The sequence below is a fragment of the Camellia sinensis genome, chromosome 4 (assembly GCF_055761805.1).
Source record: "Camellia sinensis isolate YWXY chromosome 4, ASM5576180v1, whole genome shotgun sequence".
In the NCBI taxonomy this organism is placed as follows: Eukaryota; Viridiplantae; Streptophyta; class Magnoliopsida; order Ericales; family Theaceae; genus Camellia; species Camellia sinensis.
This window is the reverse complement of record NC_138964.1, coordinates 136,813,398-136,885,486: the sequence shown is the minus strand read 5'-3', so window position 1 is coordinate 136,885,486 and position 72,089 is coordinate 136,813,398. Positions and strand designations below refer to the sequence as shown.

Below are 72,089 nucleotides of genomic sequence, written 5' to 3'. Positions count from 1 at the left end.
TTTTGTCACGATCCAAACCCGGTACTTAAAGGTTCGGCGTTGCAACAAGACAATAACGGAAGTCATAACAAATTAATAGTGAAGTGGAATAAAATAAAAGGATACCCAAATCTTTATTTAAGTATAATAAAAATGTATACATTGGAGCTTGTATTCAATCATGACCCAACCTCGATACCCAAGGGTTAGGCGTCGCGACAATAAAAATAAAATAATTTTAAAATTTTTATATTAGTAGCGCAAACGGATAAATTAAAATAAAATACATGGGTACCAAAAAAGTTTATTCAAAAGGAAAATAGTCATTTGAGCTATATTTTATTACAAAAGTCTGATCAAAATTACAGATAGTAAATAAAAATATAAAAAAAAACACTGCGATTTATTCTCAATCTTAATCTCGCTAAATCTCATCATCTGAAAGGAGATAACAGCTATAAGCACATGGCACAGTGAGAAATATTATAAAGTGAGCATGAGGGTATAAAAATTACCATGGATAATTATTTGGCTAAACAAAGATTAGTGTGGTAACTGAAATACATAACTAATTTTAAATAACATAAGTAGAATGTGGAAATCATATAAGCAAATAATCATAACTACGGTACAGAACAGAACAGAGGTCACTGGAGTGAGAATCACAACAGAGGTTAATGGATCCATGATAAACAGAGGGTCACAAAGTGACCATTTAGAGGCCAATGGTTATTTAAGTCCCCAAAGACTTGGGATTTCCGTGGTGGTACTTACAAAAAAAAATATTTATAAAATTATTGTCAAATAATTTCTAAAATTTAAACAATCATATCCATGTGTTTCAATTTAAGTAAATAGAGTTCAGAAAATAATCAATGTGATTGAAATATTAATATCTTATAAAACATGAATGGCATAAAATAAATTATGATAACTTGAAATATACGTAAAATATGTTATAGTAACTCAAGATATAATAGAACTCACCTAATAGTAATTCTTAACTTTACTTTTTTCCTTTTGAAACTTCTTGATTCGATTTTTTTTCTTTTGGATGTTTCAACCTTAACAAAAATTCTTTGTTGCTTCTGTTCTAACAAAGGCTCTCCTATTTATATGGGTGTTGTCTCAGCAATGCTTGGGCACCAAGACAATGCATGGGCAGCAAGTAACATGGTATTGACACATGGCAATTTAATTGCCCTATGTCATTATCTTTATCCTTAGTTATTGGATAATGCTTATCCAACTAATAGTCTAATTATACCATGACCCATATAATTATAAAATTACATTTTTATTTTTATTTTTTATGTGTGTGTGTGTGTGTGTGTGTGTGTGTGTGTGTTAAAATTAACTACTATTTGGAGTGTCACACAAACAATTGTCCCTTTCGAGTAAGTTAGGTAAGTGGTATAACTATCTTTGAGAAGTTTTTCACAAATCTTCTATAATACCCAATCAATCTCATGAAGCTTTGGACTTCTATCACATTTCTCAGTGTAGACCAATTCACAATTGTCTCAACCTTTTGCTAGTCTAGTGAAATTGCATCACTGTTAATCACATGTCCTAGAAACAAAACTTCATCCAACCAAAATTCACATTTCTTTAATTTTGCATATAATTTCTTCTCCCTAAGTGTTTATGAAAATAGTCCTCAAATGTTGTTAATGTTTTTCTCTACTTTTCGAATAAATTAAAATATCATCAATGAACACCACAACAAGGTCATCAAGATAGGGTTTGAAAATTCGGTTCATAAGGTTCATAAAAGTTGCGGGTGCATTTGTCACTTCAGACGGCATAACTAAAAATTCATAGTGCCCGTCCTTATTCGGAATGCGATTTTCTCAACATCTTCAGTTTTCACTTTCAATTGTTGGTACCCGAATCTCAAATCAATTTTCGAAAACACGTATGAATCCTGTAACTGATCAAGTAAATCATCAATATGGGGTAAAATGTATTTATTCTTAATTGTTACCTTATTCAGTTCTTAATAACCTACGCATAAATGAAGTGTTCCATTGTTTTTTTTTTTTTTTCACAAATAAAATCAGCACACTTCATGGTAAAGTATTCAGTCGGATAAATCCCTTATCAAGCAAATCCTGCAATTGATCTTTTAATTCCTTCACTTCGGTAGTTGACATTTTGTACGGAGTCTTCGAAATAGATTGAGTACCTGACATTACTTCGATAGTGAATTCAATTTCTCGGTCAACCAATTCCCCTGGCAATTCCTCTAGAAACATATCTGAGAATTCTCTAACTACTGGAATAGCATCTAACATAGTGTTCATTAATTGATTAGTCAAAATACTACATAGATAGCCTCGACATCCTTTCTTAAGTAATTTACATGCTTTCATTGCCAAAATTAAGTAAGGTGGAGGTACTACACCATTACCCTCAAATACAAATTCATCATGGCCCCAAGGTCTAAACAAAACCCGTTTTGTCACACAATCAATAGTAGCACAACATTAAATAACCAGTCCATCCTGAAAATCATATCAAAATGTCTAATGTCAAGAGGCAACAAATTTGTTACACCTAGTGGTGTGTGTGTGTGTGTGAATTAGATGTATAATTAAAATAAAAAACAAAATAAAATAATTCAAAAAATAATTATATAAAGTAAATTCTGAATTAAATGCTTACAGAAATTAAAGCCGAAGCTTATGTTGGACACAATCTCCCTAAAGTATATTTCGCCCTCGCTCCGGTGCTTCGAGATTTATTGGTGTCTACTTCCCAGGATGCAACGATTAACACTTGATTTTATAGCACTATAAAATCAAGTCTGGCGAACCAAAACTTTGTTGTAACTCTCTCTTTTTCTTCCTAAAATAAATACAGAACTCATGCAGAAACAAGAGGATGGAAAGCGAAAAAAAATGACGAAAATCTGAAGGGAAAATTGAATAAAATGAATTGTTGGAAGCAGGCTTTATATATGAGGAATTATGGCTTTTCGAACAAGTGCCAACAGATAGGCAATTGTTCAGATAGATTCAAACCAGAAAAAACCTGTTTGAATTGTTTAGATAGATACAAATCTGTCCGGTTTGAATACAACATGTATGAACCTGTTCGAATGGGTTAGGACCTATTTGGGTGAAGGAAAAAATTTGGACCGATTTATTTTGAATTTTGAAACCAAAATAAATAAATAAATAAAAATGTTTTTGGCCCAAAATGATAAGTATTGGGCCGGACAAGCCCAACCCAACTTCACACCACCCACCCACCCGCGCCCAAGCCCAGGCCTAGGCCCAGCCTGCCCGACTGGACGGACAGACGACGCGCGCGTGTGGTTTTTGTTTTGGGTCCAATGGGTCTAGCCCACTTTACCCATAACCTCACCATTTCACAAACATGGGTACCCCTTGGGGCCCATCCCAAGTATCCCAAGCTAAGGTATATAAACCCACACAAAACCATAAGCCTTTCCAATGTGGGACAAACAAATTTCACAAATGTGTAGGAAACCCACCTAAAGCCATTCCACGAACCTGAAAACGCACGTTGAATTCTCATTCATTCGGAAATGGTTTTGATCAACGAAATATATGGTTTTATTCACTACGCGACATTAAACATGAACCCAATTAGAAACATTAAAAATAACGCTTGGGTCCCACCTTAATTAATACTCAAAGTTAGCAAAAGAATAAGGATTTTGTAAAGCCATTTTCCAACAATCCCCCAAATGAATGAAATTCACGATAACGGATATGCAACAAGATACAAACAAAGAAAGAGTACATTAAGAAGATACACCACATCGAGATAGGGAGCTTTTGGCTTTAAACCTCCTCTAGTGAAAGCCTATCGGACTTACTGACTAACCAGTGGACACGATGCCTTGAACTGTTCAGCTGTGTGTGTAAGCCAAGACAATAGACTACACATAGTGTATCCGCAGACACGGTTTGGTTCTTACGGTTGTGTTCATTTTGGCCCTAAACAACGCCTGGTAATTCATGAGTGATCTAGAGAATTTAGCCTTCTTAATTCTCACAGAACCAGCCTAGTTCATACTCATATAGGTGATTTCTTATTAAGAGTATCCGGATATACCCCACTTGGATATCCAAGCTATAAAAATCATTAAAAGCAAAGCTTATTTTACTAACGCTGCAGGTATTACTCTTCTTATCATAGAAATGGGTAGGAGAAAACCTCCTTAGTGATACGTAAAGTCATCCATAATTCAATTGTCCCTTTGAACCTAGATCTTGGGATCTCCAGTCAACTAGGTTGGGTTGCCATTATGGTGACTTTTAAGTAATAGGCTTTAATCGTATTCCCCCCTATAAATGGTACACTTGCTCTCTGGCTAGCCATTTAGTCAATAGATCCGCAATATTTTCCTTTGACTTTACATATTCCATGAAAATTATTCCATGTGAGAGCAAATGCCTAACGGTATTATGTCTTTGACGAATGTGTCGAGACTTACCGTTATACATATGATTTTGTGCCTGTCCTATTGTTGCTTCACTATCACAGTGAATGCATATAGCTGGCACAAGTTTAGGCCACATTGGAATGTCTTCTAAGAAATTACGAAAACATTCTGCTTTTTCTCTTGTTTTATCTAATGTGATAAACTCAAATTCCATTGTCGACCTTGCTATGCATGTCTGTTTGGAAGATTTCTAAGTGACTGCAGCACCTCCTAGGGTAAAGACATATCCACTAGTAGATTTTGAGTCTTTAGTACCTGATACCCAATTTGCATCGTTGTTCCCCTCGAGTACTGCTGGATATTTGGTATAATGTAAGCCATAACGCTGGGTATGTCTTAGATGCCTAAGTACCCTAATTATCGTTTTCCAATGATTGGACCCTGGATTACTTGTGTACCTACTCAATTTGCTTACAGCATAGGCTATATCTGGCTTAGTCCAATTCATTAAGTACATCAAGCTTCCGATTATCCGAGAGTGCTCTAATTGTAATATGCATGCACTTGTATTTTTGGACAAATGAAGACTAATGTCAACATGTGTTTTAACAGGACGGCCGTCATGCTTTCCAAATTTCTCTAGAATTTTCTCAACATAGTGAGACTAAGATAAAACATATATTTCAGATGTTCTAGTAATTTTTATTCCTAGAATTACATCTGCTACTCCCAGGTCTTTCATGTCAAACTTTTTGTTCAACATTTTCTTTGTGGATTTAATCATGTCATTATTGCTTTTAATAATAAGCATGTCATCCACATAAAGACAAACGATGATATAGCATTTGTCTGTGTTTTTTACATAGACACATTTGTCACATTCGTTTATCTTAAAACCATCCAAAAGCATAGCGTGATCAAATTTTTCATGCCATTGTTTCAGAGTTTGTTTTAATCCATAAAGGGATTTGACAAGTTTACAAACATTTTTCTCTTGGCCGAGAACTTGAAACCCTTCTGGTTATTCCATATAGATTTCCTCATCTAACTCGTAATTCAAAAAAACTGTTTTAACATTCATTTGATGTATTTCCAGATTATACAAAGCTGCAATCGCAATCAACATGCAAATAGATGTTATTCTTGTCACTAGTGAATAGGTGTCAAAATAATCAAGACCTTCATTCTGTCTGTATCCCTTAATAACAAGTCTAGCCTTGTATTTATCTATTGAACCACCTGCTTTCATTTTTCTCTCGAATATCCACTTATATCCAAGAGGTTTACACCCTGGTGGAAGATCCACTACTTCCCAAGTATGATTTTGCAGTATTGATTCAATTTCACAACTCACAGCCTCTCTCCACAATGGAGCTTCAGGACTTGACATTGCTTCCTTGAAGTTTTGATGCTCATTTTCTAACAGGTATGTCAGAAAATCTGGACCAAATGATTTAGAGATCGTAGCCCTCTTGCTACGTCTAGGTTCATCTGTTTCATTATCATTGTGGTCTTCACTACTACTCATAGCAGTATCAAAAGTTCTTTTATTTGAACTTTTCTCTTCAATTTCCTTGCAAGGAAAAATGTGTTCAAAAAATGACGCAATCCTTGACTCAATAATAGTGTTTGCATGCATATAAGGATTTTTAGATCTATGAACTAAAAATCTGTATGCACTACTATTATTTGCATAACTAATGAACACACAATCAATGGTTTTTGGTCTTATCTTAGTCGTTTTGGGAGTAGGGATTGCCACCTTGGCCAAACACCCCCACGCTTTGAGATAATTGTAAGTAGGTCGTCGACCTTTCCATAATTCATAAGGTGTTTGATTAAGTTTCTTGTGGGGTACCCTGTTAAGGATAAAATTAGCAGACAAAATCGCATCCCCTTACAAGTTCTAAGGTAAACCTGAACTAATCAACATGGCATTCATCATCTCTTTAAGAGTTCGATTCTTTCTCTCAGCAACTCCATTTGACTGAGGAGAATAGGGTTCAGTGGTTTGGTGAATAATACCATGTTCAGAACAAAATTCCTCAAATGGTGCATCATATTCACCCCTCTGTCACTCCTCACTATCTTAATAGTTTTGCCAAGTTAATTTTCAACCGCAAGTTTATATTGCTTAAAAGCTTCTAAGGCTTTGTCTTTACTTCTCAATAAGTAAACATAGTAATATCGAGTGCAATCATCAATAAAAGTAATAAAGTATTTCTTACCTTCTCTAGTTTGAGCAAATTTTAAATCACAGATATCTGTGTGAATTAAACTTAGAGGTTCAATACTTCTTTTTACTTTACTAAATGATGCCTTAGTGAGTTTTGCCTCAATACAAACCTCATATTTATGATTAGGATCAAACTCTAAGTTTGGTAAACATTCTAAAGAAACAAGTGTACGCAAAGAATTAAAATTAACACGTCTTAATCTACCATGCCATAAAAAAGAAGACTCGGCAATATAAACAGAAGTTGTGTTCTTATTATTAATAGCCAAATTTGGTACAACAGTATTTACGTTGAGCTGGAAAAGCCCATCACTCATATAACCTCGCCCCACATACATGTCACTCTTGGAGAGTACAACCTTGTCAAATTCAAAGACTAATTTAAACCCATTCTTGATTAACAATGACCCAGAAATCAAATTCTTGCGAATCTCTAGCACATGGAGTACATTGTTAAGAGTGAGTTCTTTCCCTAATGACATTTTTAGCACGATCTTTCCTTGTCCTTCCATAGTTGAAATGGAGGAGTTTTCCCATAAAAAGTTGTTCTCCACTTTCCAGTACTTTGTAGGTTGTGAACATCTTCTTATCTGCATAGATATGGCAGGATGCTCCAGTATCCACCCACCACTCTTTGGGATTGCCTACCAAATTTGCTTCAGAGACCACTGCAGCAAGATTGATATCTGCCACTCCATCGGAAAGATAAAAATCCTCGACTATGTTGGCTTGTGCTGGATTTTTGCTTAAACTCCCTCTGTCCTTGCGAACGTGATAATCTTTAGCACGATGTACATCTTTGCCGCACACAAAACACTTGCCTTTAAACCTCTTGTTGAACCCATTGTAGATCCCTTTATTGATCTTACTTTTGGATCCTTGTTTGGGACCATTGCCATCATGCTTCCGCTTTTTATTGTTGAACTTTGACCTATGGTCATGTTCCACAACTTTTGCTTTAGCCTGTACGACATGGTTTCCTGACTTCTTGTCAGAACCACAGTTGTCCTCCTCAATTCTGAGCCGCACTATCAGTTCCTCCAATTTCATCTCCTTGTGTTTATGCTTCAGATAATTCTTGAATTCTTTCCAAGATGGTAGCAATTTTTCAATAATTGCCACTAATTGGAAAGATTCATTGAGAATCATCTCTTCCGCATATATGTCATGGAGAATTAATTGGAGATCTTGAACTTGGCTAATAACCGTTTTGGAATCCATCATTTTAAAATCCAAAAAACAGCCGATAACAAATTTCTTTGTACAGGCATCCTTTGTCTTATATTTATGATCTAGAGATTTCCACAGTTCTTTAGCAGTGCTTTTGACACTATACACATTGTATAGTGTATTGTCCAACCCACTGAGGATATAATTCCGACAAAGAAAATCACCATGTTTCCATCTATCGACTACGGCAACCACTTGCCGGACAGTTTCTCCCTCGTTCAGCGCCGGTACTTTTTCATGAATGAAGCGAGCCAAATTCAATATAGTAAGATAAAACATCATCTTTTGTTGCCATCTTTTAAAATCATTTCCATTGAATTTTTTTGGCTTCTCCTCATGATTTACCGGTACTGCCGAAGTCATCACTGGCACAACAGGTGTAGGGGTCAGAGTAATAACAGTCTCAATACTGTTTATTTCAGTTGTCATATTTCTAGCGAAATATTAAGACACCCATCACAAATTTATACAAAAAAGAATTTACACACAAAATATACGGAATAATATTTTGTAACAAAATTTCAATGATAAACAGTATATTACTACTATATTATCAAAGAAATCATTAAACAGTATATTACTACTATTTAAGAAATTAAATAGTATATGACTACTATTTAATTTCCCGAAACAAAATATTCATCTGTCTAACACAGAAATGAATAAAAACTGGAAATTTATTTTAAGATTGTTACACCTAGCGGTGTGTGTGTGTGTGTGTAAATTAAATGTATAATTAAATTAAACAACAAAATAAAATAATTCAGAAAATAATTATATAAATTAAATTTTGAATTAAATGCTTACAGAAATTAAAGTCGAGGCTTGTGCTGGACACAATCTCCTTAAAGTAGATTTCGCCCTCACTCTGGTGCTTCGAGATTTATCGACGTCTACTTCCTAAGATACAACGACTAACACTTGATTTTACAGCACTATAAAATCAAGTTTGGCGAACCAAAACTCTGTTGTAACTCTCTCTTTTTCTTCCTAAAATAAATGCAGAACTTATGCAGAAATAAGAAGATGGAAAGGGGGAAAGAATGATGAAAATTTGAGGGGAAAATTGAATAAAATGAATTGCTGGAAGCAGGCTTTATATAGGAGGAATGATGGCTTTTAGAACATGTGCCAACAGATAGGCAACTGTTTGGACAGATTCAAACCCAAAATTTGAACTATTTGGACAAATACAGATTTGTTTGGTTTGAATACAATAGGTATGAACCTTTGGGTGAAAGAAAAAATTTGAACCAGTTTATTTTGAATTTTGAAACCAAAATAAATAAATAAATAAATAAATTACAAATATTTTTGGCTCAAAAAGATAAGTATTGGGCCGGACAAGCCCAACCCAACTTCATGCGCATGCGCTCAAGCTCAAGTCCAAGCCCAGCATAGCCCAGCCCGCCTGCCCGACCGACCGAACGGCGGCGTACGCTTGTGGTTTTTGTTTTGGATCCAATGGGTCTAGCTTACTTTACCTATAACCTCACCCTTCCACAAACTTGTGTACTTCTTGGGGCCCATCCCAAGTATCCTACGCTAAGGTATATAAAACCACACAAAACTATAAGCCTTTCCAATGTGGGACGAGCACATTTCACAAATGTGTAGGAAACCCACCTAAAGTCATTCCATGAACCCGAAAACGCGCGTTGAATTCTCATTCATCCGGAAATGGTTTTGACTAACCAAATATACAGTTTTATTTACTACGCGGCATTAAACATGAACCCAACTAGAAACGTTAAAAATAATGCTTGGGTCCCACCTTAATTAATACTCAAAGTTAGCAAATACCCCCACACTTTTTTTTTGTACTGGCATCCTCTGTCTTATACTTGTGATCTAGAGATTCTCATAGTTCTTTAGCAGTGCTTTTGACACTATACACATTGTACAATATATTGTCCAATCCATTGAGGATATAATTCTGACACAAAAAATCACCACATTTCCATGCATCGACTGTGGCAACCACTTGCCGATCAGTTTCTCCCTCGCTCAGTGCTGGAGCTTTTTCATAGGTGAAGCGAGCCAAATTCAATGTGGTAAGATAAAACATCATTTTTTGTTGCCATCTTTTAAAATCATTTCCATTGAATTTTTCTAGTTTCATCCTATGATTTATCGATATTGCCAAAGTCATCATTGACACAACAGGTGTGGGGGTTTGAGTAATAACAGTCTCAGTACTATTTATTTCAGTTGTCATAATTCTGGCGAAATAATAATACACCAATCACAAAATTATACAAGAAAGAATTTACACACAAAATATACAGAATAATATTTTGTAACAAAATTTCAATAATAAACACTCTATTACTACTATGTTATCAAAGAAATTATTAAATAATATATTACTACTATTTAAGAAATTAAACAGTATATGACTACTATTTAATTTTCCGAAACAAAATATTTGTATGTCTAACACAGAAATAAATAAAACAAAATCTACTTTAATTCTTTGCGTAGACTTGTTGGTTTAGAATGTTTGCCAAACTTAGAGTTTGATCCTAATCATAAATGTGAGATTTGTGTTGAGGCAAAACTTACTAAGGCATCATTTAATAAAGTAGAAAGAAGTACGGAACCTCTAAGTTTAATTCACACAGATATCTATGATTTAAAATTTGTTCAAACTAGAGGATATAAGAAGTACTTTATTACTTTTATTGATGATTGCACTCAATATTGCTATGTTTACTTATTGACAAGTAAAGATGAAGCCTTAGAAGCTTTTAAACAATATAAACTTGAGGTTGAAAATTAACTTGGCAAAACTATTAAGATAGTGAGAAGTGACAGAAGAGGGTGAGTATGATGCACCATTTGAGGAATTTTCTTTTGAACATGGTATTATTCACCAAACCACTGCACCTTATTCTCCTCAGTCAAATGGAGTTACTGAGAGAAAGAATCGAACTCTTAAAGAGATGATAAATGCCATGCTGATTAGTTCATGGTTACCTGGGGGGAGGCGATTTTGTCTGCTAACTTTATCCTTAATAGAGTACCCTACAAGAAACTTAATCAAGCACCTTATGAATTATGGAAAGGTTGACGACATATCTACAATTATCTCAAAGTGTGGGGGTGTTTGGCCAAGGTGGCAATCCCTACTCCCAAAACGACTAAGATAGGACCAAAAACCATTGATTGTGTGTTTATTAGTTATGCAAATAATAGTAGTGCATACAGATTTTTAGTTCATAGATCTAAAAATCCTTATATGCATGCAAACACTATTATTGAGTCAAGGATTGCGTCATTTTTTGAACACATTTTTCCTTGCAAGGAAATTGAAGAGAAAAGTTCAAATAAAAGAACTTTTGATACTGCTATGAGTAGTAGTGAAGACCACAATGATAATGAAACAAATGAACCTAGACGTAGCAAGAGAGCTAGGATCTCTAAATCATTTGGTCTAGATTTTTTGATATACCTGTTAGAAAATGAGCATCAAAACTTTAAGGAAGCAATGTCAAGTCCTGAAGCTCCATTGTGGAGAAAGATTGTGAATAGTGAAATTGAATCAATACTGCAAAATCATACTTGGGAACTGGTGGATCTTCCACCAGGGTGTAAACCTCTTGGATATAAGTGGATATTCAAGAGAAAAATGAAAGTAGATGGTTCAATAGATAAATACAAGGCTAGGCTTGTTGTTAAGGGATACAGACAGAAGGAAAGCCTTGATTATTTTGACACCTATTCACCAGTGACAAGAATAACATCAATTCGCATGTCGATTGCGATTACAGCTTTGTATAATCTGGAAATACATCAAATGGGTGTTAAAACATCTTTTTTGAATGGCGAGTTAGATGAGAAAATCTATATGGAACAACCGGAAGGGTTTCAAGTTCTCGGCCAAGAGAAAAATGTTTGTAAACTTGTCAAATCCCTTTATGGATTAAAACAAGCTCCAAAACAATGGCATAAAAGATTTGATCACACTATGCTTTCGGATGGTTTTAAGATAAACGAATGTAACAAATGCGTCTATGCTAAAAACATAGACAAAGGCTATATCATAGTTTGTCTTTATGTGGATGACATGCTCATTATTGGAAGCAATAATGACATGATTAAATCCACAAAGAAAATGTTGAACAAAAAGTTTGACATGAAAGACCTGGGAGTAGTAGATGTAATCCTAGGAATAAAAATTACTAGAATATCTGAAGGATATGCTTTATCTCAGTCTCACTATATTGAGAAAATTCTGGAGAAATTTGGAAAGCATGACGAACGTCTGACTAAAACACCTGTTGACATTAGTCCTCATTTGTCAAAAAATACACGTGCAGGCATATCACAATTAGAGTACTCTCGAATAATCGGAAGCTTGATGTACTTAATGAATTGCACTAGGCCAGATATAGCCTATGCTATAAGCAAATTGGGTAGGTACACAAGTAATCCAGGGTCCGATCATTGAAAAACATAATTAGGGTATTTAGGTATCTAAGACATACCTAGAGTTATGGCTTACATTATACCAAATATCCAGCAGTACTAGAGGGGTACAACGATGTGAATTGGATATTGGATACTAAAGACTCAAAATCTACTAATGGATACGTCTTTACCTTGCGAGGTGCTATAGTCACTTAGAAATCTTCCAAGCAAACATGCATAGCAAGGTCAACAATGGAATTTGAGTTTATCGCATTAGTTAAAACAGGAGAAGAAGCAAAATGGCTTCGTAATTTCTTAGAAGACATTCCAATGTGGCCTAAACCTATGCCAACTATATGCATACACTATGATAGTGAAGCAGCAATAGGACGAGCACAGAGTCATATGTATAATGGTAAGTCTCAACATATTCGTTGAAGACATAATACCGTTAGGCATTTGCTCTCACATGGAATAATTTCCATAGAATATATAAAGTCAAAGGAGAATATTGCAGATCCATTAACTAAAAGGCTAGCTAGAGAGCAAGTGTACCATTTATCGAGGGGAATGAGATTAAAGCCTATTACTTAAAAGTCGCCATAATGGCAACCCAACCTAGTTGACTGGAGATCCCAAAATCTAGGTTCAAAGGGACAACCGAATTATGGATGACTTCACGTATCACTAAAGAGGTTTACTCCTACCCATTTCTATGATAAGAAGAGTGATACCTGCAGCGTTAGTAGGATAAGCTTTACTTTTAATGATTCTTATAGCTTGGACATCCAAAGGGGGAAAAACATAATACTCTTAATAAGAAATCACCTATATAAATGTGAACTGGGCCGGTTCTGTGAGAATTGAGAAGGCTAAATTCTCTAGAGCACTCATGAATTACCAGGCATTGTTCAGGGCCAAAATGAACACAACTATAAGGATCAAACTGTATCTGAGGATACACTATGTGTAGTCTATTGTCTTGGCTTACACAAACAGCTGAACAGTTCAAGGCATCGCGTCCACTGATTAGCCAATAAGTCCAATAGGCTTTCACTAGAGAAGGTTCAAAGCCAAAAGATACCTATCTCGATGTGGTGTAACTTCTTAATGTACTCTTTCTTTGTCTACATCTTGTTGCATATCCATTATCGTGAATTCCATTCATGTGAAGGATTGTTGGAAAATGGCTTTGAAAATCTTTATTTTTTGCTAACTTTAAGCATTAATTAAAGTGGGACCCATGCGTTATTTTTAACGTTTTTCATTGGGTCCATGTTTAATGTCGTGTAGTGAATAAAACCGTGTATTTGGTTGCTCAAAACCATTTCCGGATAAATGAGAATTCAACATGCATTTTCGGGTTCGTGGAAATGGATTTAGGTGGGTTTCCTACACATTTGTGAAATGTGCTTATCCCACATTGGAAAGGCTTAAGGTTTTGAATGTGTTTATATACCTTGGCTTAGGATACTTGAGATAGGCCCCAAGGGGTACCCAAGTTTGTGGAAGGGTGAGGTTATAGGTAAAGTGGGCTAGATCTATTGGACCCAAAACAAAAACCACATGTGCGCGCCACCACCACTGTCCGTCCAGTAGGTCGGGTAGGCTGGGCTGGGCCTGGGCTATGGCGTGGGTGCGTGGTGTGAGGTTGGGTTGGGCTTGTCCAACCTAATACTTATCTTTTTGGGCCAAAAACATTTGTAATTTATTTATTTATTTTTAATTTTGGTTTCAAAATTCAAAATAAATTGGTCCAATTTTTTTTCTTTCACCCAAACCCATTCGAACAGGTTCATAAGGTCCACATCTAAACAGGTTAGAAAGTCTACCCGAACAGGTGTAATTTCCACCCGAACAGATCTGTTTCTATTCTGAACAGATCTGTTACTATTCCAAACAGGTTTTTCCTATTGGTACCTGTTCTAAATAGCCACTAGATTTCCTATAAATAGCCTGCAATCTAACATTTCATTCCATCAAATTTTTGGAGAGCTTTTCTTCTTCCTTCTTCATCTTTTCGTCCCATTGTCTCTACATCTGTTCTGCATTTGCAAATAATGTAGCATTCTCAATACATATTTCACAAGCACGATATACAGATGAACACAAAACAAATTCCCCGAATGGAATAGATACACAAAACAAATAAGGCAATGATTCCTTGGGTTTATTCAGTCTAGATGCAAATATAGTAGATACAAAAGAATGTGTCTAACCCAAATCAATTAGCACATAAGTATCTTAGTTGCAAATAGAAAGGGTACCTGAGACAACAACCTCGGTATTTTGCGTATCACCTCAGACGAGTGCAAAGACTCTCCCTTGCCTAAGTGTGTCCTTCGTAGCAACAGGTCTTGTAGTGTTTCCTAGCATTGGGACCAATCCGGTCAAACTAGCAGCTAGCCTTCCACTTTTTTACTCAATTTGTGGACAATCTCTGACCATATGCCTTGTCTTACCGCACCTAAAGCATGTCCTAGAAGTACGGTGACAAACTTCCCAATGTTTCTTGCCACATTCATTACATATCGATGTGGAGTCTATTGTGGAATTGGAGGCACTAGATGTCCCCAAATTTTGCTTCTTTAATGATGATGATCCCTTATTCGAATAAGAACCATGTCTCTTCCCCCTCCATTCAAACGGTCGGTTATGTAAAGTCAAATTTGATTCAGACATTAAGGCTCTGTCTAGCACATCCACATACTTTGGCAATTTCAAAACATTCATTTTCTCTAGGATTGCATTTCGAAGTCCACCCTCAAATTTTCTTGCCTTCTTGTAATTAGTGTCAACCATGTGTGGTGCGAATCTATCCAACTCAGTGAACCGTGCCTCATATCCAGTTACGGTTTGGTTGCCTTGCTTCAACCCTTCAAATTCGGTTACCTTCCAATCTCGAATGCATTGAGGGAAATACTTCTCATGAAAGATTTCCATACATCATGCCCAACTGATTCCCACATTTTTATCCCTGACGAACATCTACCATCTACGGGCATCGTCCTCTAAAGTAAAAGCTGCTAACTAAGCTTTCTATACATGAGTGCACGAAAATACTTCAAATAACTTTTCAATACCAAGAACCCAAGCCTTAGTCTTTAGAGGATTAACTCTTGCCTAGAATAACGGTGGTTTCATTTTCTTGAACTCCTTAGTCAAAGCAATTGTACGATCATCCGTCGGGTGCTTTTGTACTGGAGGTGGTACATGCATTGCTAGAAGTGGGGCAATTGTTGCTGTTGTTGTCTTAGTGATTTAGCTATTTCCTGAATCATTCTCTCCATTCTGTCTAGACGGAGAGTGGAGGACTCCTCTATCTCATCAACCTTTATTCTCACCATTATCTATATAAACTTGTATTATAATAAACACAAAACACATACACAGAGATATAATAGTTCATATTTCACATATTCACACAACTGCATAATCTTAATGCATATAAGCATATACTTATCAGATGAATGCATCTTAAGTCTTTTCTAGACACCTTATTATTCAATTGGATAGTGTGTGAGTTATTAACTCGTGCTTTGATACCACTCTGTCATGACCCGAACTCGCCCCTAGAGGTTTGGATTATAACTGGCCAGTAATCATGAGATTAACTACGGTCTCAGACAGAATTCAAATCATATTTAACTATATAGGGCTAAAAGCGGAAGCAAAATTATAAAATTTGTCCAATGAGCTTGTGCACACATGGCATGAACAAAAACATTCTATACATTAATAACTCACATTTGATCATGTATACATATATCAAAATATTACTTATATCCATACATCATTCCATACAAGGGCAAAACATTATCTTACAACACTTTAAAGGTTAAAATACAAAACATGATCGGACATGACCAACAAAAACAAAAGGAACAAAAACTTCAGCCGTGAGGCGCTTCAGGGTTGACTTCACAAAACTCGGTTACTCCGGACTCCTCTAAGGCTGGGCACCCTGCTGCTCACCTACATACATATATATAACGGAGTGAGTTAAAGCCTAGTAAATAACATCACAGTAAAAAGGTTATATAAATGAGTTCTAAAACTTAGATAAAACCATACTCATATCAATTTCGTATATAGCGGAATGACCTCGGGTCTAATACATAACAGAACGACCTCTGGTCTAGTATAATAAAAAATACAGAACAGAACAGATCATACTTGGCTAAACGACCTTGGGTTCAATTCATTACAGTTGCATAGTGACCATTGGCTCAACACATAATAGATATTCAGACTTTCAGATATTCAGAATGACCTTGGGTCCATTTCAATTATATAGAACGAGCTTAGGTCCATCATATACATTTGTACTTGTCAATCAGATTTACAAAGATCATATTTATCGGACAGATAGAAAGCTCATTCATACTTGCAAAATCACAAGTTCAGAAAACTTACCACATTGGAACATTTAGAAAATAAGATACATGAAAATATCTTTACTAAGATATTACTCACAATGATTTGATTGCTGACACGTCTTTGTGGATGAACCTACATATTATATAAACATAAACACACATTGAAGCTTGTTACTTAATCAATCATTTCTTGACTTATTTAATTCTCTTAGGTCTCATTCTAACTCATTAATTCATTTGGGAGGCCCAATACATGCTTAAGAATACTTAGAAATGAATGAGAATGGAAACGTAATCATAATATGACTTTTCAAAATATGCTGAAACAGGACACTTCGCTCGATTAAAACATTGGTCGCTCGAGCGGACCACATGGTCTACCAAAGTACTGGATGGTCCGAATCTAAGCTCGATGGTCGCTCGAGCCACGATGCAAAATGAACTAAGGTTGCTCGAGCAGTAACTTGGTAGCTTGAGCTATGTACAAGGATTTGCAAAAATATTGAATGCATGAGATGTGCACTCGAGCGACAACTCGTTCACTCGAGCAGTGCGGTCGAATTCTGAATTTCCAGAACAGAGTTTGAACTTCAAAACATGTGTTTTCAAATCATAAACTTGCATGGCTTGTACACAACCTCACAAACACTTAGGGACTCTTTTAAAAACATAAACATACACTCAATTGAGGTCAACAACTTAAAACTTCATGAATTCTTCAACATTGAAACTCAAATCTTCATGCATGTATGATGTATTTCCAAATTTTTCTTCCACAACTCCCAATTTATGAAATTGAGCTTCAAATCAATATGGCTCATCAGTGCATGTATAATTCAACCTCTAAACTTAACATGGATAACAAAACTCATGATCAAAATGATGATTATACACTCATATATGCATGCATGTCTGAATTGACTTCAAATTCACCACTCTTAGCTCAATTCTCTCATTTAATTACATAATCTCTTGAATTCTCATATTTATTGACTTCAATTCATAAATTAAGAGTTAAATACTCACCTAAAGTCTTCAATTAAGTTTGAATTAGCAAGAATCTTGAACTCTTCTACCCAATTCACCAATCTTCTAGCCAAAATCTTTAAGTTCTTCTTCTTCTTCTTCTTCTTCTTCTTCTTCTTCTTCTTCTTCTCTCTCTCTCTCTCTCTCTCTCTCTCTCTCTCTATCTCTCTCTCTCTACACTTAACATATATATATGCTTGATTAACTTAATACATTAATTAGGGATTAAGCTAATTAAGTAGAGCTTATGACTAATTAATCAAAACTTGACTTAATTTATCTAATTAATTTAATTTGAATCAAATTTCTATCAAACTTCTCAATAGACTCTAAAAATTATGTCATTCTCATTAAACTAATCAATTTTGATTTCTAAAGTCATTAAAACCGTCAATTTCAGATTCGAAACAAAAGTCATGGCAGATATTTCAACAACGAACATATATGCATACAAAATCACACTAAACACATAATTAGCATTCAAAATTAAATGGTTAAAAGCATAATACGTGACGAGGTTGTCACAATTGTGATCTCAACAATCTAGTTATAAATTAATATTTATATTTATAAAATTTCTCATTTATCATTTAAATTCTTTAGCCAAGTATGTATTCATTTCTTACTTAGTTGTATTTTGGATACTGATTAATTTACCGATACAAATTTTCATACTTTATAGGTATATCACATACCAATTTATGAGACACACATAATTACAATACTAATAGTTGATGAAAAATTACGTGCCATATGTAATGCACATGCCCAACCACTAAAAGTTTTTAAAAAATTGAGTTTTGATTAGGTGGCAAATATACAAGTTTCAATCTACGAAACTCATCCGATTGCATGATTAAGGATTTTTTAAAAATATTAATATATATATATATATACATTTTATTTGTTTATTCAACAAATAAAATATTAAAATTTGAATAAGATATTTTTTCACTTTTCAGAAAAGCAGAACCCTCACTCCCTATTGCTCACTTAAAAAAAATGGCCTGGCTTTGGTCCAGTCTATCATCGAATTAGACTGTGCTGTTGGGCTCATGGCGGCCTACTACAGGTCTTGTTTTGAAAATTTGAACTGTTTAATGTGTAGAACTCATCGAGTACTATATACTTGTAAAAAATAACGTTGATCGGATATCAATAGTTATGTGATCAAAACAGTTTTTTATAAACCGTTAATTTATTCACCGTCTATTTTTTTTTACAAAACTGATTTGATCACATAACTATCGATATCCGATCAACATGATTTTTTACAAGCATATAGTATTCGACGAGTTCTACACATTGAACGGTTCAGATTTTCAAAACGGGACCCGTGATAGGTCCCCATGGGCCCAACAGCACGGTCCAGTCCGATATCGGACTGGACCAAACCCAGACCCTAAAAAAAATTATCTATTGCTCACTTAAAAAAATTATGATTGCGTTTGGTAGAGTTTTATAAATATGATTTGAGAGTATGAGTTGTATTTTGAGTTTGTGAGTTATGAAATTATGATTTGAGTGTAGAAAATTTGTTTGGTTATGGTTTTTAAATAGAGTGTTGAATTGAGTTTTGAATTGAGTGTGTAATTGAGTTTTGAAAGTTTGATTTGACATGTGAAGTAAGAAAATTTGTTTGGTTTTGAGTTTTGGAAATAGTTTTCAAAACTTAATTTAAATTAGGACTTTTCTTAAGTGTGCCTTGCATATGGTATGCAAGGCATTTACACCTTTCTATTTTACATTTATACATTTATATGTATTGGGTTATATCAAAATATTTGAAAACTTACATATTGGTGACCTGCTTTCCAGGTAAATTAATAAAATAATATATTATATAACTAAAGGTGTAGATGGTCACAAAAAATGTATAAGTTTTCATAAAAGGCATATATTTTCACGAAAGGCATAAGCAGTTTCAGAAAAAAGTGTAACTGATTTCTGAAAACTTACACTTTTTGTAAAAACTTACGCCTTTTGTAAAAACTTATACCTTTTCTGAAAACTTACACCTTTTTCTGAAAACTTACGCCTTCTGTGAAATTATTTACACATTTTATGAACACTTACTCCTTTTGTGAGTTGACTTACCAAAGGTGTAAACAAACGAAAACTTACACCTTTTTGTGAAAATATTTACACCATTTTTGAAAAGTTACTCCTTTTGTGTAAGAATTTTTGGCATAACATTTATACTTTTTTTTCGAACTTACACCTTTTGTGGAAGCCCAACTTAAAGCTTTTTCGGAAGTCACTTATACCTTTTGTGAAAAAATAAATTCATCAAATTTACACCTTTTGGTTAAGCTTATACCTTTTCGTGGAAGTGCTTATATTTTTTTTGAAAAGTTACTCCTTTTGTGTAAGAATTTTTGGCATAACATTTATACTTTTTCTTCGAACTTACACCTTTTGTGGAAGCCCAACTTAAAAATTTTTCGGAAGTCACTTATACTTTTTGTGAAAAAATAAATTCATTAAATTTACACCTTTTGCTTAAGCTTATACCTTTTCGTGGAAGTGCTTATATTTTTTTTGAAAAGTTACTCCTTTTGTGTAAGAATTTTTAGCATAACATTTATACTTTTTCTTCGAACTTACACCTTTTGTGAAAGCCCAACTTAAAGTTTTTTCGGAAGTTGGGCTTCCACAAAAGGTGTAAGTTCGAAGAAAAAGTATAAATGTTATGCCAAAAATTCTTACACAAAAGGAGTAACTTTTCAAAAAAAATATAAGCACTTTCACGAAAAGGTATAAGCTTAAGCAAAAAGTGTAAATTTGATAAATTTATTTTTTCACAAAAGGTATAAGTGACTTCCGAAAAAGTTTTAAGTTGGGCTTCCACAAAATGTGTAAGTTCGAAAAAAAAGTATAAATGTTATGCCAAAAATTCTTACACAAAAGGAGTAACTTTTTAAAAAAAATATAAGCACTTCCACGAAAAGGTATAAACTTAAGCAAAAGGTGTAAATTTGATGAATTTATTTTTTCACAAAAGGTATAAGTGACTTCCGAAAAAGTTTTAAGTTGGGCTTCCACAAAAGGTGTAAGTTCGAAGAAAAAGTATAAATGTTATGCCAAAAATTCTTACACAAAAGGAGTAACTTTTCAAAAAAAATATAAGTACTTCCACAAAAATGTATAAGCTTAAGCAAAAAGTACAAATTTGATGAATTTATTTTTTCACAAAAGGTATAAGTGACTTCCGAAAAAGTTTTAAGTTGGGCTTCCACAAAAGGTGTAAGTTCGAAGAAAAAGTATAAATGTTATGCCAAAAATTCTTACACAAAAGGAATAACTTTTCAAAAATGGTATAAGTTATTTCAAAAAAGATGTAAATAACTTCACAAAATGTGTAAGTTTTGTTTTCACAAAACATGTAAGTTTCACTAACCATAAAAGGAGTAAGTCTTCATTTCAAGATTCATAATCACAAAAGGAGTAAACATTTTGGGACACCCACTGAACAGTTACCACCAACATAACCATAAAAGGAGTAAGTCTTCATTTCAAAGTTCATAAACACAAAAGGAGTAAACATTTTGGAACAACCACTGAACAGTTACTACCAACATAATCATAAAAGGAATAAGTCTTCATTTCAAAGTTCATAAACACAAAAGGAGTAAACATTTTGGGACAACCACAGAACAATTGCCACCAACATAACCATAAAAAGGAGTAAGTCTTCGTTTCAAGGTTCATAAACACAGAAAGGAGTAAACGGTTTCTCTGTTCTGTCTCTCACCCACACACACAGAACAGTTACCACCAAACCTCACTCCCGCTCACCACCGAACCATCACTGGGCACCGTCGCACGCCACCGTCGCACATCGCCACCGCCGCAAATCACCACTGCCGCTGTTGCAGGTTTTTTTCTCTCTCTCTCTCGATCTTGGTCTCTCTCTGTCGATCTGTGTCTCTTCTCTGTCGATCTCCGTCGATCTCGGTCTATCTCTGTCGATCTGTCTCTTCTCTGTCGATCTCCGTCGATCTCGGTCTCTCTCTGTCGATCTCCGTCGACCTCGGTCTCTCTCTGTCGATCTCCGTCGATTTCGGTCTCTCTCTCTCTGCCAATCTCTCTGTCGATCCCTCTATCTCGGTCTCTCCGTCTCTGTCGATCTCGGTCTCTCTCTCTCTCCTTTCCTCTATATTAAAAACAAGTCCTCTTTTACCTTGAGATACTTGGTTGGATTTGGACTTGGATTGGTTAATCCAAGGCTGTCTTACTGCCATTACAAACCCCTAAAATCTTATAGCAATTTACCACTAACATTTTGCCAATCCAAATGCTAAAATTCCTGGAAGATCATTTTCTTTTCTCATAATTAATCAGAAAAGAACCACTTTCACAAACCGACGATCGAAACCCTCACTCACTCTTAACAGTTTCTATCTTCTTCTTCTGATTCAGAAAGAGTGAGATCGTGGAGTGGTGGAGATGGGATATGGAGCTGGAAGCTTCCTCAAGGTCGTTGCTAACAACTTCGATGTTCTCGCTGGGTATCTCTCTCTATCTCTCTATCTACTTTACCCAAATTCTATTGATACAGAGACAGTCGGACAGAAATCAATTTCAATGCCCTTCTCTCTTGTTCTTTGCTTCGCAGCTATGCTCTTGTTCTCTTTTTGTTTTCTCAAATATGAATTTTCTACACTTTACTCAAACCAACCCTGAATATGTTATTTTATTTTAAATTTTTTCCAATTTTGAGTAAAAATAGTTTGCTTTCTAGGTCTACATCCTAAAAATTTAAAAAGAAAAACTGGAACAAGTTTGAAAAGAAAAAAAAAAATTGTAAGTACAATTTACCACTAAAAATTTTTCTTTTTTACTTTCCTTGTTTCCTTCTCTATAATTTGTTGACGTTTCTAAGAGACAAGAGCATAACTGGTAGCCATTTGCAGTATTTTTCTTTGCATATGATTGGAAACATGCCTTTTTTCCACCTCGTTGTTGCTTGCTCTATCATTTGAATTAGCAAGTCAATGGAGAAATTATGCTTGCCATTATACTTTGCTGCCATTAAGTTAAGGCATTACATGTTCCCCTCAGAAGTATTTGTGGTCGCACAAACTAATGTGATCAAGTACATGTTGTCTAAACCCATAATGAGGGGAAGACAAGACAAATGGTTGTTGGCTCTAATAGAGTATTGTGTCAAGTATGTCCCTCAAAAAGTCGTAAAAGGCCAAACTTTGGTTGATTTCTTAGCTAAACACCCTTGTTCATCTATTAATGAGGACTTATTTGAAATTAATTGTATAGAAAACACCCCTTGTAGACTAATGTTTGATGCTCTAGAACTAAGGAAGGGGTTGGAGCTGGTGTTGTGTTTGTTTCCCCTAATGAGCAAGTACATCAATTTTCTTACTAGTTAGATGAACGACATGTCTTATCAAATAATCAAGCTAGGTATGAGGCCTTGATTATAGGTTTAGAATTGGCTATAGAATTCATAATCACTAGTTTGCAAGTTTTTGGTGATTCACATTTGGTTATCAAGCAAGTTAAAGGTGAATACAAGTGCACTAACAAGGCCTTAGAAGAGTATTTAGTTGAGGTTAAATGGTTGGTGAGTTTCTTCAGCCATGTGACATTTTAGCACATGTTTCGATTGGAGAATAATGAGGCTAATGAAATGGCTCAAGTGGCTTCTTGTTTAAAGATTCCTAAAGGATTCCAATAGGATCCAAAAGAGAAATTTCGTGACAGTAATGAATTTGGAAGTGGCAAAAGAGGATTGGAGACATCCTTTGATCAAATATTTTATAAATGCCAATGAGAAGGTTAGTAGGCAGATTAAGTATCAAACCTTGAATTATGTCATCATGGGATATGACTTATTCAATAGAGCCCATGATGGTATGACCTTATTATACATTAGCCAAAATGAACAGATGAAAGTAATGGATGAAGTGTATGAAAGCATATGTGGTGCCTATCAAGCTAGAGAAAAAATGAGGTGAATGATCAACAGGTACGGTTTATTTTGGCCTACAGTAAGGAAGGGTTGTATGGCCTATGCTAAGAGATGTCAGGCATGCCAAAAGCATGATAGCCTTCAAAGAGTCCTTGCAATTGGTTTGCATTCAGTGATAAAGCCATAGCCTTTCAGAGGATGGGCAATGGACTTGATTGGGCAAATTTTTTCTCCTTCTTCAAAACAGCATTCTTACCTTTTGGTGGTAGCTAATTACTTCACCAAGTAGGTGGAAGCAATGCCATTGATGGTAGCAACCCAAGGGCATGTAATTGACTTGGTGAAAAAGCATATAATCCATACATTTGGTCTACTCCAATCGATTACTGTTGATCAGGGAACTATGTTTAATGGGGAAGAGATTAGTGAATCTGCCAAGGAATATGACATTTCAATCCTCAATTCATCACCTTATTATGCTCAGCCTAATGGGCAAGCTGAGTAATAGAATAATAAAGAATAATTTGGAAAGGGTGATTGAGGAGAACCCTAGATTTTGGCACAATTTATTGTCTAATGTATTGTGGGCCTATTGAAATTCCAAGAGAAACAGTACTGGTACTACACCTTATGAATTGGTATATGGCCATGATGCAATGTTGCCTTGAGAGGTGATTGACCAATATAGTTGAGTGGCCTTACACTATGATATTCCAATTGATGAATATACTGAGGCCATGATGGTTGAGTTACAAGATTTAGAGGAAAAAGAGTTATGGCTTATAGCTATCTTGTTGCCCAAAAAAGAAGAGTGGAGAGAGTCTACAATATGAGGATAAAAGTTAAGATACTTTCAGATGGGGATTTGGTGTGGAAGACTATCTTACCTATAGGCAGTAAGGATCCAAAATTTGGAAAGTGGTCCCCAAATTGGGAAAGACCATTTAAGGTTTTTAAGGTCCTTAGAGGAGGAGCCTATCACCTTGCATCCTTGGAAGGGGTCCCACATAGGAAAGTTATAAATAGTAAATATTTAAATAAATATTATCCAACCATGTAGGAAAATGTTAGACAAGCATAAAGTAAGAAGACATGCATAAAAAATTTTTCTTTTCGTTATAAAATTTAAACACAAAAAAAGTTCTAATGTCTATTCTAAAAAAGAGAAAAAATAAATACAAAAATCTCAGTCCCTTTGAAGAACAATTACAAAGCTAGCCCAAGCTGAGAGGATTGCCCTTCTTTTGGCCTTCACTTGGACATCTCTAAGGCCAGTGGGGCCATCTTTTGCCAACAACTGGTCCATTTGTTGATTAATATTACTCTGCTCCTCCATTAAGAGAGTTTGCTAGGTATCAGCTACAGTAAGTTCTGCTTGCAACTGTTGTATTTGTGCAACATTGGAAGCCTTCTTCTCATTGATGAAGGCACTTTCTTTGCAAAGCAGCAGCACTGGCCAATGTGTGAGAAACTTGCCTTACAAAGGCCATTTGTGCATTAGCAGCCTCAATCTGAACTTTAAATTATGTCATGAAAGAAAGGTATTGGAGAAGTTGACCCATGAAGTCTTGGAGGATTTGAAGCTGGTCAAGATCTAAAATTCTTAGAAAACTTTGAAAGCTGCCAGAAAGTTCTTCAATCCTGGTGAGGGCAAGATCTTCAAAAAAATGACTAAGCAGTAGGAATAATTGGTCGATTTCTTGTTGTTTAGAAGAGGTTAGTTGGTCGAACCCTTCTTCATAGGTAGTACTGGCTATTGACAACTAAAAGGCACTGGTCTTTTTTAGCAAATATGGAGTTAAGTCCATTGGAGAACTCCCGGCTTGGTCACATTAATGTAGAGATTAATGCATAATAATGGAAGTCTAGAATTAAAAATAAAAAAAATAAAATAAAAAAAGGTTACCTCAGTGGTAGTAGCATGAAAAGAAGAGGTGCTCTTGATAAGACTTGCTTGAGAAGTCTGAATGTCAACCTCAGTGGTAGGAGTTACAATGACGGTGGTGCTAACCATGTCTATTGGAGGAGTTGATGGTTCATCCATTGTTAGGGGAATATAAATCAGTTGTAGCGCTTGAGAAATATTAGAAGGCCCAAAAGATGATAACCTTAGTTCAGAAATAGAAGAAGGGGAGTCTGAAGAAGCTAGTAGGGGAAGTACAGAAGAAGGGATATCACCTAAAAAGTTTCTAGGGTCATATGGAACTGAAAAAGGATAAGCAAAAAAAAAAGAAAAAAAAAGTAAATGGTACCTTCTGTGATAGGGTCACTCTCAAGGGCATGATTATGATCAGAATGTTTTGGGAGTATGTGGCCAAGATGAGGCCCAAGAAAAGTTCTATCGACTAGTTCAGAAATGGCCTTACAAATGGTTACTGCATACATGATTAGGAAAACAGAAGAATAAAAGGAGATACAGCAAGAAAATAAAACAAGGAGACTTACCCTGAGGTGGCAAGGTGTGTTCTAAAGGGAGTTGGCTATCAGACACTTGATGTAACCCAGTAGGTTTTGGGTCGATCAAGGGGTTTGTTTCCTCAGCTCCAAGACTTTGCCTCTCGCTTCATGGTTCCACCCATACCATTACCAAATTGATTCAAAATCACAGAGAATTTATCTTGTTCTGCTTTGACTTAGATCTAAGAGAGACGATATCTGGAAAATGCAATTTTAAGACTGTACAGATCTTGTTGTCTTCAAAGTTTTTAGTTTCTTCTCCTCAGGTGCATTAGAAAAGAAAAGAAGTATTGCTTCTGAAGCTTGTGAAAAGGGACGATTACAGACCTTCAACTACTATCCTTGCGAAATTATCTGCTGATCTCTGCAACACCCAACTTAATCCAAGAATAGAGGCATTTAATACAAGAGAAGTCACCAAACAGCTAATGAGATATTGTACATACAACGTGTCTATAATTATCCATGTACTAGTAATCGATGGATGGTCACTGGCAAGCAAATCCACCCGGAGGTGTCAGAATGCTCATTATCCTCGATTTGAAATATGTTTGGCAGTTACTGAATTTAGTACAATATTTGACCCAACTATAGGGTATATAAGGTTATATATATGCTCTCTTTCCTTTTCTTTTTTCTTCTCCCTCAAGGAATTCAACTTGTTTGCATCAATGCTTTCATTTTTCTTTTATGTTAACCATGTTGATTATTTCTTCTTTCTTTTTTTTTTCTTTTTTTCCCAGGGACTTGCTGTTGTGCCAATCTGGGATAGCAATCGCAGACAAATTTCGGGGATGCTGACTGCTTCTGATTTCATTTTGATATTGATGGAGGTATTAATGCATGTTCTTATCTGCTAGCCAGAATTAGGTGCTTATTCTAGCATAAACCTGTAAGTTGCAGACAGCTTTTACACTGCACATTGTTTCTGTGGGCTCCCATCTTTCTTGATGGTGCATGCATTTGGTTAGCTGGTCAATAGTTCAATTTTGACAATTTGACTTCTACAATCAGTTACTAGCAACTCATTGCTTATCTTTTGGAGATATGACTTGATTATTATGTTGTTGTTTGCATCCCTTGTAATTCAATGTATGTCATGCTCTCTTCTTGAGATGTTTGTTTTTTGGATAATCAATTTATGTTTGCTTGTTAATTTCTGCAGCTTCATAGAAATCGTGCAACACTGACTGATGAACAGCTGGAAGTGCATACAATATCTGCCTGGAAAGAAGGGAAATCCCAACAATATGGAGAAGCGTTTAGGGCTGCACAGCTGATGTTTGGTAGGCCTTTAATATGGGTGAGTGCTCTTGCCCACATAGAATATTCAGGGGATTTGGGCCTTTTTGCTTTTATTCATGTTCCCATCATCTAATCCCCCCTCCCCCCATCTTTTTGCAAAACACACACATGAAACTTGGTAAAGGAAACTTGAATTTCTTGGTGGTAGATTTCTTAATAAATGTTTCAGTTTTTCATTTTTTCAATTGATGAGATATATGGTTATATTCTCATATGGTAGCGTTTCATAGATTTTAATATTGTAGTTCTTTGCCCTTTTACTGTAACCCACAGGCTGGTCCCGATGAGTCTCTAAAAGATGTGGCTCTGATGATTTTGCAAAATAAGATATCAACTATTCCCATTATATACTCAACAATAGAGGAATCTTGCCCACTGTTGTTACACATAGCATGCCTCGGTGGAATACTAAAATGTGGGCGGCTTTGTCAAGTTATTTAAAGATCCATTCTCTAGTAATATTGTGTATGTTGTTAATAGCTTACCTTCTCTTCTCTCTTTTTCTCGTAAAACTTAGATATATGCAGGCACTTTAAAAACCATCTTGATTGTCTACCTATTCTACGACAACCGGTCGGTAGCCTCCCTTTAGGTACATGGAAAAGTGAAGTTGGAGAAGCACATGGTCATTTGTTAGCATTACGTCCCAATGAAACTCTTAGTTATGCTCTTAATATATTGATAGAAGGTGCGCATCAACTTTTCTAATATTTCAGCCTAAAGTTTTACTTTTATGTATACCTGACTTGCACCCCACACACGAACAATTTCTATAATAAAAAATGTGCCTGCATGCTCTCTCTCTCTCTTAGTGTGACATTGCAGTATAATCGATTTCTGTTATTGAACGAACACATTTTTTCACTCAATTTATTTTTTTTACATGAAATTGCTGGTTCTGCAAAATGTTCCTTTTAGGCCGCTACTTTATGCATTGCCATATTTTAAAAACATTTAATGATCCAATATCATCATTCTTCAGTTGAATTGGTGTTACCATCTATTAGTTTGATTGCTAATTAGTCAAACATTATATCTAGATGGGTTGTAAAAGCCAAACTTTGATTTTTATGTTTTTGTCTGTTTTTTTATTCTACAAATCTCTTATCTGAAATTTTTAGTTAAGTTGTTGCTTGGGCGAGTAATTTATCTAAATTTTGGTCAACTATGTGGGGTGCATATACAGTTTTATATTACTGATTTCACCCATCTTCCTTTTCTATTTTCCAGCTCAAATAAGTTCAATTCCAATTGTCGATGGTAAAGGCTCCCTTATAAATGTATATTCCAGAAGGTAATTTCTTGGTTTTAGGCCATTTTAAAATTTTCATGTTTGTCTCCAATACATATTCAGTTTTACATCGTTTTAAAGTTGGTTTCAACTTAATTTTTTATATTTAGTGATATCACCTCTTTGGCAAAAGATAGTCTGTATACTCGTATTCAGCTTTGGATAACGAAATTATTCCTTCACGGGTTTGTCCACCTTGTTTTTTATTTCTAAGTTGGGATCATCGTAATAAATTTGAGATTCTTCAATTATTCAATTATAAGATAATTCTATATCGCAAGTAGTTGTGAAAAGTTTGAGAAATCTTTTTAATAACAATGCAAGGTATGCTTAGAAATTTTAAAAACATGAGTTCTCCTTCCATAAATATTCTGAATATTTCAAGAAACTCGGAAAAATACAGGAATTATTTGTATTATTCAGGTTATTTGGGAAAAAATACCAGTTAATGGAATATACAGGAGTGTTCCAGGATTCACTTGTTTGAGAGATTCTAAAAAGACTAGAGAATTTTGTTATCATGGTTGGGATTAGGGTTACGAGATAGGATTCTCAGCTATTGGTTTAACACAATTCATTGTTTTAGCAGTTTAGTTGGGATGCTGATGTAGGACAGCTTGTTGGATTTTCGTAATAGAGGTTATTTGATGGCCTAAATAGTGAGTAATTTAGGATTTTAATGGTTAAATTAGAGGCTTATAAGTAGGAGAAGGGATTAGGGTTGATTTGGGGGTGATTGAATAGGGCTTTGGGGCTGTAGCATGTTTATAAATGGTTTGACTAACCAAACACTAAATCAGATTTGTAATTACCAGATGGTCATTCCTGTCACGTGGTCAGAGCTTTTATGTTCCTTCCAACATTTCTTCCTTCTATTAGAAGTTACAAAAAATAGAGTATTTCTTTTAGTTTTTGGCATGTATTCTACATTGATTTTTGGTTTATGGAAATAGGAGGGCAGGTGAAGTTTACACCAACAATTATCTAATTTTCTTTATTTAACTGCTGCAACACTTCACAATAAATACATTTACCCTGATATTTCATGTCTGCCCTATTTGTATTTGAAATATGTGTTTTTTTCTTCTTATTCTTTCCCTTTTGTTTTTGTTTTATTTTCTTGGACAGAGAACTCTGTCCTCTTTGGAGTTGCCTAGGGCTGTTGTTAGTAACGGGCTATCCTCATCAGTCTCAGCTGATGAGTGCACCTCAATTGATAATTCAGAGAGGACTGATGGAGGTGCCTTTGATGGAAGTGGCAGTCATATACAAAACAATGGGAGGCGGATGCAAAAGGTTCAGGATCCTGCTCGAGATCTTTCAATGCAAGTATTGGAGAAATTCTCTCGTGTGACTAGATTTGCTCGAGAAACTACTTCCCAGATTTTCCGGGAAAGTCATAGTGATAGTTTTGTCACTAATGAGAGAAGGACAGAATAAATTTTTGGTGTGGTATAGATTTCCTTTTGATATTAAATTTGGTTAATCCTCTATTATGTATGGAATTAAATTATTGGGGTTGAATTATACTTGGTTCGTATGGAATTTGTATTACATTTAGAATTGGACGTTGAATATAAATTTTTTGGATGGTTGGAAGTGAAATGTGTGCACGTTGTTGAATGGTTGATAATATATTCAGTATTAATGGATTATATTGTTTATACAGGGTATAGGTTGCACTAATAATGGATACAAGTGGTTCAGTATTGATGGATTATATTGTTTATACAGGGTATAAAACATACATAAATTGTTATAGTCTGTTAATTTTTGAAAGGGTAATATGTTATAATCTATTGTTAATTTTTCAATAATCTATTGTAATGAAACATACAAGAGCTTGCATCATTGAAAGGGTGACTGGTATAATTTGTTATTGAAAGGGTAAGTGGTAATGAAATAGGTTATTCTTTTATTCTATTATTCTATTAAACAGGTTATTCTATTGTAATGAAACAGGTTATTCTATTAATCTATTAAATCATTGATTTCATATGGTATTTTTGAATGAGCAGAAATGGAGATTGGTTTGAACAGTGGTGACTTCTTTTTGAATGAGCAAAAATGGAGATTGGTTTGAATCAAATTTATGGAGTGCAACCGTGTGAAAAAATCTGTCTTCAAAGCTCTCTTCAAAAACCTGTGTGAAAAAATCTGTCTTCAAATCTGTCTACAAAAACCTCTGATAAAATCTGTCTTCAAAACTGTGTTCAAAACCTGTGCCAAAAAATCAGTCTTCAAAAACCTGTGTCAAAACACCTGTTGCAAAAAACTGTGTTAAAAAACCTGTCAAAAAATCTATCTACGAAACTGTGTTGAAAAAATCTGTCTTCAAATCTGTCTGCAAAAACCTGTGTCATAAAATCTGTCTTCAAAATTGTGCTAAAAAACCTGTGAAAAAAAAATGTCTTCAAAAGCCTGTGTGAAAAAATCTGTCTTCAAAATTGTGTTAAAAAAATCAGTCTTCAAATCTGTCTCTAAAAACCTAAGTAAAAAAATCTGTCCTCAAAACTGTGCTAAAAAACCTGAGTGAAAAAATCTGTCTTCAAAAACCTGTGTGAAAAAATCTGTCTTGAACAAGCTATGTTCAAAATATCTCTTCAAAATCTGTGTTAAAAAACTAGTGTTCAAATTCTGTGTTTAAAATATCTGTGCAGAAAACTGTGTCAGAAAACCAGTGCAATCATTCTTCAAACAAAAAACCTATGCAATCATTCTTCAAACAAACACGTATAACAACATGTGTCAAAATATTCTTCAAACAAACAAGCATTCGTTAAACATGTAACAACTTGTGTTGAAACATTCCTCAAACAAACAAACATATAACAACCCGTGTTCAAGCATTCCTCCAACAAACAAACATAATTTTAACAACCTATGTTCAAACATTCTTCAAACAAACAAACAAACAGATAACAGATTACATGTTTATACTCCTCCAAAATAACTGTCATATATCATAAATTTTCATACATATCATCTATTTCAACTTGTAACTGTTATTTAAATTATTAGATATTCGTAACTAATACAACAATAATTACAAGGAAGCAAAAGATCTCATAAATGCAACACCAACTTCGATTTAAGTCTGTCTGCAATTTTTGCATCTGCGTGCTTTGAATTTGAAGTTGTTCGCTTTGAAATTGCAAGTGTTCACCCATACTTCGAAGTTGTTCGGTGACACGGTTGGTATGTTGTCCATTTACACTTTGTTCTTCAAATGATCTGAGGTACTGCCGCTAGCATTTGAAGTTGACATCTACAAAAATATAAAACCAAATCTCAATCAGTTAGTGTATTAGTCTGAGAACTGTTTAAAAAGTAGGAAAGGTTTGAATTAAATGGAAGCAAACAAGAGCTACACTTTGGTATTATACCATCCCAACATGAACAACAAATGGTTTATGATATTATACCAACATCAACAAAAGCAAAATAACTCAGTTGAAATAGCAGAATATTGAGCATCTGATATTATACCATCATGATAACTAGCAGCCTGACTAATGAAGTTTGAACAAGCATACCCAGTCTGAAAAGCAGGGCCATATAATTCTATCAAAAAAAAAAAAAAAAAAAACAGTATACAACTCTAGTCCAGGAAAAGGCACCTACAGCATGGGGACACTCAATTGTCTAAGGTTTCACCATGGTGAAGTTCTTTCTGTATCTAATATACATACAGACACGTAGACTTTTGTTTACAAATATCTAAGCAATTACTGAGCTCTAATAAATAAATTAGTAGAACTACCAGCTTGGAATTGGAACAATACTAAGAGAAGGAAATATATGAAATGGACTCTAAGTTCAATTCTCATGGGAGGCCAAAGATTGTCTACGGAAAGAGTTAATGCAGCTGATCTTGTGATATTAATCAGTAATTTTAGTGTTCCAACAGGGTTAAGAGTGGCAGAAGCTGCCATTTCAAATCAACAAGCATGATATTTTTCTGACTCTGTGCCTATATAAGTTGAACCTCCATTCTTTGTTGTTCCTGATCACTCTTCATTAATTTAAATTTAGGGACGATGTTGATTTGAATTGTAGGCAAAATTTATTCCCGAGTGCAGAGTCGTGGTTTTTCCTATGGTGAAACATCCATTTGTGGTGGTTTTTTGGTTGCTGAACTTCCTAAGATGGAATTTGAAAGGGAAGAGCATGATATAAAACACTGCCCTTTGCCTGAGGAATCTTATGCTTTGCCTCCATATATGGATATGAAATCATGGGAACTTCAAGCATTCAAGGATAACCAATTGGAAATGTACAGGTTCACTGCTGAGCAGAGATTAAATGCTATAAACATTTCTCGGTCTCTTGCAATGGCATATGTTATGGATCAGGTGGATTACAGTTCTTTTTCAGCACGTCTATGTTATGGATCAGGTGGGCTCAGGAGTTCAAAAAAGTAACATTTTGTTTCCATCTTTAATGAAGTAGCTTATATAACCTAACTACAGTTTGATCCGAAACTGATTTTCATTTGTACTATTAATAATGCTTAGACTGGACCTCAACCTCAACAACAAGAAGAAGGTTTTCAGAATGCTCATACCCTTTTCAGTATATATCAACAACAACAACAACATATTATTATTATTATTATTTTATTTTATTTTATTTTTTGCTTCAAAAGAAAATTAAATAGAATCCGTAAATCAATCTCTAAGTCATATATACACACAAACCCTAAATCAATTTCTAAATTACATATAAGTTATACTGTTATATATACAAACCCTAATTAATTTCTATATTACAAATCCTAAATCAGACCACTAAGTTATACTGTTACTAGCATATGCCTGTGCCTAAAGGCACGGTGTAAATAATATTAGGATTATAATATAATTGTAATCGCAACACTATTTAAATTTAAGATTAAAATGCAATTATAAAAATATATTTGATATTCGAATAATTAAAAGTTGCTCCTCATAACTTGATTGGACTCTATTGCCTAAAGGGAATCATAGTTTAACCAATTTCATAGGCCAATGTAATTAATTGCATGCTTCCGACATATTAAGGAAATAAGAGTGCATACTTCTCTGCTGAAGAGCATTCAGTGAACTCACAGTCATATTATTTTGACCCTCCATCTCCAATTAGGATATTTTCACAACTCCTGCGGACAGGCAATGCTTGCTTTTTCTGAAGCAAAGCAAGGTACAACAGCCTAATGCACCTGGAAAAATCCACCATTTGATTTGGCACCATTCCCCCACCCCAAAAAAAAAAAAAAATTAACATTGATTAAAAAAAAAGTATAGAATTTTAGACTAAAAGTCAAGAGTAAAGCAGATAAACATGAGCAATAATTATCTTCGCTTAGACAAATTAATCATCTACCCAGAAACCTAATCAAACCAAACTAAGCCTTATGTTACAATCAATTGGGATTGGCTACGTGAATCGATTTCGTTTTTCCATCCTGCTTTGTCAAGTTATAATTTAATTTACAACCCCAAGTGACCAGTTCATCTTCTTCAAATGATACATTGACACTGCATCATCAGAGCGACGATACTACAGCAAAGGACTCTAAAACCCATAAAATTAATCTCAACCCATTAGCGACTAAACAAAGAAGAATCCATATCATGTCACGCACCCAAGAAATCTCGATAACTATATGAGTAATATTGTCAACACAACGCAGGTATTCAACCCAAAGGCACAACAAATCACTAAAAATAAAGGGGGATGTGCAGAAAGGCTAAATAAAACTACCCCTCTCTAAAACAATTAAGCCTTTAAATGAATTGGTCCCAAATAACTTCACATGGTATCATAGCAGACAACATTTAGTTTTAATTGATTAAATGTTATGATATACTACATTGATTAAATGTTTAATAATATCTCAATACCTAACATTTAATTTATAACACATGGGTGAAACTATAACGGATAATATTGCCACTTTTGCTGCAGCAACTGCACTTCAGAAATTTTTGGAACTCCAAAAGATCAACTTGGATTGTTCTTCTCGGGTCTCCTATCAAAGCCTAATATAGTGACATGTTATATAAAGAGCATAATAAAATGGCGCTTAAGAATTTATAACATGTCATTGGAGTTTGGACTACAGCATTGTTTAAATGAACTTTTGTTTTGAGAAAGAGGATATATGAACTTTATTAACATTGTTTAAATGAGAACTTTATTTAGATTCTGGAAGTAAAAGAAGGAATAAATGACCAAACCTTTGAGCCTTGAACCCTTTCATAACTTCAAGAAACTCATCATATTTATCCCTTTTATCTTGAAATATGTCCTTAACTGCCTTGAGATATGCCAATGCATCATTGGTAGTTAGTTTCTGTGTGCTCGCTCCACCCATCATCTGGGATTGCCCAGAGCTTCATTACCCACACCAAATAAAAAATAAAAAAAAATCAATATACTAATTTAATCAGGTGAGAGCTTTCATTAAACATTAAACTTATGTCAAAATATATTCTTTCAACAAAGATGGGTCTTAATTCCTATTTTTAGCTTCAACCCTAGATATATAATCAAACTTCAGACAGATTTTATAAAGAAAAATTCAACAAAAATCAGATCTTTGTTCTCCTTGAAGGAACAACATACTGAGTAAAAGAATGAAAAACAAAAATACTTAAGTTTAAAATCCGAAGCCAAACAAAATACCTATCAGTAAATAACTAACAGACTCGCACTCAACAATTTCAAACATGATTCACCAAATTTTCAGAAATTTTACTTGCTTATAATTTTTTATTAAATAAAGAAGCACTCATAATTACAGCTTACAATATCACAATATTAGAAAAATGAGAGTTCAAAAAAAACAAACTAAGAGAGAGATAGAGAAAGGACTCACGGTTCGGCGCGAGAGGAGACGATGGGGCGTTTGAGTTGAGAAGCCATGTACATATCATCTCTAGCCCTCTTCATCTTCGTAATCAAAACTCTCAATCTTCAAAAAAAACTCTGACGGAATGCCACATATTGAATAATCGAAGTGCTTAAGTATAACATTATTGTTGATTGAAATATTACAGGGTACCACAAATCATATTATTGGCATCATATCTATAATTTTTCATAGTCAAATTACAGCAATTGATAATGACCTGGTACGACCATTGGTTGCAATGAGGATATTTTGCTGCTCAGAAAATAAATTATACCCTTCTTGGCATGTAGTAAGTTGGAAGGAAAAAGAGAAAAAGAAAACTAAGAAATAGTTTCAAAATCTGATAAAACTCATCCCAAACCTAGATGAAAACGACAGGGGAAAATGGAAATTTACAACCAGTAAAAAGGTCCAACTAAATGTTCAGGCCCAATTTAATATAGGACCTAAATAAAGAAAAATAATTGAAATGTTAGCATGCAATTCAACTTCATCTTAGTCCTATATATATATATAAATGCATAAAATACATCCATAAAATACGCACAAATCTATATATATATATATATATATATATCAGTTCATCAAAGCCCACACAAATGCATATATAGTCAAGATTTTGAAGAACCTCACCAATTTGCTATGTATGAATGATGTGAAATTTTATAAAAGTGTTCCTAACTATTTTCTAATTATATTTTTGGTAATAACAGCCACATGCATCCACATACATTCACTTCAACTTGCCTCATTCAAAAATTTAAAATTACACATCACAAACAAGAAGAAACGAAATTTAGCATATATTCTAAAAGAAACTATTTAACATTGATTTTTTTTAAAAAATTTTCTTAAAGAATATATTGTATAAATTGATAAAATGTTTAACTATTGTTTTTTTTTTTTAAATTGTATTAAAGACTCCTATATATAAATCCACAACAATTGACAAATTAATGTTTATAAATTATAAATCCAGAATGGTACACCAAAAGTTAGTGGTATGCTCATGATAACTAACTGATACACAGCTACTTCACCTAAAATTCCGATCGAATATGAGAAACTTAACCTTCTAGGTTGGAGAAAATTCGGAAGAGACATACAAAAAAAAAATGTAGCTCAGATTTTGACCTACATAACTCTAGGAACTTCTTTTGATTCCAGATGATAACCAACAAAAATGTAAACTTGAAAGAAGCTTTGCATGCCATCAACATCAAGAACATCAATGCATTAATGAAATAAAATTTGACAACAGAAGAAATACACATACAAGAATGATTTAGACAGACATACACGCAGACACAACTATGTTTCCCTTGCTTCTAACAAAATTCATCTGTGCAATGATAGGGAAAATGACCCTAAGCCTTCAGTGGCACACACTGTTGAGCATGCAGTTCAGTGCATCCTATCAATGGAATTTTATCATATGTTATATATGAATATTTCATTCAGAGATTTAACATCACTTCTTAAAATCTAAAGGAGTAAGGATTAATATGTATAAATCTCTCTTGTTTTTCTTTATCATTAAATCCCAAGTTACTTTCATCAAACTTGTAAGGTGTTTCATAGTGATGGATGAGTGTGGTCCCCAAGTGTCCAAAGCGTGTCCAACTATCTGTATCTAAAAAAATTTAAATAATAATAATAATATAACATGTTTGGACACGTGTCCAACATGTATTCAACACAGGCACAGCACTTTTTTAGATGTATTTGTGCTTCTTAGATCACCCAAAACAGTAAAGTAAATAGAAGGGAAAGGTGGAGATTTTGTTTGCTTCATCATTAAGCCACCTGTCAAGCTGTCAAAGAAAAAGATATAAATTTTGCACCCAAAAAAAAAAACACTTTTCAGATCATTTACTAATTACAGGAAACATATTGCAAATGCAAGTAAAGCACTATGTTTCATAACGGGCTTTGCGAAGTTCGAAAAAGGGTCAGGAATCACCCTTCAAAAGCATACCCAGCGGTTAACAGCAAATTTATGTATTGCAAAAGAAAATTGTTTAGTTTGATATTGAATCCTATTTTGAGAATAACAATATCTTCCACTTTAGTTGTGTTTCTCATGGCATAATCCTTTCTTTTCTTTTACTTCTTAACTTCCAAGTCCCTAGCTAGTAGCTAGTAGCTAGTAGCTACTATACGTCGGTTATAAAGTTTAATCAAAAGAATTCTAAAGAGTGTTTTTTATGCTTCCTTACTTCCTGCATGATTCTTCTTATTATGCTCACCTTGTGAAGACAAATGCTGGCCCAAGTTTAACTCCCTTTGATGCAGTAAATTTGAATCGGTTGAAGATCAGCCACCTGGATAGAATGGGAATTCCTTGTTCTATTTGCAGACTAAACTGCATATAAAACAAATTTGAAGTAAAAAATATAGCACTTTTAAGTTTTTGAATCACATTGGCAATAACAATATTTAGTTTTAGTTTGGTAATTAAAGATATATTACTCGACTGAAACTACAATCATTTGCCTTTGCAAATTGAGACTCCTGCTTCAGTACTACCATATTGTCCTCATAACTGCCATTGTACAACAGGTAATTCACAGAGAATTTTCAATCAGTTTGTCAGTTAACTATGAATTTGTGGGTGAATGTAAAGCATATAACTTTCAATTGTTTGAGGTGTATGTGTCATGCATATATATTGACAACTACAAGTACTTGAAGAAATTGTTCATACACGAATGAAGAAATTGAAATTAATATCTAAATGGCTAGCAGATGGGAACGATTACGACCAAATGATGTTAACAAACTGTTCCATTTTGAACTCAAAATTATATAGATAATGAAAATTACAAAAGGAATAGAGGAGGAGCGAAAAGGGGGCCTCGTAATTACTGGGCTGGAAATGTTAGGGATATCATTATCTAATATCAGCCATGTGCATCCAATTCAATTCAAGTTAAATTCGATAATATGTTCCAAAAGCCTCTCTTGCCTTTAACCAAAACCCAAGTTTTTTTTTTCTCTGTTTGTGTTTTCTATGATTATTATTATTTATTACTTTTCTATAGTTTTTAAATTCCATGCAAAGGACTTTTTTTTTTTTTTTCGTATTCATATTGCAAAAGCTTGGAGCATTCTTTGTATCACATAATTAGTATGAAATCCCGTAGGCCTCAAAAACTAGAGAAAAAAGGCAAGTTGGGTTCCATGTGAGCAGAACTCATAGGCATGTTGTTTCCAACAAAACAATCACCTTACCAAATAAAATTATAATAATTTTAACAACAATTAAAATGAACAATTTTTTTTTAGGAAGGTAGGTCGGCATATAATGTGGCCTGTAGTATATGCTTCTCAAATTCATTGTACTATGCTAAAAATTATTATGCTGCTGCATATGGAGAGGTTATAGTATCTTCGACTATTCTCAAATATTATTGTGCTGCTGCACATGGTGGTCCACTAAGAAATGCAAAACAAACGTGTAAAGATGTTCTTTTTCCCCTAATTTGATCACAAATCTATGGAACACGCCAAAAGATTTTATCAACAAAACAATTTGCAGAGTCTTAAAAACTAGTGTTGGACTCATGCAATGCATAGGATAATTAATTTTAAGCAGGCATTTCTTGCTAAAAATATATTATAATACATTTAAGGCAAACACATAAAGTGCACAGTTAAGACTAGTACCAGTAACCCAAGAAACCCAAAATGAGGACGACTATATCATACTTACATTTGAGCAGAAATGGAGAGAAAATTTAGTGCAAAGATGAACTGTCCATCTTCTGATTTCGTTTCTGACGCGTTAATGCGCCTCGCCACCTGGTCTTTCTCATCACAATCAGCCCGTTTGAGATCGCCGTTCTGACGAGTCCGACGATAGTCCTTTGTAGACAAAGGTTCTAAAACAGTTGAGGGGAGTGTAGGGTCTGGATTTGAACATATGGCTTGTGGAGGGATTGGAGAAGATCGAAGGTAGGGTTAGGGTTTTGGATCCGACGACGAGAGTGGAGAAGACGATGTAGACGACCGGCGAATAGAATAGGAGAAGAGAGAGAGGGCGGTGAGGGAGGAGGTGTGGCGGCGGCGGTGGTGGTCACCGGTGGCGGTACCAGAGGCGACGACGTAGGAGGCTGAAGAGATAAAAGAGAGAGGAGAGTGAGAGGGAGTGTTAGGTTAGGTATTGGGGATTTGAGATGGTGACCGGGGGGGGGGGAATTCATGCGCGGGAAAAAAGAATAAATAAACTTTCTTTTTTTTTTCTTTGGGCAAATTACATATACCCCTCGAGGTTTGACTAAATTACAGATACCCCTGAGGTTTGAGAAATTACGAATTCCTCCCTGAATACTATATTTGCATAAGAAATTATGGGGTAATTTGTTATGAAATATAAACCTCAGGGGGCAAATTGTTATGAAAATACAAATCTCAGGGGGCGGGATGTAATTTCCGAAACCTCAGGGGGTATCTGTAATTTAGCCAAACCTCGAGGGGGTATATGTAATTTGCCCTTTTTCTTTTCTTTTTTTTTTGTAGTTAATGATTTTTATTTTTATTTTTTTTAGGTTACTAAAGTTAAAAATTTATTTGTTTCATTTTTATTTTATTGAAAAAAAATTATTCTTTTTTTATTTGTTAAAATAGGGGTAAAAGTATTAATCTAGATACATTTAAAAGTATAAAATTTAGATACATTTAAAAGTATAAATCTCATTTAAAAAATAAAATTACACCAAATATAAAAAAAAAAACATTTATTTTTTTTATTTTTGGTATTCATAGATATTTTTCCCTCTCTAACTTTTAGTAATGGGAGAGGTCCACAATAATTTTTTTTTTTTGTAGTCTAAGGTCCCTCACTCACACCCATATATATAACACATACTCTCATTCTCTCTCCTTTCTTTTCTTGCACCAAACAACTCCTCTCTCTTTGCTCTTCATTCACAACATTGTTCAGAGCTTCATTAGCATTGACTACGATGGAGGAATTTGCATAAACAACATTTATAAAGCTTTGCAAATGAAGATCATCGATTTATATGAAGATTCTTGATAGTGCTTTATACAGCAAGATTTACATGAAGTAGAGCACTAGTCCTCATTGTTATTCCTCCGATCACTAGTCCTCCAATGAAGATTCCTCCGTCGACAAATATGAATTCGTTTAATAACTTGCTACTGTGGATCTTCAACGAGGCTGCATCTGAAGGGTTCAACTAATTTCTTTCGATGTTTAGAGACGTGCGAGATCAAGATGCCCAATAAAATTTCTCTATGATGTGTCCAGAGAAATTTGTGATGTGTAAATAGAAGTTGTGGTAGTGGTAGAGGAGATGGAATAGCGATGGTGGAGGAGAGGTAATGGTAGTAGTAGTGGCAGTAGTGGTGGTGGTGGTAGTGGAGTGGTGCTGATGGTGGTAGTAATGATAGTCGTAGAGATAGAGTGGCAACAGTGGTAGTAGTGGTGGTAGTGGAATGACATTTGCAGTAGTGGTGAAAGTGGTAGACGAGATGTGTGATGAGAGAGAGATGAGTGAAAGACAGATAGAGAAGATAAACAGAGACAGAAACAGAGACAGAGTGATAAGGGAGAGAGACAAAGTGGTCGCTAAAAGTGTATTTTCTTGTATTGGATCGATAAGTCCAGAGGGAGCTTGGTAAAAACCTTAAAGAATGGAGGAAAAAAGTGAGCAAGGCGAACAAACGAACATATATTTGCAATTGATCAAACAAACATAAATATGATGTACCAACACAAAATACTCTTCGAAATGTATGAGGGCTTAGGGGCAAAACTTGGAGAGTCCTAAATTTTGAGAGGGAATTTCAAATTAAAGTAAAATTTTGGTAATTACACACATTATAGGATTAATTAGACAATAAATTAATTAAGAAAATTAAATTATCATTAGCTAACTTAAATGATAGTGACAATCACTTGTTTTCCAACGAATCCATTGATGACATCTCTCTTTAACTCATAAGTTTTCCATTTACTCGCTACTTCATCTTTACCTTTGAGTTTGTAATTTTTATTTCTTTAGTAGAAATTTCACTTTTTCAATAATTTCACCTAAATAATAAGGTTAAATTTCACTATTTAAAGATAATGAAATTTCACTACTTAAAATGATGGTATGTTTTATGATAACGATGACAAGGATTATAAAGGTGGTGGTAATAACAACGGTGGCTTAATGGCTACAACTAAATTTGAAGAATCAGGAAAGGAAGACCTACCACATACCTTGGAGCATTGCGTTCTTATACACTGTTTGGGCAATCTAGAAAGATAGAAACAATGTGGTCTTCAGACAAGATGATGGAAATGTCCACGAAATTATTAGATCCATTCAACACCAAGCCACAGAGACATATGAGGCATTCCAAACTGATCACTTTACAGGCCAACCTCTAAAATCACATAAGTAATTGGGTTTTGCCTTTTGCAGGGGAAATTAAACTCAACACTGACGGTTGTTCAAAAGGCAATCCGGGCCCAGCTGGATATGGAGGCCTTTTAAGGGATGAAAGAGGAGCTTGGCTTCATGGATATCATGGAAAATTGGAGAAAGCAACTAGCATGCAGGCTGAGCTCTGGGCAGTTTACCGAGGCCTCACCACAATGCTTAAGAAGGGAATGAAGGACATATGCATGGAGACAGACTCAGAACAAGTTGTTAAACTCATCAAGGATTCACCATCTCAGCACTTTCAGTATAGGGCTCTGCTTGAAGATGCTAAGTTTCTAATGCAAAGATACAACTGCACAATAGCTCATATACGTAAAGAGGGAAACAAGAGTGCGGATGGTTTGGAAAATATGGGTGTCAATCACCAAGTCCCTTTTGTGTTTCTTAATGATCGCCCCACTGAGATTGCAAATATGCTTGTTGCAGACATCATTGTGGCTTCTTCTTCTCGTTCTACTATGTAAGGCAGCTTTGCCCGTGTTCTCTATTTTGTTTGTTATCTCATTTTCTTATGAATCAAAATAAATAAATAAATAAAAATAACAATGGTGACTTTATAATGGTGGCGGTGGTGGTGCTAACAGTGACAGTGACGGTGATGATGGTTGCAGCAACATTAGTGATGATTGTAGCAATTGTGAGGTTATAATGATGTATGTTGATGCTTGTGTATAAATATTTACAAATTCAATTAGCATTAAATAATTATGTAATTTTATGTGAGAAATTCATCATAATTTAAATGACTTTTATCCTACAAACTCAATTATAATTGGATTCAAATGGATTGGACAAAGGATACCGCCTCTTACGCCAACACCACAAAATTATGATAATAAATTTTAAATAATATATACTTTGCAAAAAAATATAAAAATTATCATTTAGAATTTTCTTGACACTATGAATTATCTTCAAACTAGTTACGCACTATAAGAAATTGCACATTTGAAAACTAAATTTTTAATTGTTAAAAATCATTTTAGTCGACGAATGTAATTCCCAATTAAATTATCACCCAATTGGTCATTGACTAATTGTCGGGAAAAGTATTGGTGACAAAAATTATTTTAGTAGCCAAAGAATACCATTCGTCGACTAATAATTTAGTCGCCATAATTTTGTTTATAAATTTAATTTGAACTTTAATCGACTACATTTTTAGTCGTAGATAAATTTTATGACTACTATGTTTTATTTAGTGATTAAAATATAGTCGCCAATTCTTTTTTCCATTATCAGCGACAAATTAATTTTGTAGCCAAACATCTAATTGACTCCTTTAGCTAGCAACCAAGCTTTTTTGTAGGCAACCAAATTGTAGCTTTTTTGGTGACTTAGAATTTTTAGTCATAAAAAATATCGACAATTTTTTTGGTGATTAAATTTTTAGTAGGCAAAAACTTCAAATGTTTTGGGCTACTAAATATTTAGTCACCCAAAAAAATTTATTTTTCATCTTATTTTTATTTTTTACTACAAATTATTTAGACACCAAAAATATTTTCTTTATTTTGGCTACCAAATATTTAATCGCGCAAAAGCCTTTATTTCTTTTTGGCTTCGAATTGGTTAGTTGCCAACAACTTCACTTCTTTTTAGCTACTAAATGTTTATTCATCAAAAACTTTCTTTACTTTTTTTATTTTTAATTTTATCTTTATACACACACACACACACATATATATATATATATATATATTTATTTCGCCACAACCTGTATTTATTCTGTGCAACCTGTACCTTGCATATAAAGAAAATAATAACAATCAAAGAAAATTTAACTTTTAGCATCAAATTCGAAATATAATAGAAATTCCATACGAATCAAGCATAATCCAACCTAAAATAATAATTTTATACAAAACAGAGGATTATACAAAAATCATGTCTACCGTACACATAACAAAAATAATATCCACAATACCATGTCAATGATAATCTATACCATGCCAAAAGTAATATGTTCTATGCCAAAAGCAATTTGTACCATGCCAATAGTTATCTGTATGAATAATAGTAATCCAAAAAAAAAAAAAAAAACAAAGGACAACATAATAACGGATTATAAAAAAAACAATGTCCTCCGTACAAAAATAAAGAATATCCATTTTTTCACGCCAAAAACCATCTGTAAAAATAAAATTAACCATTAGTATTGATTGAATAACATCATCATTTCAAATTATAAAAGAAAATTATATAAAACTCGAATGTATATTATCTTTTCAAAATTGTATAATTATAGCCGTAATCATATGTTGCATGTCCAAACAAGTTTCTGCCAAGTTTTTCCCTCCTGAAATGCAATTTTTCAGTTAAGTTTAAGGCATTTTTTGGCCACGGTTTAGTATTTGTTACAACTGATGAATCCTTTTGCGACGGATAATTTGTTTCTGTTGCTAATGATAATGCCTTTTTGCTCATTTATCAGCAACAGTCATTTTCTGTCCCAACAAATACTATTAGCGATGAATTATTTTATCCATCTGAAATGTGTAGCTTTTGCGACGAAAATCAAGGCGTCGCAAAAAGTTATACTTGGTTTTTACGACAATTTTTAAACCGTTGCAAAAAATTCCGTGTCTAAAGCTCCTTTTTCTAGTTGTGGTAATATTAAGATATTTTCTTCACTTAAAATATTATTCATGTGACAAATATTATTATAAAAATAATAATTAAAAAAAAAGGCTTACATGGCCATAAACAACCAGTGGAATGACTCACCTGGAGATAATGTACACCATTAATTTTTGTTGGTGTAGTAACTAACTCAAAGATGGAATTTCCATTGGATTTCCTGAAATCTGGAAACCTAGAGGAGCTATTTGTGAAATCTATGAACCTCCAAGACCCTGCATCTCACATGGCCAAACAAGTATATAATAAGATCCAGAATAAGTACCAAGTAAATAGGGTTTATAAAGTACCAAGCAAAGAGCATGTATTATAAGGGCAGTACCATACTGGTATCATACTACCCAGACAGTTGTGCGGGTTTTAAATCTTGGTGTGTGGTTTGGATGAAGGGCTGCTGCTGTTCAAGGCAAGGTGTGGCAATGTAGCTCAAGGCAAATTCTGCTCTATCTGTTCTGTTTTGGTGCTTCAAGGGCTGCTGTTCTGCTTTGGTGTTTCGAAGGGTTGGTGCAGGGTCTGATCTGATTGATGCCTAAAGGAGTGCTGTGTTGTTTGTTCTGGTTTTGGTGCTATAGTGCCTAACATATCTGGAAAGTGATTGTCTAGAATCTGCTGTAGCTAAGCTCTTTGCATCTGCCAAGAGAAGAGGAATGTTAGTGAATATGGTGCTTTTAGTTGCTGCTTGCAGAACTTGCCACCTGAAGGAGAGATTCAGGCTACTACTACTTCCTTTCAGGTCCAGAAGCTTCTGGTTTCTGGGAGAATAAGAGAGGCTTTACAATGTGCACAAGAAGGTCAATTGTGGGGGCCAGCACTTGTTCTTGCAGCTTAACTTGGTGATCAGGTTGCTCTGTTTGGTGCCTAAAGGAGTGTGATCTGATTGGTGCTGAAGGGCTGCTGCTGTTCAAGGCAAGGTGTGGCAATGTAGCTCAAGGCAAATTCTGCTCTATCTGTTCTGTTTTGGTGCTTCAAGGGCTGCTGTTCTGCTTTGGTGTTTTGAAGGGTTGGTGCAGGGTCTGATCTGATGGGTGCCTAAAGGTGTGCTGTGTTGTTTGTTCTGGTTTTCGTGCTCTCTTGCCTAACATATCTGCTTTTCCTAGTTTTCTTTTCTCTCTATTTTGTTTGCTCGTTGGTTTCTGACCAACTAGGAGGTTGGAGCTTGATTTAGCTCCAAGCTCCTCTTTATTGATGTAATTTTCCATATTCCATCAATAAAGTCTTCTTTTTGCCGATCAAAAAAAATACTACCCAGACAGTTCCCCACAAGCATACTACAACTCCGACAACGGTTTCCTACCAATCCTGCAGTATCTCATGCACATCATAGACAGATGGCACTTCTCTCCCCAACCACCAACGCCATTGATTTATTACCAGCACTTGGCAAGTACTCCTATCACCCTCAGCATGACAAGCTCAATTTACCTTGGAGAATAGTTTTGTTCAATCGTTCTATGTGTCAAGTCTGCATGAAACTATGAGGCATGGAAACTTGCCTTCTATGGCTAGGGAAATTGGAGGCCAAATAGTACCAAGCAAGCATCATAGAGGACAAAAGACCTCTCACCTTGGTGGTGGGCAGAGATGGACTGACAAAGGGGCTGGTAGGGGCAGTGCAACCTAAACCAAAAAACTCATTAAATATTATAATATGGCCCATGTCCATGTTCATGCTCATGCTTCTTAGCTAACAGTGATGGTAACTCAAAAAAAAAAGCATGCAGCACTGAGCATTGTTGCCCTAGCTCCTTATGGTACCCTCCATACATTGTTTACCCATTTTTAAAGCTCTACCTTCTTCAGCAACGACAAACCCATTCTGCCAAACCTACCCACTTGACCATTCCATATGAAAGACATTGTACACCTACAAGATCCCTCATCCACCTTCACTCATATTCTGTCCTCTGCTGCCCTTTCTTCACCCTCCCAAAAAGATTTTTGGCAGCCCATCCTTCAGCTTCTAACCTCCCCACTGAACTCCTTGAGCATTTCCCCCACCACAAGCCAACCACCTCCACCTACATCTCCGGATTCTTAAGCAAACTCTACCTCCCTTTCTCAATAAATGGCCACTTCAAAATATTTCCCTAACATTACTGACAAGGCTTCGGCAAATGATGCATCTGCTGTCCATTACAGGCCACCAGAATGTCCGGAACACTGACCCATCTACAGCTCCCTGTGAGACATCACACATCATCTAGTACAACCATCACAACTCAACCTGTGTTATCTTTATAAAGCAGCTTGATTGACTATTGTTGTCTTCGAGAACATAGATGGTATTCCCCTGGTTTTTGAAGATACTGTCTTACCGCGCAAATTAAAGAGTTCAACCAACTTCTTTATCAATCAACCAAAAAGGTAAAATCACCTTAAATCAACTAAACTAGACAAATTCCTAGGGAGTTTTTTCTCCAACTAGGAAAGGATTATATCAATCAACATCATCTGCCTAGGTAAACATGATATGGGCTTCTAACATAAAGAAACAACAAACTTAATAGTGAATTGTGGAGAAAACACCTCAGGGCAAACCAATGCAGATGATCCCACAATGGCAGATCACAAAACCAATTGTATGATGATGACAAAAAACAAAGGAACTAGAAATGGGCTTACTTATTATGAATTAGAAGGAAGAAAAAATGTGAAATTCATTTGATATGTAATCTAGTTATAAGTTTATCTTACAGGAAAAATGTCTGTATCGTATGCCGCCCAAAAGAAAATAGCAGTCATCATGGCCAAGTAACTGCCAAGAATGATTCCAGTAGCAAAATCTCTGACAGCTTCCAGCTGTCTGGCTGAGGAGACGGTTTCACCCTATCTTTTGATATTGCCATAATGGTACCTGGCATGCCATAAAGGGAGTTAAGTATTGAGAACCACACACAAAAGCAGTATTTCAAGATAATGAAGAAAATGAGAAGAAATATGCATGCATGTGGTAACTGGAAAAGGGAATGAGTATTTAGTGTAACAAAATACAACCATCATTAAGGATGGCAATGATCAGCACCATAAAGGGTGGGAAATCGAACTTCCATATGAGAGCGACTAACATAAAACCAAGCTGTCAAAGCAGAGATAAAAGGGAAGTAAGTAAAAGGAAAACTACAAGCCATGAACAAGAGGATCCATCAAATACTTCATAATAATAATATTAAAAGTGAAAATTAAAATTTAAAAGAGGTTTTTCAATGGTCATCCCAAATTAAAATACTTACCACAATACGGATTGTAATAGAAACAACATATATTTGTACCAATAGCACCCAAGATATAAATAAAATTAGTAACTTGAATAGTCCTAGCAACAGTTGGCTAACAAAGATATGTTTGATACCTATGGCTCAATGCACACTAAAAGACAAATTTTAGAGTGCGTTTATAAAGAAGTGGAGTAGGAATAACATTTCCCTTCTTTTCCTTTTTTTTCAAAAGAAAATAAAGTTAACGAATAAGACACACATCTCCTAGATAATAAAAGCTGTACCATTTCACCATTTGAAAATGTACAGGACTCTCAAATGGCTGCCTCCTTGTCTAGGCCTAGAGCCAGCTCTACTTACCGTGTAATTTTTCATCCTCTGGAAGATAGCTCGACTAGTTAGTACGGTGCTGATGATAACACTAAGTCCAGGTTCAGTCAGGACTATGTCAGAAGCACTGCGAGCAGCATCAGTTGCATCAGCAACAACTATGCCAATGTCAGCCTTTTTAAGGGCAGGAGCATCATTAACTCCATCACTGGTCATTCCGCATATATGTTTTCTAGCTTGCAGACATTTTACAATCTCATATTTGTGCTCTGTACCAACAAATAAAACATGGCCAATCAAACAAGAATCACAGAAGAAGATCTCGGTGAACATTCAGTGCTGGTAATTCAGTATTCTGTTGTGTATGCAACAATTGAAACGTATTACATAAAAAAAAAAATTACCAACAGATTGGTCTTTAGGCCAAGTGGTCTAGCTTCCTCCTTAAAGGAGTGTAAGGTATCAAACCTTTCTCACTTGGAAGCTATGCCTAGGGTCTAGGTTTAGATATAGTTAACCAAAAAGTAGAAAAAATATCTTCGACTTACAGGAGGAATGAAAGATAAAAAAATTAAATAAACATTACCAGGGAAAACTCCAGCAAAACCATCAGCTTTTTCAATCAGCTCGTCAACTGGCAAAGCTACAATTGACTCATCTTTGTGCTGTCCTAACAAGGCAGATGAAGGATACATATTGGTTCCCATTCCCAATCGCCGTCCTGTTTCCTTTGCTATTGCCAGTTGATCACCTAGTGGAGATTGAAAAGGTCAATGCCAATGGGGAAAAACAAAATAAATGAAAAAGGCCAATTTCCCATAATTGGAGATAATGAGAAAGAGATGAAATTTTTAAGAAACAGAATTCTGGAAAAAAAAAGAAAAAAGATGCAACAAGACTTTTTTCATGGCATAATGCCATGAACTAAAATAGTAAGCGCCCACACTGACAATAACTTGAACTCTGCAGCCACAAATATCTGGTAGAAGTAAATATCTATCTTTTCATCTCATAATTTTTTTTTTTTGGTAATGATTAAACAGGTCCGATTAAAAGCACTGACCGGGAGTATTCAACAGCAAAACAGAAAGAAATATTTATTAAAAAGAATGAAAAAGAAAAAGAATATACACACTAGTGATCATTTTAACATTTACCCCCAGATTCAAAGCCCTTGTAAGAGGCATAACCATGTCATAACCATGTCACATACACACCAGTCAATGTTCATGTCAGAAATTTTCTTCACTTTCTTCTCTTGCACCTGTTGAGCTCAAGAAATAACCATCAAAGACACACAAAACTGTCTCATTCAGATATCTACTACATATTTGAGATATTAATCAGAGTGAAATATGTCAAATAAGTGTAACAACCATTTGTTGAGTGTTGTACACATTCTCTAATATAGACTGTTATATAAAACTAGGGGGTGGTGGAGCTGGCTTTAAAGTTTTTGCCCAAAACATAAATAAAGGCATCATCTTCTATTCAACAGATCAACTTTGGTCAACAGAAAATTGGCATTCCTCATCTTTTACTTTTTTGAAATTTTGTAATAAGCTTAAAAAAATATTCACAACTCAATTAAAGCTATATGATAAATTTAAGAAGGAAATCTACGATGAAAAGTGATTTTCATCAATTGTATGAATCTAAAGCAATAAAAGGGAAAAAATAGACATCAAAAAGAAGTATTTTGAGTCATATATATCAAAAAAACTCAAAACTTCGTAGTAAATGAAAAAATAATTGACAACAATGGAGCCATCACAATTGATCTGATTATCTGCTACTATTTATTGCAGTGAGTGGTTTAAATTCAGCCTCAAAATGAGGCTTGGGGTTGATACCTTGGGTTGCCTCAGACAAGGCTTTTTAGATTCTGGAGCATAGTTAATCTACAATTGTATACTCCCTCGTGATTACTTTCAGATATGATTGTCAAATTTTCAAGATTCACAGTGATTATACTTTCTTACACGTAAATCAACAAGTATCACTGGTTCACTACTAGCATGAATCCCTTCTTATCTGAAGCTTCTGATACAATAAAAACAAAACACAAATACGATACATGCATACTTGTCTTAGGAAATTTCAACAAAAAGTAGTAATGAACCTAACTGTTTGAAGGTACATGACAAGAGAGTAATAAAGGAATGCAACCATGATAAGTTCATTAAAAAACAAAAGAAATGAATGGAAATAAATAAAACTTTGGTCAGCTTCCATAAAAATAAAAAGAAAAAGTCATGCCGGGTTGGGACAGACAGGACAAGTATATCCAGCTGGAGTAGTGTGTGGAGAAAAAACCTTAATATGTGAACCCAAGCAGCTTGTATTTATAATATCTAATATGAAACCAAAAAAATGTAAGTAATTTGGTATAATTCATTCAGCTCTCATTCAAGATAAAAATTGCATGCATGAGGTTTAACAATGTGCAGGATCACATACGCAAGCAACCCAATCAAATAGTTTGAGGATTGGTCCCCTCTTCAATCGCAGGATCACATAGGCAGCATTTAGGAGGCCAATCATACTCTCCATCTATTACCCATTCTGAGTAAGTTTGGACCTATACAGTGACAACAAATACAACATAAGCCCTAGCGTAGCTGTAAATCCTACCATGCAAACAAGAACTCTTGATTAAGCAAACAGCTCCAAGAAAATAAATCATACAACTGAAAAAGAAACTTGTAGTGCATAGGACAGAATAAGTAAAGCAGGTATGGAGCTACCGATTTTCTTTATATGTTCAGTAGCTTTACAATGTTGCTAATTTACCAGTTTCTTAATTTTCTTCGTAACTTTTTTTTTTTTTTTTGTAGGTATGAAGCTACTGATTTTCTCTCTATTGGATTTTCTTTGACTAATTTGCTTCATTTTCTTTTTGATTTAGGGCACAAGGTCTACACGTACATACTTTTATGGACGCTGGACTATAAGGATAAGGAAGCAACTGAAATATTTCATGATGGGGTTCAATTATGTGGACAGGATTTTGATGTCACTGAAATTGCTACTCATCCCAGGCACAAAAAGCAGATGAAACCCCATCAAGTTGAGGGCTTCAATTTTCTACTGAGTAACTTGGTTGCAGAGAATCCAGGTGGCTACATCATGGCCCACGCTCCAGGCTCTGGAAAAGCTTTCGTGACAATTAGTTTTATGCAGAGTTTTTTGGCCAAGTATCCCCATGCTAGACCACTGGTGGTGTTGCCAAGAGGCATTCTGGCTACATGGAAGAAAGAGTTTTTGAGATAGCAAGTTGAGGACATTGCGCTATGTGACTTCTACTTTGTAAAAGCGGATAATCGAGCACAGCAGCTTGAGGTGAGGTTTGGTGGTGACTGTTCTATGTGTGTAAGAGAGAACAGAGAAGAAAGTGTTTGTGTGAAACAGAGAAGAGGGGCATGCGGTAATAAAATTTCTCACCCTTTAGCAACTAAATTATTATTTGTCAACAAATATTAATCAATAATGACTAATCTTTTGTAGTCAAAAACATAATTTCGCTACTAATTTTTTTTGCCGTCGGCAAAAATTGAACATAAAACGACTAAATTTTTTTAGTCACCAAAAGTTTACACCTTCTGTGAAATACTTTCTTTGGACAAATTCTCCACTCGAGTTTTGATGTATTTATCTTCCATATGCCCAAAGACTTTACATTTTGAGCACTTGGATGGAGTCCACAGGTATTCAACCCCAATCTCAACACTCTGATCTTCACATTTGATTAGAAAATCAGTAGGAAGAGAATCCAATCCTATTTCCACACATATTTTAGCAAATGAAATTCTAGCACTAGAAATCCTACTAAGCCCATCATCATCCCAAAATTCTAAAGGAATGTTAAACAACTTAATCCAAATCAAAATTCTATCAAGCCTCTCCTTAGATAATTTCATCATATTGTGCCACTTTTTCAGAACAAGAAAGTGCCCCCCAAAAAACCAGGGTCCATCCTTAACAACATTAGTACTACTTTCCACACAATCAAATAAGAAAAATATAAAACTGGTGGTAGTAGACAGTACCTCCCTCAATCCCTTGTTCTTCCAAAGATTAAAAGCATAGTTCCTCACATGGTTAAAAATAACTAACTACATCCATGTAACTGAGGCATAGAGATAAATTGCAAATGGTTAGAAATAGATTATACCACATGTAACTAATCCATCAGGCTTCAATCAGAATTCCTTGTGAAGAAAGACAAGAAGAATAAACTTCTAGTATCTTTGATTAGGGAAAAAACAAACAAAAATCTTAAAAGTTATTGTACATTCATCAGTTGACATATATACTTAATGTGGGAATTGAAAATATCCTACACCATCTAGGTTGTACAATACATTCATCAATTGCACCACATGCACATATAAATGGATTTGTTAAATAATAATCTAGTTAACAAACACTTGGACTAAGTTGCCAACGCAAAAAAGAAAAACACTAAAAAAAATCTAATAATGAGTGAAAAATGATACCGCAGCTACGCAAGTTGCATTATCTTAATAAACAGACTAAAAGTTTGAGTCTCTCTTCCTTACCTAACAAAAACATGGCAAAGGAAAAGAAAATACGATCAAAACATTTTATAAAAAGAAAAAAGAAAAAGAAAAAAGAAAAAAATGAAGCAAGAAGAGAATAGAGACAGAGGACAGTATATCATGCAACACTAAACTCAGGCTGCTATCCAGCTCAATTCCCCAAGGTTTAGTTTGGAAAGCAAAGAGCATGTAGGTCGGGCCTCCACCAAGGAAACATAGCCACTATAGCACTTGTTTATCTATCCTAATAGATGTCCTTATCAAAAAAAAAAAAAATTTGAATTTCATTAAGGCAGTGTCATCTTACGAAGTGAACAACCTCAACCTCATCATAGGGCACAATCAATGTCAGAAACTATCAAGTTGTCCTAGATACAGTTTAATTTATGAATTCAATTTTATCTTTCATTTTGGAATGGCTTCCCAAAAATAAAAGTAGAGGTGGAGATTATAAAATGCTAGTGGATGAAGTCAAAGCAACCCAACAAAGTGTGAAAACCCACATGCACTTGCTTAGGGCTTTATTTTTCCAATCAAAAAGTCTTATTCAAACTCGAAAACTAAAGCCATAGTTGTGTAAGTATCAATGCACCTTCCCTATTAACATCCACCCAATCCTAGCGTCATCAAATTAACCTCATAAACCCTAGCTTCATCAATTAACAGCTTTCAAAACTCAAAATTATACAAAATTAAAAAACCAAAATCAAATCCCTAGAAACTTTTGTGTTCTATACTAAACACTTGAAAAAACTTACACACAAAATCAACTTACAAAACCTAAAGAAACAAAACAAGAACACTCCAGATTTATAGATTAATAAATAAGCATCAATCGACCAAAATATAAATTAAAATTAAACTCTTAACAGCAATCAAAATAATAAAAATCGAACAAATTTGAATGAATCAACGAGAACTCATCTCACGCACAGATAATCAGTGTGATCTTGAAAGCATCTTCGATGACATCGAAAATGTACAATAACAGAGATTGGGAACAAAGCTCTGTTCGTTATGAGAGAGAGAGAGAGATTTGCAATTCGCACCTCCAGAAGATCGTCGACTGTCGATTGAGAACAACTTGAAGGAACTTGATTCAGAACAACTTGAATTGCCTATTTACCATTGCTCCACGAGCATTGAATAATTTCTCCTATTTACCAACTGAATGAAAATCAAAATCAAGTTACACAGACACAGACACTCATTCGTACAAATTGCGAATGAGTGTGAAACAGGAGAGATTGGAATACAAATTTAGAGAGAGAAAACAGAGTAAAAAATTGGAAAGAATAGAGTTTTAGAAGAGGGAGGGTTTCAGAAATAATCAGAGGGAGGCATACCTTGTTGATTGCTCTTCCAAAAAAAATTCTTTATTTTCTTAGAAACCAAACAGAGGCTCAGTTGGTTAGATTAGGGTTTTAAACAGAACAACCACTTCGGCTTGCATTCAATCGAGCCAGAGAAAGAGAGAGGAATGAGCGCAATAGAGAGAAGAGAGCGAGAGGAGCAAGGGGAAGAGATGGAAGGAAGGGGCAACAGAGAGAGAAAGAGGGGGCGAAAGAGAGACGAAAGTGAAAGTAGAGAGAATACTATGCAAGAAGAGAGAATATAGATCTGTCAACCGGTTGTTCCGGTGTCAAATTTTTCAAAATTAAATAATTCAACCGTCAAGATCAACTTATGTAATCTAATGGTCAATAATGAAGTTGCATATGGTGTGCAACCCTTTAAGGGTTGCACACTACAGCAGAACCCTTTAAATTATTATAACTCATAGCAAAACACACTACTTTCACACTATTGAAAATTCTGATCAACACTCGTAACCAAACTCTTTTTAAAATTCAATTAAAAAAAATTATTATTAACAGAAAATAACATTAATCAATTTTTTAATTGAAAATACTACAAAGGAAACAATTTTTTTTCAAAATAAATATTCAAAAAATTTAAATGATAAATATTTAAATAATTTAAATAATCTAAAAAATTAAATAAGTAAAAAATAAAAAAAAATATTCGAAAAATTTAAATCGTAAAAATTTAAATAATTTAAATATTCAAAAATTTTAAATAATTTAAAATGTTAATATTTTAAATTTAAAAATAATTCTACACTCAAATTGTAACCAAACACATAAAACAAAACTCAATTAAGAAATTATTTTTAAAACTCATAACCAAACACATAACTCGAAACTCCATACTACTTTCACAACTCTACACTCAAATCGTAACCAAACACATAAAATAAAACTCAATTAAGAAATTATTTTTAAAACTCATAACCAAACACATAACTCAAAACTTCATACTGCTTTCACAACTCTACACTCAAATCGTAACCAAATACATAACAAAAAAATTAAAATATTTAAAAATATTTTTATAAAATAGAGTTTGAATTTATTTTTATAAAATATCTTAAAATTTAAAAAATTAAAATCGTAATATTTTGAAATTAAAATATTTAAAAATATTCAAAAAATTAAAAAAAATCGTAACATATTTAAATATTAAAATATTTAAAATCTTAACAAAATTAAAATATTGATTTGAATTGAATTTTGAAAAGAGTTTTGAATTATTTGTTTGGTTATGAGTTTTGAAAAGAAATGATTATGTTTTGAATTGAGTTTTGAGAAATAGGTGTAGAATTATTATTTGAAAACTCCAAACAAACAACACACTCAAATTAATAGGTGAAATTATATTTTGAGATACTTACCAAATGAATTTTTTATAAAGTAGGATTTGTTCAATAAATGTATATATCTATTTCTGTGTATGGATAAGAATTAGGGATTTGTTCAATCCTCCAACTTGTTCCGCATTCACCTGTCAATTGACCCAACTCGCACCGTTGATTTCAAAACCATGGGTAATCGGATGAGATTTTCTCAATCCGAACCCCCATTTGATTGGGTGGCAGGTAATATGTAATCCGCCCGATCCCAACCCATGAACACCCTTGTACATATCATATCTTTCATTAATTATTCTGTCTTCATCTCCAAACAACTTCCATCTAATATATTATAAATAAAAATTCATTTAGTATCTATTTTTAAACAATTTCTACAAATTCATTAATTTTTGTAAATAAATAAATCAAACACAATTGCACTACCTGCAACAGGCCTTTCAAAATACCCTTTTGAGGGGAAAAAAACAGTTAACTTTTATATAGTAATGTCATATAAATAAATAAATTTTGTATTTAAAATTTATTAGTTTGTGTCACTCATACTTGCATTCAATTATTCCAATTTTCAAATTTGATTCAGAGCTCTAAGGTGTCGTTTGAAAAGTGGATTGGCTTTTTAACTTTTTAATTTTTTTGACAATTTTAACATGCAACGCTGTTACAGACCCCCAGTGACGTGGCGCGTTCCCATTGGCCAATTTTTTGTTTTTTTTTTTTTTTCTTTCCTTCCAATCCCGCAGTGCCACGTGGCACTGGGGGGTCGGTGGGGGTGGGATTTACTGGGGGTCCGGCGCATTTCTCTTTAACATGAGGCTAAAAAGCCTGATTTGGAAAAGACTTCTTGACTTTTTTGGTTTTTTGGTGAGGTGTCCACATATTAAATGACCGAACTGCCCTTGGTATTTTACATTTCAACTCCTAGCCGTTCTTCCTCCACGTCGGCGCCATTGTACCTTCTTTATTTCTTTCTTTCTTTTTTTTTCTTTTTTTTGGGGGAGGGGATTAGCTGTATTTTTTATGGTTCTTTTTTTTTTTTAATTTATGTTTTTTTCATTTTTATTTTTTTGTATACATTAATTCGTTTTTATTTTTCAAAAATGATTTTTCATGTGTTTCATTTATTTTTAAATTACGTGACAAATGCTAATTTCTGTTTTTTTTTTTTTTTTTTTTTTGAGTGAGGCGTATTTTTGTGGTTCTTTTTTTTAAAATTTATGTTTGGGAAATTTTATTTTTATTTGTATACATTAATTGTTTTTATTTTTCAAAAATGGGTTTTCATGTGTTTTATTTATTTTTAAATTACGTGGCAAATGCTAATTTCTGTTTTTTAATTTTTTTTTTGGATGAAGCGTATTTTTGTGGTTTTTTTTTAATTTACGTTTTTGTCATTTTTATTTTTATTTGTATACATTAATTTGTTTTTATTTTTTAAAAATAAGTTTTCATGTGTTTTATTTATTTTTAAATTACGTGGCAAATACTAATTTCTGTTTTTAATTTTATTTTATTTTTTTGTTAGATGAGGCATATTTTTGTGGTTCTTTTTTTTTCATTTACGTTTTTGTCATTTTTTTTATTTGTATACATTAATTTGTTTTATTTTTCAAAAATGGGTTTTCATGTGTTTTATTTTTTTTAAATTACGTGGCAAATGCTAATTTTTGTTTTTAATTTTTTTTTTTTTGGATGAGGCGTATTTTTGTGGTTCTTTTTTTTTTAATTTACGTTTTTGTCATTTTTATTTTTATTTGTATACATTAATTTGTTTTTATTTGTGGTTTTTGTCTCCATTTGGCTAATTTAGCCCTTTTTGTATGGTAGTGGCTAAAATAGCCCCAATTTGCCTTGCCAAACGGAGGCTAAATCAGCAACTCTAAAGTTCATTAGAGCTAACAGTGAAAGGAAAAAAAAAAAACAACAATGATTCATCCCACTAAAAACATCACCACTAATAGCACTAATGCATTAAAAAAGTAAAAAAAAAAAAAATACAACTCCAAGACCAAAACATCACATCATTAATGGCGGGACCCATTGCCACCTAATTAGTGGGAGCACTAATTAGTGCTCCCAAGCATTTTTCAAAAAAAAAAGAAGTAAAACATCAAGAGGTGGGACCCACCAATTAGAGTTTTTAGAGCTCTTAAAAATTTTTGTAATTTTTAAGTGGCTTTTATAAATTTAAAAAAAAAATCAAAACTTATTTTTTTTAAAACCTCTAAATAAATTAACTAACCTGTGTTCTAAAACTTTTTATTTGGTTAGGAGGAAAGTAAAGAATTTGATGGGAAAATTTTAGTTATCAGCCATGTTTGATTTGATAATTTGTTTCAGATATTTTTTCTCAAAAATTAAAAATTAATTTGGTGAAATAAATTTTTAAAAAAATCAAAAAACTTATCTTTTTCACATAATTTTATCTTTTGAGAGGAAATAAATAATTTTTAAAAGTTTAAAAATATTTTTTTGAAATTTATTTTTATCAAATTAATTTTCATTTTTTTAAAAAAAATTCTGAAATTTTCTTCTCAAAAACAATTTGAATTATTTTTTTATAGAGAAACGTGAATGAGGGGATTATCAACAGAAGAAGATAAGACTTGTCTTTTAAACACTTATCTTTACCTTTGAACTTGGGAGAAATAAAAGAAAAAGTAAATTGTTTATAATTTTTTTTTTTTTTTTCCGTTTATAGTCATTGTTTAATCAAAAGAAGATCAATTTTACGCATTGTAAACTATTCAAAGTGTGCCAAAAGCAACTCCAGTAGTTGTTATTTAATTACGTTATTGTTAAAATTTAACACGATAGATACAAGATGACCACTTTAATAATGTGTTATTCATGGTGTACACGATAAATATTTGATTATTAGAATGATTTGCTAGAAATGGTCTACTAGTGCTACTTTTCTTTCCCTCTCTTTTCAATATATGAAATCCGTCTGCTCTTTTTGTTTCAAACCTTTCGTTATCACACAATTAGAATCACAAAAAAATTAGGTTAAGTTTAAAAGATGTGATTTTTAATCAAAAAAAATTAAAAAGTATAAAAATTATATTAAAAAAAGTTAAAGATTCCTTACATTCTCTTTCCTTTTGGAAAAACTCTTAGGGTGTGACATGGACAGGCCCACGAGGTATACAGCCCACGGCAAACCGCCCTGAACCCATCGCCTTGGACCCATAGCATAACTTAATTGGCAAAGCCCATGACAGCTAGAGTCCACCTAGACGTGGAGGGCCAAGGGCATTCGGACACATGACAGATGAGACACAGGCCACATCAGCAGACAAAGATCTGCAGAGTTATTGCCACAACACATCACCATTAATGCAGCCCATCACAGCATTTATTACGACAACACCTCCCCGTCGGAACAGAGCCCCCTCACCCTGAACAAGGTAAGCTACGGCACAGGCTTTCGGCGGAAAGGGGGCACGTCACGAAGGACAGTGAAATGATTACCAAAGGATATAAGCAACAAGAGAAGCACAAGAATAAGGTTAAGCTTTTTATCTCTCCATCTTCTTCCCTACATTTTCCTGTTTTTCCTCTACTAATTCTCTCGCCGGAGGGTTCACTGGGGGACTGCCCCGTTCCCCTTTGGACTTGCTTGCAGGTCATTTGGCGGAATCACCACCCGAAACCGGAACCTGAAAAACCTGGGCTAGCCTGACCCATCCACACGGGACGGACTGTATCATCAGTTGGCGCCGTCTGTGGGAAACTTTGTGGTTTATTCGTGCGCTAGTTGTGTTCACTATCGCCGGAGCCATCTCTTCTCACCGTTACCTTTTCCTCTCACCCGTCCAGGTGTATGGTCACGACTAGATCCATGGCTTCTCACCATAATACCGCCGATCACCAAACAGACCCTTCCCATCCAAACAACCCACCACAATACATCATCGAACTTACTAACAGCATTAACCGCATGGCCGAGCAAAACCAGGCCCTGATCAACGCCTTACTCCAAAGAAACCTAACCGCCCCACCCCTAGACATTCCACCCAACCAAGAAAGAACCCCGGGCCACACTGCTCCACCACCCCCTCCGCCCAACCCAGAAGGTTTACAACCCCCTCATCCTCCACATATGAGCCTACCACCTCCACCTCCACCTCCACGACCGTCAGTCGTGGCACTCACCCCTGAGGGGGAAGCCAGCAGTGTCCAGCCTCCACTGACCGACCATGGCGACAACATTCCCCTCTGGGAAGCTGAACTCCGAGCTATGAAGCTCCAACTACAAGGGGTCATGCAGAACATTCAGCACAAGCTCTCAGTCACCGCCAACTCTCCTTTTGTTGCCTCCATCCGCGAAAAACCATTGCCTGCCAAGTTCAAAATGCCCACCATTGACTCCTTTGATGGCACGACGGACCCAGTCGACCATCTGGAAACCTACCGCACCCTCATGATCCTCCACGCTTTTCCTGACGAGATCATGTGCCGAGCTTTTCCAGTGACACTGAAGGGATCAGCTCGGTTGTGGTTTAGCCAGTTACCGGCGGACTCCGTCTCCACCTTTCAACACCTCAGTGACTCTTTCCTGAGCCATTTTATCGGAGCCCAACGTCAGAGACGCCCAGCCACCCAATTCCTTAACATTCGTCAGACTGAGGGGGAGTCGCTCCGCAGCTTCGTCACCCGCTTCAACACCGAAGCCCTTCAAGTAGCTGAGAATGACGACAAGGTCATTCTCACGGCTTTCATGGCCGGCCTGCGGTCGTCGGATTTCCTTTTTTCCCTATCCAAAAACCCTCCAACCACCATGGCAGCCCTCCTATCCAAAGCCCAGAAGTACATGAATACTGAAGATTCTCTGGCCGCTCGACAAGAACCCACCTCTAAAAATCCGACCCCTAGAGAGAAGAGGAAAGACTCTGAACCAAGAACCGCCCAGTATAATAACCAAACACCCCACTATAATAACCGACCCCCCCGTGCCGATCGGACGACTCCAACCAGACCGCCCGGTCGGTTTGAGCGATACATACCTCTCAACTCCCCTATGGAGCACGTCCTCAATCAGATCCAAAGGGACTACCCCCTCAAGTGGCCCTTACCTTCCCGAAACCCTTCCACTCGAAAAGATCAGTCCAAATACTGCCGTTTCCACCAAGACCATGGTCATACCACCGACGAGTGTATTAACCTCAAAGATCAGATTGAGACCTTCATACGCCAGGGCCGCCTCAGCCGGTTCACAGATAACCGCCCTCCACAGAGACAAAGAACCGACCTCGCCAGGAACAATCACCGACAAACACCACCCCGCAACCAAGGCCCACCTAACCAAGGCCACGATCGCCCACCACCACAGCCTCGGCCTCCTGGTAATCCCCCTCCACCAGTCGGAGAAATCCGAGTTATCTCAGGCGGCCTGGCTTGGGGGGACCATCCCGCTCGGCTCAGAAGGCAGAACTCAGAAAAATCAGGCAGGGCTCAGACAAAGCGGTGGCGACGGTGGACCGACCTCCCAAACAGTCAAAACAATGGATCAAACCCATCACCTTCACCGACATCGACTGTGCAGGAGTCCGTTACCCACATGATGACCCCCTTGTCATTTCCGCCATCCTCTCCAACTACAAAGTCAGATGAGTCCTCGTAGACAACGGCAGCTCTTCAGACATTATCTTCCTCAATTGCTTCCGCCAGCTCAAGATTGGGGAAGAGAGCTTGTCTCTTCTCCAAACCCCTCTGGTCGGCTTCACCGGCGACCGCATTACCTCCATCGGCTCCATCGATCTACCTATCACCATTGGCGAGCACCCACGGCAAACCACTAAGTTGCTCACCTTCCTTGTGGTCGACTGCCCCTCTGCTTACAACATCATCCTCGGCCGCACAGCCCTCAACGCCTTCCAGGCCATCACATCTACATATCATCTTGCCATCAAATTTCCTACCGATCTCGGTGTCGGCACTGTCAAAGGAGAGCAGACCGTGGCCAGGGAGTGTTATGTCGCCTCACTCAAGGAAGTCAAGCTAAAAGAGGCCATGATCATCGAAGGGCTTGACGTCCGAGATGAGGACGAGGTGGTCAGAGGTGAACCTGTAGAGGAACTTATTGAAGTTAACATTGATCCCACCAACCCAATCAGAACCGCCAAGATTGGCAGCCAATTGCCTTCCCAAGTCAAGACCGACCTTACTGCTCTCCTGACCGAGCACAGAGATGTATTCGCCTGGACCCATTCTGACATGCCAGGCATCGACCCCTCCTTCATAACCCATCGCCTCAGCATCGAGCCCCACTTTCGACCCCACCGCCAGAAGCAACGCATTTTCCATCTGGAGCGCAACACCCTCATAGCCGCCGAAGTTGACAAACTCCTTGAGGCCCAATTCATCAAAAATGTGGACTATCCTAGGTGGTTGTCCAACGTGGTCCTCGTCCGCAAACACAATGGCAAATGGCGGCTCTGTGTCGTCTACTCTGACCTGAACCGAGCTTGTCCCAAAGACAGCTACCCCCTTCCCCGCATAGATCTGCTGGTCGACGCCACGGCCGGTCATCAAATGCTCAGCTTCATGGATGCCTTCTCTGGGTACAACCAAATCCTGATGCACACATCCGACCAGGAGCACACATCATTTATCACCGACCGAGGTACCTACCACTGCTGTGTAATGCCGTTCGGATTGAAGAATGCTGGGGCCACTTATCAGCGGCTGGTTAACGCCGTTTTTCACCACCAAATAGGTCGGAATATGGAAGTCTACGTCGACGACATGCTAGTCAAAAGCAAATACTCCTCCGATCACCTTGCTGACTTACGTGAGACCTTCGCCACCTTGCGCAAGTACCAGATGAAGCTCAACCCAGAGAAGTGCGCCTTTGGCGTAGGGTCTGGCAAATTTTTGGGCTTTATGGTCAGTCAGCGCGGCATCGAAGCTAACCCTGAGAAGATCAAGGCCTTGGTTGAGATGCAGTCGCCTAGGATGGTCAAAGAAGTTCAGAGACTCACGGGCCGAGTGGCGGCCCTCAACCGGTTCATCTCCCGTGCGACAGATAAGTGCTTGCCCTTCTTCAAAGTTCTTCGGCAGACTTTTGAATGGACAGCTGAATCCGAAGAGGCTTTCCAACAGTTAAAGCAATGCATGGCCAACCCCCCTTCTCTCCCAAGCAATCACGGGCGAACCCCTCTTCCTCTACCTAGCGGTATCGGGAACCGCAGTCAGTGCAGCTCTCCTCAGAGAAGATGGCTCAATCCAACGGCCGGTCTATTACATCAGTCGGGCTCTCAGGGGCGCGGAGCAGAACTACCCCTTGCTGGAAAAATTATCCCTGGCCTTGGTCATTGCCTCCAGACGACTCCGCCCATACTTCCAAGCTCACTCCATTGTGGTCCTCACCGACCAACCCCTGAAGAAGGTCATGCAGCAACCAGAACTCTCAGGTAGACTGATGCAGTGGTCCGTAGAACTCAGCCAATTCGACATCTCTTACCGCCCTCGGACAGCAATTAAAGGGCAGGCTGTAGCTGACTTCATCATGGAGTTCACCAAGCCAACGCCGACCACAACACCTCCGCCCCTACCAACTCCAACAGAGCCAGAAGATCCTCATTCTTGGACTCTTAATGTCGACGGGTCGTCCCGAAGAGAAGGAAGTGGTGCTGGCCTCATCCTCACCTCTCCTGAGGGCGGCTACTTCAAATGTGCCCTCCGTTTCTTGTTTGAAGCAAGCAACAATGAAGCCGAGTACGAGGCATTAATAGCAGGACTCCACCTCGCCAAGGACATAGGGGTCAGCCACCTCCGAGTTTTCAGCGACTCCCAACTCGTTGTCGGTCAGATGACGGGGGACTTTGATGCCAAGGACGATACGATGCGAGCTTACAGAGACCTGGCAATCCCCCTTGCTTGCCTCTTCAATACCTCCACATCAGGCATATTCCTCGGGCAGAAAACTCCAAAGCAGATAAGATGGCTCAGTTGGCTTCTACTGACCATCCTACTCTCAGCCATGATGTCCGTGTTGAATATCTACACCACCCGACCGTTTCACCCGATCTACAAGCTATACAATACATTCAAAATGAACCTATCCCTTGGGCATCCGACATCCTCCTATTCTTGACCACAGGAGCACTCCCAGATGACCAGCAGCAGGCTTCCAAAGTCCGATCCCGAGTGTCCAATTACGTCATTGTCGACGATATATTGTACAAACGCGGCTTCTCCCGGCCATATCTACGGTGCCTCAATCAAGCGCAAGCAACTTACGTAATGCAGGAGATTCATGAGGGGATTTGTGGTAATCACTCAGGAGGCAGGTCCCTTGCCCAGAAGATACTCCGTACTGGGTACTTTTGGCCAACTCTCAATCAGGATGCGACCGACTTCGTGCTCAAATGCGATAAATGTCAACGCTTCGCCAACATCCCTCATGCTCCTCCTACAGAGTTAATCACACTCTGCAGCCCTTATCCATTTGCCAAGTGGGGGATCGACCTGGTCGGTCCGCTTCCCACCGGTCGAGGTCAGACCAAGTCTGCGATCGTTGCCATTGATTACTTCACCAAGTGGGTCGAGGCTGAACCCCTTGCCACAATCACCGAGCGGAACACCACCAGGTTTATCTGGCAATCGATCATTTGCCGATTTGGCATCCCTCAAGCCATCATCTCTGACAATAGCAAACAATTCGATAACGCGAAGTACAGAAAATTTTGTGCAGATCTCCAGATCCAACCGTGCTTCTCCTCCCCCGGTCACCCCCAAGCAAATGGCCAAGTTGAGGTCACCAACCATTCCCTTCTGAAAATCATCAAAACCAAGCTCGAAGCTGCTAAAGGCCTTTGGGCTGAGGAACTGCCAAATGTACTCTAGGCTTACCGAACCACTGCTCGCACTCCCACTGGTGAAACCCCTTTTCGCTTAACATATGGCGCTGAGGCGGTTATTCCGGTAGAAGTCGGTTTGCCCACTCCCAGGATTTTACATCCGGATCTGGCCGCAGCCGACGAACTCCACCGAACAGACTTGGACCTCGTCGAAGAGCTCAGAGAGACCGCTGCTGTCAGATTGGCTTCGTACCAGCAGAAAATGAGAACACACTACAACCGCCAAGTTCGACCACGAGAGTTCTCCGTAGGGGACCTTGTCTTACGAGAAGTGACTCTTGCCACAAAGAATCCAACAGAGGGCAAACTGGCAGCCAAATGGGAGGGGCCCTATGTTGTGAAAGCCCGACCACGACCAGACACTTACCGACTTCAAGACATGGAAGGCCGAGACCTGCCCCATCCCTGGAATGCAGAACATTTGAAGCGTTACTACCAATAAGTCCATACTTTTGTATTGTCAACATTGTTGTATTCCCCTTTCTATACATAATGTAAATTCTGATTGATGGCCTCGGTTTTCGTAATTCAACTGTCTCTATGTGGCCCCAATAACTTTTCCACTTGCAGCACTTCAAAAGCCTCAGCAGACCGAGCACTTCAAAAGCCTCAGCCAGACTGAGCCCTTCAAAAGCCTCGGCCAGACCGAGCACTTCAAAAGTCTCAGCCAGACTGAGCACTTCAAAAGCCTCGGCCAGACCGAGCACTTCAAAAGCCTCAACCAGACTGAGCACTTTAAAAGCCTCGGCCAGACCGAGCACTTCAAAAGCCTCGGCCAGACCGAGCCCTTCAAAAGCCTCAGCCAGACTGAGCCCTTCAAAAGCCTCGGCCAGACCGAGCACTTCAAAAGCCTCAGCCAGACTGAGCACTTCAAAAGCCTCGGCCAGACCGAGCACTTCAAAAGCCTCGGCCAGACCGAGCACTTCAAAGCCTTGGCCAGACCGAGCATTTCAAAGCCTAGCAGAACCACATTTTCAACACTTAGTCACATTATGAAGTTTCTTCACAGTTCCAGGACCACGTTTTTCCTAGTTAAATTCCTCACGTACTCTCACGTATTTCATTCACTAATCAGATTATTCGCCAACTATTTAGTTACAATTTGCAACCTGCCTCTTACTCCAATTTTTGAATTATCCTTTCAATTTTCATACAACTCCAATCGCACTCCGCAGGGAGGAACTTTTAACTTCCAGTTTACACGATATTTTTATTGACCCAATCTTTACGACCAGTTTTTATCATAACACTTCATTCATTCTGGCAACATAAGTAAAATAAATAAAAATTCAACTGGCATCATAAGCCAAATAACCTTTGTACACAAATTCATTACAAGTAAATTCTTTATACGTTCATTCATTCATTCACCCCTTTACAATGTGTTCACAAGTTCAAAAAAAAAAAAAACAAAAAAAAAAACATAGAGCACGCCCAGCCTTCCTTCTCCTTGGCTATTCCTCCTCGCTAGATACCAGATCCACTTCTTCAATACCTTCGTCCAGGGGGGTCTGGGTCACATCATCTCTCCCTATCGTCACACTACTAAGGTCCAAGTGTGGGAACAGCTCTTCAGCTCTGCACTTGAACATTTTCCAACCGCTGTCCCAGAACTCGGCCATTTCGTGCTTATAGAAATCTGACTGCTGAAAGCTTTCAATCACCTCTGTCTCTGTCCTACCTCCAGCAGTCTTCCTTGATGGGCCCACCCCCCCGACTCTTGACCAGCTAGACTCCTGGCGACAGCGGCGTCCACCACCATCTGAAATTCGGAGGACCCCTTATATTGCTCCACTGCTGCGACGCACAGATCAGGGTAGGCCGCCTTTTCAGACGCCGTCTTCGCCCTCTCCTCGTCCAGCTCTCTTTGCAGGGCCCCCCTTTCAGCCGCCGCCGTCGCCCTCTCCTCCTCCACCCCCTTCTTCAGACTCTCCAACTCCGCCACCGCCTTCGCCTTCTCTATCTCCCACGCCCTCAGAAGCCTCCCCTTCTCCTCCTCTGCTCTGGCGCGCTCCTCCCCCAACTCCTTCAACAAATCTCCAATTCTAAAATCCGCTTCATTCTTTTGCCTGACCAGCTCTTCATTGCTGGTCATGGCCTCTTCATGCCGCTCGACTGCCACGGCGCAGGCCCTCTCAGACTCTTCCAACTTTTTCTGTTCACCAGCCAGTTGAAACTCGAGCGACACGACCTTGCGGCGTGTGTCCTCGAGCTCCAACTTGACTGCTGGCAGATCGGCATGGGCAGTCTTCCAGTCGGCACTGTCCTTCCTCAATTTGGCCAACTGGACCCTGGCCTCCTCAGCCTTCAACTTGGCAGCCCCTGCCTTCCTAAGGAGGGCCCCTGCCAAGGTAGTTACCTCCATTTGGGCGGAGCATAACCCCCTCAGCAGGTCGGCCTCGTTATACCCTGATGCCGCGCGCAGAGCCGTCTCCTCCACAATCTTCACCAGGCGATCTGCCCCCGCCCTGGCTGGGCCTTCTTCTCCCTCCAACCTTCCAGCTACCGCGCGCGCATGATAGATCGCCGTAGCCAGACGAACCCCTCCTTCCTGGGGGTCAGTCCTCTTCTGGACTTGTTCCATTCCGCTCGGCACTGCCTCAGTCGACCCAGCCTCTACTTGCACTGATGGAGCAATCTCCACAACCTCCACCGTTTGGATGATCTCCACCACCTCTGGGGCGTCCTTGGCCACGGGGACCTCCACCTCAGTTGGGGCCGCCCTAGCCCTCTTGGCCCCAGACGCATCTGCTGCTTCCTCTGGGGCACTCCTCTTCTTCTTCTTCTTTTTTAGAGCTTCCACCGCCTTTCCAGCCTTTTCCTTTATAGGGTCTACAGGCGACGGCCGCGGCTCAAAACTGCTTAAGTCTTTTTCACCCACCGGCCTTGGGCCCGGTCGGATTCTCTCCCGCGCGATCGGTTGAGGCGGACGGTCCCTCTGCGCCTCCTTGAACTTCGCGGCCTTTGCCAGAATGGCCCGATCCTCTATCTCCTGGGCTTTTCTCCTCGCCTCCAATTTCGCCCGGCCGAGGTCTCCGCCTTTCGGCTGCGGTCCTAGCCCCGCCTCAAACAGTGCAAACGGTTGGACAAGCTCGTCCCATCTGGCCTTCTCTCTCTCTCTCCACTCCTTCACTCGCTTTACCCTCTCTTCCGCCATCACCCCCAGTCTCGACTCCATCGACCTGGTTGGCACCTTCCAGATGGTGCGCACCCCCATTCCCCCATTAACCGTCACGTAGAACCACCGCGGCCGCCACTCCTTGATCGACGTGGGCAGCCCCGCCACCAATCCCCTCCCCATCACCGCCTGTAAGGTGACCCAAGTTTCTTGCTGCCCCGACGCCTTGTAACACGAAAAGAACTCGTCTACCGTCATGGCCTCCCTCCCATTCGCCTTAGGCCATGCACTCGCACAGGCCAGCAGAATCTTCCAAGCATTGGGCATCAGTTGCCAAAGCGCTACCTCCAGGCGATTCAGCACGTCAACCACCACTTGAGGCAGTGGCAACCTCAACCCCCCTTTTAGCGCCTCCTCGTACAGGGAAAACTCCCCTGGCCTCGCGGTAGACGGCCTTTCCCCTGATGTTGGCAGCAGTAACTCTACCTCCGCCGGAATCTGGTACCGCTCCCTAATTGGCAAAGCCCAGGACAGCTGGAGTCCACCTGGACGTGGAGGGCCAAGGGCATTCGGACACATGACAGATGAGACACAGGCCACATCAGCAGACAAAGATCTGCAGAGTTATTGCCACAACACATCACCATTAATGCAGCCCATCACAGCATTTATTACGACAACACCTCCCCGTCGGAACAGAGCCCCCTCACCCTGAACAAGGTAAGCTACGGCACAGGCTTTCGGCGGAAATGGGGCACGTCACGAAGGACAGTGAAATAATTACCAAAGGATATAAGCAACAAGAGAAGCACAAGAATAAGGTTAAGCTTTTTATCTCTCCATCTTCTTCCCTACATTTTCCTGTTTTTCCTCTACTAATTCTCTCGCCGGAGGGTTCACTGGGGGACTGCCCCGTTCCCCTTTGGACTTGCTTGCAGGTCATTTGGCGGAATCACCACCCGAAACCGGAACCTGAAAAACCTGGGCTAGCCTGACCCATCCACACGGGACGGACTGTATCATCAGGGTGAAATGCATACCATATGCATATACTTTTATTATGGAATTTTGTTGTTTGAGTTATATATTTTTGTAAGATGAATTATGTAAGTTTGTAAGAATTTACATGATTTTGTGAATTTCAAATTTTTATGAATAGACTTGCACTAATTTATATTCAACTTACACATTTTGTAAAATTACTTACGTTAATTTGTAAAAATTTTCGTGATTTTATGAATGGTGCATATGGTGTGCAACCCTTACACCCAAACACTTCCTGGAATTTATTAAGAAATCATATTTCAAGTACTTATATCCCAATTAGTCCATAGCATATTCCAATATCATGCGAAAACTCTGCCACCACAATCTTCCACTGCTCCCCCTTTCCTCTCTCCGCCGCCACCACCGCAGTCGTCCTAGGGCTCTTCCTCGTCAGAGAAGAGAGAATCAATTTGAAAATTCTATTAGGGGTAGCACTAGAGTTCCTCCTAACGTCGCTGTTATCCACAGGAACCACAAAGATCTTCTCATGATCGCTTAAATGAAACTTGTTGCAAAAGACTTTGTGGTCGTCCACGGTGTCGCCGTCGCCGGACTTCGGCCGTCATTGCTTCATTTTGGCTCTGTTTTGAGAATGGTGGAGCGGAGTTGGGTGGTGCTTTGAGGACTTAGACTTTGTGTTTTCATCAGTACAACTACTGTTTGGGATTGTTTTATCTTTACAAATATTTTTTGAACCGTTAATAATTTGGTGGTGTGAACATTTATATTTGACAGTGTGAATATTCATATCATGAAATATTTACACTGTTAATGTAAATATTAATGCGTGTTTCATCCTATTATTATTATGAGTATTTTGATAATTATATCACTCACAAAACTTATTAAAACATAAAAAAATAATTTAAATTAAGTGAAACATAAATAAATAAGGAGAAATTTATTAATAAATATCTCAATAAAAATCTCTTTCCAAACGCATCCTTAATATACGATAAATATAAGAAAATAGTGTAAGATTACGTGTGATTCGATGCCCACTATATAGAAAGACTACAAAATAGATGTGGACTCTTTTCTGCCCCTTTGCTTCTCTTTCTCTCCAATAGTGATGGCTTAACCAGTAGGCCTCGGGGAACTGCTCACAAAATTTTTTTTATTATTGAAAATTTTAACTTTTAAAAAATTTAAATAAATAAGACTTCATTTTCATATTTAGGTCTTGTTTGACATATATTAAAAAAGTTAAAAAGTCAATATCATATTTAAATCACATCATATTATTTAAGTCGCATCACCTTTTTATTACATCACTTCAAATCCAATTCATATTTCATAAAAAGTCAAAAATATATTTATTTAAAATATCCCAAATAACTCCTTCATGTACCGTCACTGTGCACTTGTGAAGAAGTTTCCATGCACAAGCAAAATAACCAAACTTTAATTTGTGAATACAAACTAAAAAAACAGAATGAGTGATTATAACAGATTAGCCACCAATTAAAGGGCTTAGATGTTTCCAACAAGGCAACACTTAATAGTAATAGGCCCCTCCCAATTTAATTGAATAATTCCATAGTTTCGTGTTGTGTTTTCATCACTTATAGCATCTCAACCACCATTCCCTTTCCTCTAGGACTCTTTGAATAGTCTACTATCACAAAAACAGTTATAGAATTAGACAAAATATATGTAGACATATCTATTTTTTAATCTGATAATATAATTGATTTTTATGTTCGTAATAGAAAAAAATAGTCTGAAAATTGATACAGACAAATGAATAAGAGCTATTTAAAATAAATTTAAGAGTATCTACGGTCAATTAATTTTCTGCATAATTGTAATCCTTAATTCGTATATGTAAATTAGGAGTGAGCAGCGGATATATCGATCCACAAAAACCGACCGATCCGAAACGATTCGCCGCATTTTGGACGGATACGTGATGACGAACGGACGGTTACGGATTGATTTTCTCCAATCCGTCAATCTGGCGGACAAATGGCGGATTTGAGATTTCTTTGGCCGCAACCGACCCGCCAAACCGCGAACACCCCTAGTAATTTATAAGATTTTGTGTTTTCAGTTTGTTTAAATATTCTGTTTGTGTTTTCAATTAAAAAATAGTTTAAATATTCTGTTGAAAAAAAAATTTCAACTTGAATATCTTTTTTGAATTGAAAAAAATTAATGTATTATTTATCTATATTTTTTGGTTTTTAAATCTATCTCTAAAAATAATAAATATAAAATATGATATATGTTGGTTGGTTTTTGTTTTCAAAAACATATATAGATGTAACAATACAGAGACATACAATCTCTACTACTACTCTATTCATAGTTTTGGTGGTTTGAATTATTTTTATATTTTGATAACCACAGATTGTAATACTTTTTGTAGATGAGGCATGTTATGATTGTAGTATGTGGATAAGACATGCAGTGATTGTAATATTTTTTTAAGTCATTAACTGTAATACGTTCTTTTCCTTTTTTTTTTTTTTTTTTTTGAAGGAAGTGCACAAGTTGAATTATGTTGAAAATTTATAAAATTTTAAACCGTCAAACCGATTCGCATCCATCCGCCAAACTGCCAATCCGCTCAATCTACATCCGCCGAATTGGCGGACGGATGTGGATTAATTTTCTCCAATCCGTTAATCTGACGGATGAATAGTGGATTAGAAGTTCCGTGGCCGCAACCGACCTACGCCCACCCCTAATGCAAATAAGTATAGAGTCAAAACTCTGGGGATAGCTCCAAAGAGAAGGAATAAAATATTTAATTATTTGTCTATCCCTGAATATTTGGGCCATGTTTGGTTCCATTTTGGAATCATAATTCCATCTTTATATTTCAACCTTCTGTTTGATTATAATTTTCAAAATATGATTTTAAATCATATTTCAAACACATTGGAAAACATGTTTGGTAATTAGAGAGTTTTTGAACTTTTTGGTTTACCCGCCCGGTTGACGGGAATAGTACTTTTTTTTTTCTTCTTTTTTTTTTTGCAATTGTCACTTGTTATTTGAAAAAAAAAATATTATATTTGTTTTTTATATTTTTTAAATATAGAAATTATTTTTTTAGACCAAAATGACAAATTATTTAGCCATTTATTTAAAATTAAATAAAAATTAATTTTTCACAATAATTTTTAAAAAATAAAAAAACCTTTTTAAACAAAACAATTAAAAAATAATTTCCAATCAAATATACAATCAAAAGTAATTTTAAAACACTAGTCGAATATTTTTTTTAACAAAAAATTATATATATATATATATATCTATTAATATTTTAAATAAAAAAATATTTTTGAAATTTTTTAAATAAAAATTTATTTTTTTCAATAACTACTTTTTTGAATTGAATTTTAAAAAGAGTTTGACTATGAGTTTTGAATAGAATTTTTAATAGAGTTTTGAGTTTTGTATTTAGTTAAGAGTTATAAATTTTTGAATTAAGTTTTGAAAACTTTTTTCAAAACTTATAACCAAACAATTTTTCTTATTTCAAAACTCATTTCAAAAATTCAAAACTTAATTCAAAATTCTTTTTAAAACTCATAACCAAACAAATTTTCTTTTTTCAAATCA

General features: G+C 36.4%; 2 protein-coding genes and 1 long non-coding RNA gene across 6 annotated transcripts; 1 reads left to right on the top strand and 2 right to left on the bottom strand.

Moving 5' to 3' along the window:
* The first annotated feature begins 22,028 nt into the window (after positions 1 to 22,028).
* LOC114286547 (sucrose nonfermenting 4-like protein) lies at positions 22,029 to 29,092 on the top strand. The gene is made up of 6 exons (XM_082866280.1): positions 22,029 to 22,194; positions 26,816 to 26,905; positions 27,238 to 27,375; positions 27,651 to 27,792; positions 27,895 to 28,065; positions 28,608 to 29,092. Exons 2-6 carry the CDS (start codon positions 26,867 to 26,869, stop codon positions 28,673 to 28,675), a joined length of 558 nt encoding a protein of 185 aa, XP_082722406.1. The 5' UTR covers positions 22,029 to 22,194; positions 26,816 to 26,866; the 3' UTR covers positions 28,676 to 29,092.
* A 2,443-nt stretch (positions 29,093 to 31,535) lies between these two features.
* LOC114286532 (uncharacterized) lies at positions 31,536 to 38,111 on the bottom strand. Of its 4 annotated transcripts, none has more exons than XM_082922969.1 (6): positions 38,039 to 38,111; positions 37,816 to 37,931; positions 35,531 to 35,626; positions 34,890 to 35,045; positions 33,759 to 33,868; positions 31,536 to 31,936 (listed from the first exon to the last, which is right to left on the bottom strand). In XM_082922969.1, exons 1-5 carry the CDS (start codon positions 38,096 to 38,098, stop codon positions 33,766 to 33,768), a joined length of 531 nt encoding a protein of 176 aa, XP_082779095.1. In that variant the 5' UTR covers positions 38,099 to 38,111; the 3' UTR covers positions 31,536 to 31,936; positions 33,759 to 33,765. The 4 variants fall into 4 exon arrangements, with proteins under 4 accessions (XP_082779095.1, XP_082779094.1, XP_082779097.1 ...); XM_082922968.1 differs by having other exon boundaries at positions 31,537 to 31,936; positions 33,728 to 33,868; XM_082922971.1 differs by lacking the exon at positions 33,759 to 33,868 and having other exon boundaries at positions 31,537 to 31,936.
* A 9,034-nt stretch (positions 38,112 to 47,145) lies between these two features.
* On the bottom strand, positions 47,146 to 50,795 carry LOC114307159 (uncharacterized). Its single transcript, XR_014365730.1, has 3 exons — positions 50,673 to 50,795; positions 49,370 to 49,476; positions 47,146 to 48,963 (listed from the first exon to the last, which is right to left on the bottom strand). It is a non-coding gene; the product is annotated as an uncharacterized LOC114307159 (long non-coding RNA).
* Between the last annotated feature and the right edge of the window lie 21,294 nt (positions 50,796 to 72,089).

Excerpts from the sequence above, each read along its gene's own strand:
- LOC114286532 (XM_082922969.1), bottom strand. The coding sequence starts at position 38,098 with ATGGTAGTACTGAAGCAGGAGTCTCAATTTGCAAAGGCAAATGATTGT. Across the intron at positions 35,046-35,530 it reads GTCTCCTCTCGCGCCGAACC|CTCTGGGCAATCCCAGATGA; the intron begins GTGAGTCCTTTC and ends TGGGTAATGAAG. Across the intron at positions 33,869-34,889 it reads AAAGGGTTCAAGGCTCAAAG|GTGCATTAGGCTGTTGTACC; the intron begins GTTTGGTCATTT and ends GGATTTTTCCAG.
- LOC114286547 (XM_082866280.1), top strand. The coding sequence starts at position 26,867 with ATGCTGACTGCTTCTGATTTCATTTTGATATTGATGGAG. Across the intron at positions 26,906-27,237 it reads TCATTTTGATATTGATGGAG|CTTCATAGAAATCGTGCAAC; the intron begins GTATTAATGCAT and ends TAATTTCTGCAG. Across the intron at positions 27,793-27,894 it reads CCTCGGTGGAATACTAAAAT|ATATATGCAGGCACTTTAAA; the intron begins GTGGGCGGCTTT and ends CGTAAAACTTAG.